Source organism: Protopterus annectens, chromosome 3.part1 (assembly GCF_019279795.1).
Source record: "Protopterus annectens isolate FY-2018-M chromosome 3.part1, PAN1.0, whole genome shotgun sequence".
Lineage (NCBI taxonomy): Eukaryota > Metazoa > Chordata > Ceratodontiformes > Protopteridae > Protopterus > Protopterus annectens.
Genome location: NC_056732.1, coordinates 645,209,971 through 645,282,059, shown reverse-complemented (window position 1 = coordinate 645,282,059; position 72,089 = coordinate 645,209,971).

Here is a 72,089-nt window from a genome sequence, read left to right as displayed (position 1 = left end):
CTGCATCCGCTTGTCGAAGAACTGTTGGTGCCTTTCCAGCTGCTGCAGGTGTTGGGTCAGATACATTCTGAACGGGGCATTGTACCCAATCATAGGTCTATTGAGTGATGAGTACAAGGGGACAATGACCTCCCCTGATCTAGATGTGAATCCCTTCATGATGATGTGGGCAATGTGGAAGGTCTACCTAACTATGTTAGCAACATGTGTGTCTAACGGTTAACAACTACACGTGTCCCCAGATCACTGGTAACCCCTCCGTGCTCAGTGGATTGCCACCTATATGGTAGCTCGGGTAACCTTGTTCATCCCGAAGGGTATGCCTATGCATTTCCTGGCATTTAGCTGTAGGACATGTCTCTGGTACCACTTATCCACATCTGTGAGGCACTCCTGAAGGATATCTGTGTCAGATGTGTGTCTGACTTTGGCATCCGGTTTGCAGTCGTATGCAAACATTGTCACCCATAACCCCCCTGTGTATGCGTGTACATTGGAAACGTAGATGCTGGAAATAGTGGACCCAGGACTGAGCCCCATGGGACACCACCTGTGACTGGCTGTGAGTATGACATGGCGCCAGCAACTATGGCCATGTGTGTTCTGTGACTTAGCCCGCTTGCAACCCATATGGCGATGTATGGATTTACATTCAAGATGACGGGTTTATCAAGTATACCCGAGGGGGGTATTGTGTAAGGCCTCTGCCGGGTTGAGGTAGGCTGTATGGACTGCTTTACCCTCAGCAATGGCCTTGGTGACAGATTCTACAAAGTGACACACGTGTAAAGGGCATGATCTGACTATGACCAAGCTAAACTGGGTTGTATCCAAAGTATGCGGTCCCCTATGTCTTTATCTATGTGTCCCATTATGATCCATCTCCATGGCTTTGCAGATAAGGCTTGTCAAACTAATGGTATGGTAATAACCAGGGTCAGTGGAGGCACCATCTATGTGGAGTGTGACTACAGTCGCCCTGTGCTACTACTCAGGTACGTATCCTGAGGTGAGGCTAGGATTACACAGCTGTCCTAAGTGTGGGTTAAATTCCCCATAGAGTTCCTGGAGTGCACAGCTGGGACACCATGTGGACCCATGGATGCTGTGTTGACTGCCTTGGGGCTGGATGTGGGTAATGCTGGACATACCCACGGCAGACGTGGCATGTTCCCGAGTCCGATGCCCAAGGGACCACACACATAGCCGGCCTTAGGCATAGGCCAAGTAGGTAGCCGTCTAGGGTGTTGCTCTACCGCACCTTTCCAGACTCTATTTGGTGTAGGTAGACCAGGAGGGGGGTAGCGGGTGATGTATCGGTGGCAACTTCTGCCTAGGTCACCACTTACCCTAAGGCCACTCTTCCCGTGGGTAATACAGCAGTACCCACACCCAGACGCGGGTCATCGCTAGGGTCATTGCTAGTATGGCACATCATCTATGTAAGGAAGGAAACCATATATCCCCAGACATAATGGCACAGCATAATGCCTGTTCGCCGCCAAAGGCAGACATACGCCACCCGCCGGTGTGGACGCATTCGCGAGATGTCCGCTAACAATGCCGACAATGTGTCGCTTTGTGAAACAAACTCCACAGAGACATTCAATAATAGACAACGACGGACAACCCGATGTCCTCGTGTCTGAGCTGTTCAACCTGTTACGCCATGTTAAATGTGTGTAGCACAGCGAACCGGCCAAACAAAGCAACGGACATGTCTGTGGCTCAGTGAAAGTCGCCACGCAATGTTAAACCCTTGTAATATTGCGACACAGGCCATACATACGGAGGGTTAGTAATGGAAGTAGGTTAGTTCGATCAGACCGTGTGCAATTAGTATAACGAGATCTACAACGGATACACCGCCAATCGACACACGGTTAAGACTAATTGGGGTCCGTGACATGGTACCATGGACACGGACAAAACGTGCCCATGTGACTCATCTAACATTCGTACAGGGTCAGGGCAGTCCCGCACAGTGGGCGGCCAAGACCACCCCCAAAGCACCACAGCAACACCCTGACAATCGAAGGCCTGTATGCATATGGGATATAAGCAGCTGTCATCTGAACAGCCCTGTGGTGACGACATATGCATCCTGGGCCATGAGCGAGGGGAATTAGGAATGTTCAACATGCAGTACCGCACCTTTCCCAGCAGGAGAATGGATGCCTGTGACGCGTGTGTGCGGGGTGATATGTAAATGTACATAGGTACCAAGGGTATGCATATTAATGACAACGAACAGCTAACGTGCACTGGTCACAGTAGCGCCAAACGTGACTGCAGTCACGCTGGAATTATGACTATAGAACATATAGATGTGCACGTAATGCAAAGCGTCCATGCTGCAAAGACTGTTACATATATAAAGCTGTAAGTGCTTTCTGCACACGTCCGTCAACCGGATCAGACATATGTTACCGAATAGTCACAAGTAACGCAAAACACGTAACCACACAGACACTGTAAACATATATAAACGGACTACGGATATGCATAAAGCGCTGCGCGTAACCCACAATCCGGACATGCGAAAGTGTACGTGTGCGTGTGTGATCCAGTGGAACCAGGGAAGGTTACGGATGTCTCCTCCACACGTTTACATTCATAATTGTCAAATATATGCTTAAATAGTACTTATTGATTCCATGCTTTGCTATCGTAATGCTACTATTATACACATCGATATACAATAACCTGATCAACACACTACATTCTAAGGTGCACTCTCAGCAATTATCAACTATGTGTCCGGATACTGATTGTATTTACCAATATTGTATATATATTAACACATTGTTGCCGTATTATTGTTTCCATGAAGTAAGGCATGCAACACTGATATGTATATGTCACGTTATAATCAAGACTTGGAGCACTGTCCACCTAACTATGAGCAGGTTTATTGATTATTTCGCTTTAAACCGACTCTGAAGGAAGTGTATTAGGGACGGCTATGTCATGAAATCCGTACTCCGACGGTGCCCCATGTTAGTAGTTGAGAGAGCTCAGTATCCTTTCACTGTGGAGTCTATCGTATTTGACAGTGTCTGTTTCTGCCGATATATGTTCCATAATGTCGTTTATGAAGATGGGCAGGACGCAAGGTTTGCTGTATTTACGCATACTGGCACGTGGATATAGATAGGCCATGTCATACAAACGATGGGTAGTCAAGCAGACATCCACGACTGGGGAACATACAGCGGCAGTCAATACCACTGGCCAGATGGGGACAGTCATACACGTTCTACACTTTACAAATGCACATCGGTGTCCATTGTAGGACTCCAAAAATTCAGACGTTTTGCCAGTATGCGTCATGATCAGCCAATCCGAGTACAAACCGTGACTACGGCACAGCTAGACATATGCACCACCAGCGTGTTTAAGGTTGATGATACCTGCCCATGACATGCAGGACATATGAACAGAGGTCCCCAGACTGCCGTGTCCATACATGTGCGTCCATATCCCAGTTCCGCACACATGAAGGATGTGTCATGCGTACCGTGGGGGGGTTGCAGCCATGGTATCCTGGGTATGCAAAATGGGGCTCGGTGTTGTTTGGCTGATAATCCGTTGTCCCGCCTGGGGGCTGGGTACAGGACGTGCCTTAGTCCCCAGTAAGGATGCAAAGCATCCATAGGGTAATGCTAAAGGCATGTGTGAAATGTGTTCAGCCCTACATCAGTGTCCAGTAGGCATTTCCCAAGGATGGACAAACGTACGGACAAGATGGCACCCATAATAGCAAACCTGGTGGAATCACACAGCCGTAGTAGGGCATGACACAGGACATAAAGATGGAAACAGCAGTACATACACCCCGTAGACATCCATCCTGCCATGCGAATCCCAGCGCATACAGCAGCGAAGGTGCTATCAAGTATGTGGGGATCACCCGCCCACTCTGCGGAACATACCTGCGACCTGTGGAACACATATTAATGGCACACCAACAACGTCAACTAGGAAGGTCATACTATCGCTAAAATATGGCGTTCACACACATAACCGACATACTGTCATGAATAAATAGGTTCTACATGTACCCGCTGTGTTATACTGACAATACAGTGGCGGATAGTTCACAATGGTACCTGTGAGGATTATGTAAAGCAGTTGCCAACCTGCAGGACTACAGTAACACCCTATGGGTAAATTGTGGAAGGACACGGGTTACGTAGCACTACATAATATGGGTAGGCGGACAGACATCCGGGAATGGGGAACATACGGCGGCAGTCAAACCCACTGGCCGAATGGACACAGTCCAACATGTCCTAAACTTTACATATGCACATCGGTGTCCATTGCAGGACCCAAAATTACTCCTTAAGTGAGTGTGAGCAACATAGTGTGAACCGAAGAGGTGACAGCCGTGACTACGGCACAGGTAGATATATGCACCACAGGTGTCTTCAAGGGTGATGACAGCCGTCCATGAAATGCAGGACATATGAATAGGACTCCCCAGGCTGCTGCATCCATACACGCATTCCACATCCCATTTCCGCACACATGAAGGGTGTGCAAGGGTACTGTCGACGGTTGCAGACATGGGATCGTGGGTATGCAAATATGGGTGTCGGTGTGGATTGGCAGATGATTCATCGCCCCGCCTGCAGCGGACGTGGCCATGGCATATGCGTTACTCCGCAATACTAATACCGATCATCCACCGGAAATGGAGAATGCAGCTGTGAAATGTTGACAGCCCGATACTAGTGTCCAGTAGGCAGTTCCCATGGATGGACAAACGACGCCAAGATGGCACCCATAGCTGCAAACCTGGGGAATCCCACAGCTGTTGCAAGGCATAACCCAGGGAATACAGATACGGTGTACAGTACACACTCCCATTCAAAGAAAGACCGCTGGGCAGATACCGCGCATACAACACTCCATGTGCCAGCACATCTATGGGGATCACACGCCCATACAGTGGAACAGATGGGTCACCTGTGTAAAGATACCAATGGCACAATCTCCACATCTGCTGGGAATGACATAGGATGGTCAAACTATGGCGTTGACACCAAAGAAAGACATCCTTCGTGAATTAATAGGATTGATGTCAATACACCATGGCAAACACCCAATGAACAGGGAAGACTTGTTGGCACCCTATGGCCACAAACCATGTCACACATAGGTAGATGGAACAGTCAACATAAACATTTCGTCCACGACAGGTCGCATATGGTATCCAAAGGTACTTCATAGACATGTATGCGCTTATCACCCGCTGGCCCGTGAGACTTACACATAACATGGAAGTATCCAGGCTTTAAATGTCCACCCTTACACTTCCATTTGTCACTTTCTATGCGAGCAATGGAGATGTAGCCACAGCATAGAAAGCAGAGACGAACTGCTAAGGAAAGACAGACATGTCAACATCACAGAAAGCATACTATGAACACACGATTACATGATATTGTACTATGAAACACAAACAAACCGAAACCTGCAGCAAGAATAGTCCCGTAGTTCGACACAACACAAGTCTTCGTAACATTTGAACAGTTCATTAAAACATGCAACGTTGTTGTTTCCACAACGGTGCAGGAAATATGCTATGTCTAAGAATGTTCACAAACAACAATGTGAGTCTTAACATGATTTTAAATATCACACTGTTGATTGTGAACACTTTAACAATTTGCTTATTCAGTTGTATGGTCGAAAGCAACGGAAACACACACACACACGGAAGGGACGGGAGATGAACCTACGCCTATTTACATGAACTCAGTACAGTATGAATCATTTACACAACGCTACCGAGTTAACTGACGTGAGCGCTGTCAGAGGCATACATGTAGGCTGCTGACGCCACCCGCAAGACAATATTTGGAAATAGCCAAGGCATGTGTTGCGGAGCGTCTAAAAGCATAATCAGTCGCAGAGGCAGCTGGAAACACACACACAGAGACACACACACATGGAAGGGACGGGGGACGAACCTACGACTATCTACATGATACACACTACTGTATGAAGCATTTACAGAACGCGCTACCGAGTTTGCTAAACAGAGCGCTGTCACAGGCATACTTGTAGGCTGCTGACGTCACCAAGAAGACAATAGTTGGCAATAGCCAAGGCATGTGTTGCGGAGCGTCTAAAAGCATAATCAGTCGCAGAGGCAGCTGGAAACACACACACACACACACACACAGAAGGGACGGGGGACGAACCTACGACTATCTACATGAACACACTACTGTATGAAGCATTTACAGAACGCGCTACCGAGTTTGCTAAACAGAGCGCTGTCACAGGCATACTTGTAGGCTGCTGACGTCACCCGCAAGACAATAGTTGGCAATAGCCAAGGCATGTGTTGCGGAGCCGCTAAAAGCATAATCAGTCGCAGAGGCAGCTGGAAACACACACACACACACACGGAAGGGACGGGGGACGAACCTACGACTATCTACATGAACACACTACTGTATGAAGCATTTACAGAACGCGCCACCGAGTTTGCCAAACAGAACGCTGTCACAGGCATACTTGTAGGCTGCTGACGCCACCGCAAGACAATAGTTGGCAATAGCCAAGGCATGTGTTGGAGCGCCTAAAAGCATAATCAGTCGCAGAGGCAGCTGGAAACACACACACACACACACGGGAGGGACGGGGACGAACCTACGACTATCTACATGAACACACTACTGTATGAAGCATTTACAGAACGCTACCGAAGTTTGCTAAACAGAGCGCTGTCACAGGCATACTTGTAGGCTGCTGACGCCACCCGAAGACAATAGTTGGCAATAGCCAAGGCATGTGTTGCGGAGCGCCTAAAAGCATAATCAGTCGCAGAGGCAGCTGGAAACACACACACACACACACGGAAGGGACGGGGACGAACCTACGACTATCTACATGAACACACTACTGTATGAAGCATTTACAGAACGCTACCGAGTTTGCTAAACAGAGCGCTGTCACAGGCATACTTGTAGGCTGCTGACGCCACCCGAAGACAATAGTTGGCAATAGCCAAGGCATGTGTTGCGGAGCGCCTAAAAGCATAATCAGTCGCAGAGGCAGCTGGAAACACACACACACACACACACATGGAAGGGACGGGGAACGAACCTATGACTATCTACATGAACACACTACTGTATGAAGCATTTACAGAACGCGCCACCGAAGTTTGCTAAACAGAGCGCTGTCACAGGCATACTTGTAGGCTGCTGACGCCACCAAGAAGACAATAGTTGGCAATAGCCAAGGCATGTGTTGCGGAGCGCCCAAAAGCATAATCAGTCGCAGAGGCAGCTGGAAACACACACACACACACACACACGGAAGGGACGGGGACGAACCTACGACTATCTACATGAACACACTACTGTATGAAGCATTTACAGAACGCGCCACCGAAGTTTGCTAAACAGAGCGCTGTCACAGGCATACTTGTAGGCTGCTGACGCCACCCGCAAGACAATAGTTGGCAATAGCCAAGGCATGTGTTGCGGAGCGTCTAAAAGCATAATCAGTCGCAGAGGCAGCTGGAAACACACACACACACACACACACGGAAGGGACGGGGACGAACCTACGACTATCTACATGAACACACTACTGTATGAAGCATTTACAGAACGCTACCGAGTTTGCTAAACAGAGCGCTGTCACAGGCATACTTCTAGGCTGCTGACACCACCCCCAGACAATAGTTGGCAATAGCCAAGGCATGTGTTGCGGAGCGTCTAAAAGCATAATCAGTCGCAGAGGCAGCTGGAAACACACACACACACACACACGGAAGGGACGGGGACGAACCTACGACTATCTACATGAACACACTACTGTATGAAGCATTTACAGAACGCGCTACCGAGTTTGCTAAACAGAGCGCTGTCACAGGCATACTTGTAGGCTGCTGACGTCAGCCGCAAGACAATAGTTGGCAATAGCCAAGGCATGTGTTGCGGAGCGTCTAAAAGCATAATCAGTCGCAGACGCAGCTGGAAACACACACACACACAGAGACACACACACACGGAAGGGACGGGGAACGAACCTACGACTATCTACATGAACACACTACTGTATGAAGCATTTACAGAACGCGCTACCGAGTTTGCTGAACAGAGCGCTGTCACAGGCATACTTGTAGGCTGCTGACGTCACCCACAAGACAATAGTTGGCAATAGCCAAGGCATGTGTTGCGGAGCGTCTAAAAGCATAATCAGTCGCAGAGGCAGCTGGAAACACACACACACACACACAGACACACACACACACACACACACACACACACACACACACACACACACACACACACACACGGAAGGGACGGGGGACGAACCTACGCCTATCTACATGAACACACTACAGTATGAAGCATTTACAGAACGCGCTACCGAGTTTACTGAGCAGAGCGCTGTCAGGAGGCATACCCCTACGTGAGTGGTATCATTTGCAGAGGCAATGCGCCCGATCGGGTGTTCGGACAGAGTGCGCAGTCACGCAGTCTGTTACCATCCCATGGTCGCCGCACTAACACGTTAGTGCTGCAGTCGAGAATAACAAGTAACTACTGATCAGTACATCACTGCATACTGGGCATGCTCAGACACTTAGACTCGGCACAGGGCAGACATGCATACACATGTTGCGACGGCATGGGTGGCGTAATGTGGACCGTCGTGTGTGTCCAGCCACACAACAGAAACCTGGCCATGCCACAGACGTGGCCGCTATGTAGGGATACAGGCATGCACCCGGGTATAACTGCAGACGGCGGTGTGCACTGTGCTGTGTGTCTATCTACACAGCTGCCTACTGGGCATGCTCAGACACTTAGAGTCGGCACAGATCAGACATGCATACACATGGTGCGACGGCATGGGTGGCGGAATGCGGACCATCCTGTGTGTCCGCCACACAACAGTAACCCGGTCATGCCACAGACGTTGTTGTTGCTGCGGGAATATGTAGGTGCATTAACCATGTGTAGGACTGGCCTACAGTTTGTTGCATGCTACAGACAACCCTCCCAAACACAGGATACCTTCACAGATGTCCTGAGGACACTGGTGAGTGGGCATGCTCTCACAACAGCACCGTATTGGGTGACATGAACCACCCATACATAGCCTGGGAACATTACCCATGGCACAACACAGTACGCCAGCAGTCCCAGGTGTTCACACACCTGGCCACTGTTAAACAGCCATGCACCATACATACCAGGGGATGTCTGACAGTTCTGCCCATCACGCATGGTGAGGATATGCCCCACACAGGATGTACAGCCCTCAATGGTGATGCAAGACCGTATAGTGGATCCACTGGTCATCCACTCACTGTAACCAACACCAGCATGGGGACCTCAGTGATGACCTCTCCACAGAAAACCACACACATCATATGACCGTGTGGTACCCTACAAGTCCTCCATGCCAATGTTGAACAGAGGCCAGACCGGCAAACCCCTAACGAATGCCTTCCCCGACCACCCACATGCATGTCTGCAACAGGCAAACATGATGACATCAGGACCTTGTCCACCACAGGTAGGCACATGGTGTGGTGGACCGCAGCCACTGACTACCTGTACATCAACAGTTGAGCTTCTACATGGCAGGGGAATGACAGTACCAGGGAACCCATCACGCATTCATACCGGCGTCAGCATACAGCCCCACATACCAACATGCAGGTCCGCCTGGGAGTGGTACCGCAGAGGGCACCTGAGACAACCACAGGGCCTTCCCTAACTGTGGTAAGGACATGGTTGGGGCACACAGACTTGCCTGAAATGGTCCAGAATGGTACAACAGTCACTGCACCCACAGACATTGTCTGCATACCACAGGACATGTTCCATGCATACATCCCCCAACAGGGAACATATCCATCCCACCAGAGTGTATCCTCCCAAACATGTCATATGGCCTGGAGTGATCCCATATCTCTATGGCGCTTGACACGCCAGCAATGGGCACCGATGGTTTCCTGGCTGTGTGCTACCCATCCTCTTTGAGGCCCTCGCCCACACATGCGCCACTGTGTCATGTTAGCCTTACTATGGGCTATGTCCCCAATGGATGCCATATGGCATCTGTGGTCCCACTATGCCAGGGTAGTGCTCCTATGGACTGTCAACAGCCACACCCTATACGCTTGACAAGTGTTGTCTGCAAAGCTGTGTGGAGGTCCATACAGGTGGTCATGGTTACAGATAGCGGTGTACAGCCAATACCGAACATACCCACAACTACATAGTCAAGGGCGGATCCTGCCTCCCGAACCTGCTCGTCCAGTCTGGAGTGTTCACCAAGGCCATTGATGGGGATACGTGGGTTTGCACACAGTACCATGACCTGGTGGGAGCGCTCAGAGCACACTACACATGGGACCCATGTAAAGGCTCGCCAGCATACATGTGGGGACATATGTCACCCGATGCTTCTCACACAGGTTGGAGGTCACACCACACAGGGTTGGTGCTCAAGGTGCCTTGTCACACTCATATCTGGACCCAGTGGAGGCCCACAGGGCTCACTCCTGTGCCCCCTGCCATATGGCATCCGACCTTCCAATGTGCATGCAATCATAGGGGAATTGTAGCAGACAAGGTATGCAGATGACTACGCACCGCCAACATACCCAACACCCCATGTTACACGAACATCCACCTAGGGCGCCATAGACATGGATGACTGGTGCCAGAGCCATGGCCTGCTACCAAATGCCAGAGAAGGTGCAGCCCTACCCAGTGTGAAGAACATGTTCGTCCCAATGTCACATGTAGGTGGTACGCCATTAAAGATGGTGGACATGTTCAGGAAATGGCTACCACACCTGTCGGCAACCTCTGTCAACACACACAATGGCAATGTGGGTGTGAAGACATTCCATTGTGGCCTCCTGGTCTGGATGGAATGGCAACCACATCAGGGGTGTTCATTGTACCCTGTACACATCACACACCAGTGCAATGACTGCGCATAATGGCACATGTGGCCTGTAGCTAACCTGACGCCTGCAGCACTCGGAAGGACCGCAAACGCTCCACAAGACGGGATGACGGTGCTAGGACATGTGTCACAAGGTGCACGGCCAAGGGGACACCGGCTGTGGATCTTCACAGCACAGCTGGTCCGTGGTGATCTGTGCCTGACATACACGGCCATGTCTGACCTGGGTGACATGGGCACATTCCACCTCCCAGGCCCCATGCAAACACGGGCACAGAAGCGACTGTCAGACACCTCAACTCAAAGATGAGTGGGACGTGCTGGGGGAACAGGGTAACGGCCAGACACCCCCTACAACACAGGGAGGAGTGCCAGGCCATGTGAAGGAAAGGCCCTGACTGCCTTTGTCCAGGACTGCTAATGACGGTGGATGTGTGACTATAGTTATGCGCCAGTCAACCTCTGTGTGTCACTGCTAGACCAGGGACTGGGGACTGATGGATATGGCATCCCCATCCTGAGGGGTGTTAGATGCCACACACAGTCATGCTAGGTCCACACATGTCGAGGGCACATATCCTGTCACGCTCATGTGTGCCTATGTACCTATGTAGGGTCCATGCCGGATGTGGGTAACTGTGCTATGCTGATTTTGCCAGACATGCCTGTGGGTACCCCACTACACGTGGGGAACTAATTACAGTGCTCCCAGTAGGCACGCAAGTACACCATCAGTATCATACAGGTTAACTGCACCGACATGGTGCTACACATGTAACCACCACACATACTGTGTACACATATCAATGAATGCTGCACCTGTCCTGCATGGTATGTCTGCTGCATGATGTCCGTGCACAACACACATCACATACACACCTGTCACCAGCCATACACACACACCACAACATACACAGCACGCATTATGCGGACACAGGTATCACATACACCTCTCACTATCGTGTCCACCCTGTGCATCATAATATGTTAGCTTAACCGTGCATTGATGGTGTGGCTCACAGTTATGCGGCAGAGACTTAATCATATGCACAGGGTGATATGTGCCACAGGCATGGGCTGTACCAATGGATGACATCATGTGTGTGTGTAAGGGCCAGTGCATTGAGTGGGCATGACTATGTAGATTGCATGTGGGTGTGGTGGAGCCCTACAGTTGTGTCTGCTGTGTGTGGGTGTGTGTGTACACAGTTCAGTCATCTGTGATGCCTACACGGGTATGCTTGGCAGCCCCTGACTGTACAGTGCAGGTGTTACGGCTCACTGTGTCTGCCGGGCGCGGCGACCCGCGCCTGCCTGGGGTCGCACGGGCACGACCGGTGGAGGTACAGACAGACCACTCACCGATGTCACATGTCCGCTGGAAACGTGCTCACGACGGGGCCGTCCAGGGCCACGCCCACGTGGCCTGCTCTGTCCTGGTGTGGATGGTGTAGTAGCAGCTGCAGTGCTACTGCTACCATCACTGTCTGTGTGGGCATGGGAGGTGGCACGCACACGCTGACCTGCAGCAGGTGGTGTTGCTGGCACACGCCCACGTGCCCTATGCCTCACCCCTACCTGGTGTTCCTGCACGGACTGCGCACGCCAAGGATGGCCAAGCCTCGGTCGATGAGACCAGCCATATCGCCCAATCTCCTATCCAGAACATCGGCAAGATGCTGTTGTGCATTCGCCAATGCCTGGATGCTGTCATTTAGGGTACGGATTGCGGACCTCTGCAGCCTCTGCCCGTCCTGGTTCTGCCGTTCGGCACGTGCCTGCACCGCCATTACAGTCTGGAACATGCGTCTGGTTATACCAGCTGCTGCACCCTGGACGGCAGGTGTATGTCTAGCGGTGCTCCCTACGGGCAGCACCTGCCACATGCCTGCGTGGCACTGCACCAGTCCTTACACTGGCAACATCGTGTGTACCCACACCTTCTGCAGCCACCACACATTCCTGCTCGAGGACAACAGACGCTGACTGACCGTCATCTATGGGCAACGGTGTTGGGGTATGTGTCGGCATCTGAACCGTGTGCAAGGATGAAAGGGACGATGTGTGATGTTCTCCAGTGGCACAGACTCTGCCTGTGACGACCCTGCCTGTGCCTCATGCACATGCTCATCACCACTAGTATCTGTGGGGACACTAGCATCAGATTGACCGCAGGAGGGGAACGCACCTACAGCACCTGTCAATACAAAGACATACCATCGGTTACAATACAGACACACACACACACACACACACACACACACACACACACACACACACACACACACACACACACACACACACACACACACACACACACACACACACACACACACACACAGCATGCATGTGATAATGCAGGTGGCATGCAGCATTCACACAACACAGACCAGTGAATGCAGACCAGACATTCATAGTGGCAGTATGTACACTGCCCTGGTGGGGACAGTACAACAGGCAGGTGTCATTTAGTAGGCATGCAGTACACACATTCATGGTAGTTTGCATGCATCAGCGTGATACACCGTGTCAAGGGCAAGTTGAGAGTACACATGGCTGCCAACACTATGTAATGTACACCGCAAACATGTGCGGTATCATGTGGACATGTGAAGATGGTGTCCCACCGCATGCACCACATCACGATGGCTGTCATGGTGCAGTGTTATGTGTACAGTGTACAGATACAATGTATGTGTAACAGTGATGTCTGTGCAGGTACGTTTGCTGTGAGCTGTGTGCATAGCTGTACGGTGTGTGGTGCGGGCTCTGTGCCACTGCACAGTAGCAGGACACAGCTATGTGTTTGTGCGATGCGTGACCTGGACGCATTACATTGCCATGTCTGTAAGTCAGTTCAGCTGCTCAGCAGCACATATATGGTGGACATTGGAGGCACCTGTAGTAGCTGTGGAGAGGAATTTCATGTCACTGGTGTACTACATCAGATGTCCAGGGGGTCCACTACATTGATGAACCCACTATGTGTGTACAGGGTGCAATGGTGAGTACCCACTGTGGATGTGCTGTGTGGCAACATGCCTGTAGGTATCAACCATGGCCTTGTCTGTCTGACTCATTGACAATTGTGTGTGGTAGACATTGTGCACACGGCCCTGTGGTGGCCCATGTGACATACACCCATACTAGTGTGACGGTCACATTCTCTACGGATATGCTGACAGTGTGTATGTCTGCTATGTTGTGCATAGGTCATATCATGGTGTGACAATGCTGCAGCCAGACATCCACGTGCATGGGACATGGCATGCGCCATGTCACAACGGTGGCACCCGATGCAGGGGCATGGGTCACATTGGTAACACCTGTGCTCTGGCCAGATCACAGCTCACTCTGTGGTACTGTGTCCATACTGCACTGGCATACCAATGCATACTACACATGCAGCCATTGTGTAACACCTACACCATTGTATGCATAGCTGAATGCACGTAACACACCAATTGGTTGTGTGGTGTCATACCACTCTGGTAACGGGTGTATCTACTGTACATGGGTGGTGTGTATGTCGGTGGTGCGAGCTGTATACCGTGACGGGGCACACACAGGTGAGCATGTCATGCCTAGACACATGGGGAATATCAATACAGCAGAACATGCGGTTGACTGGCAACAGACTTACCTGCAACAGACCCTTGTCCTTGCGACACGCCAGACGTACCTGTAAAGGCATTACACAAAGGTATACACATTAGCCATTACTATCTCCACGGTCAGCACTGTGCATGACACATCATGCATGTGTGTGGTTGCATGTGCTATGCACATGTCTGCTAACACAACATAGCATACAATGGTTTGCATCTTGTGTGGCCATATACCTGGCATGTATTGCTATATCATGTGTTGTACTATGACACCCACACCCAAGTCGCCTATCATACAAACATGCAACACTGACTTACCATGCAGCTCCAGGCTCATAGCTCGGGAGACACCCACCTCCACGATGGATGCAAGTGGTTCTGCGTGTTGTTCCGCGGGTGTCCCCAGACTGGCCAGGAGCTCCTCCGTAGCTGTGAGTGGGGCTGTGTTGGTGGCCCACCACCTGTCCCACGCTGTTGCCTGGCGATTGCAGCGCACGCTGTCTTGCATGCCGGATCAGGTCTGTGCAGTGCCTGCGGATTTGTTGGTAGCTGCGGTTGGTTCCGCCCACGCTGTTCACCCTCCTGCACAACTCCTCCCACATCTCCTGCCGTTCTTGTGCCTGCTGTGGCACATGGCTAAACAGGGCGTTGTAGTTACTCTGGAGGTATGGTATGATGACCTCCTCCTCCTGTCGGCTAAATGGTGGAAGCCGAGAACGTGGCATTATCTGGAAGACATAATGATGGTGGCAGGTCACATTCACACTGCTGTGCTGGCATACTGTTGGAAATACATTGCTATGACATGTACGACATCTGCACAGTGATCTGTGAAGGGCATCGTGGCGGTGACACAGCCGATGTTGTGGCTTCACACCATTGAGCACTGGGTGTCACATCATATCTGTGTGCCACCCCATCACACTGTGCACGCACCATGTAGATGTTAGCCTGCCATGGACATGTGTACCTGGCTGCACCTATGTCCATATCAGTTGGCATATGTCCCCATGTGACGCCTGTGCTACTGTTCACCTGTACGCTGTGTATATGTCAGTACACACCACGCCTGTGTCCTTTGTGAACGCCAGCAGCGGCACTGTACACATACACATGGACACCTGCACATGCATGTGTTGTGCCATGTACTTCCACACAGCACTGTACCGGTGCTGGACAACTTGCCCCAGCTCACCTGTGTTACGTATGTGATAGACATGGAGCAATGTGTAACCATGACACATTAGCAGGAAAGGCCATGCATAGCATGTACACGCACACATTGTGCAGAGCATCACACAGCACCTGTAACATGACAGGGTGCATCGCCACCACATTACTACTGTGTATGGTTGATAGTGAGAGTGCCTTTTGTCCATTGCACCATGTGGGACTGTGATAGCTCATGCAGCCTTGCTGGTCATCTCTGCATGATATGGCAGGGTATGCCACATACATGGCAATGGGTGTGACCCACCCAGGGGCTGACGGTATTGGCAGGGTGGCTGTCCATTGCTTTTGTCATAGCTGTGTGAATATGGACATTCAACATGTTTATCACCATGGTGTGGACACTGTCCTCCAGCGAGGTATGCTGTACGCTGCTTGTTGAGGGTGTGTGTGGTGCATGCAGGTATCACACATCCATGCATACACTGTAGCCCTGGCAGGTGCTATGTGCTGGGATGTTGATCGACACAGTGCTGTATGTGTACACACACCGCTATCCCATGCACATGGATATCTGCCTGAACTGATGTGGGTAACACATATGTGTACATACATTGCCCGCTGCCACCCACATGTCTGCTGCTGCACTACACACCGCCATCCCTCCCTGTGTGAATGTGGTGTTGGCCTCAGCAGAGGTATCCATGTATGGGGACATGGATGTTCACATAGCAGGCCCACTGATGGTATCGCCGATCTGACCATACACATATGATGCACCCCTCACACATACAACCCATTCATATTGTTGTTCACAATGGTGACACGGCTATATTGCTATGCCGGAGCCATTCACAGACATACATACACAGAGGCATGCACGCCCATCTGTGTCATTGGTCGGACTATTGGTGTGGTTTGGCACCTAACGTGTTTGACTGCAGGTGGCGCAGACCTACTGTGCACATGTCTACATGGTAGGCCTGTTCTACGGTAGGCATCTGTGATGTGCTGTGCACATCTCATACCTGCACATTTGGTTGTTGTCCATCGGTCCACAGGCCAGTGGTGGGACATACAGGGATGTTGCTGAACATATGTACATGCGACCCTGTACAACTGTGACGCTTAGCCTCTCAGATGCTCATGTGTCGTGGACGTGAACACCGCACACACACATGTGGTTGTGGGCCGTCCATACCCATCTCCACCTGTGGGTTGCTATCATCCCACACACTCCTTGTACTGTATGTTCAGGCTATGCAGCTATGTGGGGCTTGTGTGCATACAATACGATACTATGTGCCTTTGCACCCATCACAGACATTGTCACACAGGTACACCGCAGCCATACACATCGCAGATTGTTGTCAGCATGTCACATGTGGTACACACCTAACACATCTCCTGCGGGACATGGTAATCTGTATGGGCATGTCCAGTAGTGACATACCACAGCTACCCCTACATGACGGCTATGCAGGACATGTCTGTGTACATCTACTGTGACATATACACAAGCAATGCCCCTACCTACATCACATGGTACTACCTGTGGAGTATGTGTGTCTGCATCCATGCTATGGCCATAGATGACAATTGTACATCTATATGTGCAACATACCTCAGTGGGGTTGTCATGAGCACATGTTCCATGTGTCAATGCATTGTTTGTGTCTGTTGGGCAGTCATTGTTGTGCATGGTTTACATGGCTGACATAGTGTACTGTGTCTGATTCCAGGTACTTCATTGGGCTACCAGCATTGTACATTTCTACAGCACATTCCAGCCATCATGTAGCCAGCTTAGATGACAGTGGGAGGTGTTCCGCCATGTGCACATATGTCACACGGTACAAGGGTGACTGACACACATTGTCGGGACTGGGTTCTGACTGCTGTGGATGTGTGTACCGGTGTTGACAACCATGACTGCACCAGATGGTGTCTTCTGGATGTGTGACATTCACAACAAACACCCACATTCACATAGCAGCACATCGTCCACGACAATTGACATTCCTGCCTGAACACTGTGTACGGTATGTTTGTATAACCACTGCATATATCACTGGTGGCCACCAGCATGGCTGCCTACAACAGCAGTGTGTATCCTGTGCAAACATGGGTTACACCAGTCACACCACACCTGTGCCAGCTGGCCCTGTAGTGGGTAACAGTGCAGTTCCATTCATCATGTAACAGTATACATCATGCACCAGTATGTTGCAGACATGTGAACGGCTGTGCTACTCAACATATGCACACATGACACATCACCTGGTACACCGTGTCTGCCTTGCCACCTGCTATTGTGACCACCCTGTGATGACATTGTACGCCCCACATGGACGTGGACATGTGATGGCTCAATGGTGAATTAACCGTCCAGGTGTGTGTCTAGCCAGGTGTCCAGTAGCCACTGGTCTGCATGCAGGGATAGTCTACATTGGCCTACTCTGTCACTGGGACTGTTGACTATGGTCATACTGTTGTTATGCAGGCATGTGCTGTTTGTCCAGTCTGATAGTCGTGTTGAACCACACTACCGTGGCACACATGAGGTGTGGACATCTGGCTAAGGTGTGCAGCCCACATGTACATCTTCTCATGCTATGCTGCCTGTGCAGCGGTGTCACATGTCTGTCTCTGGCAGGGCTGTCACAGGTAGGCACAGCATGCAGTGATGTGTGACAATGCTTACACCCTCCACTGTGCTGTACACTAGCACTGCACACACAGTACAGCACACATGTCATTTATCTACGGTGCCTGGGACCTGCCTCCATGCCCTACACGGCACACCTGCCAGTCCAGATTGTACACAGATCATACCTCCCAGTCACATACCTGGACTGCAACACACACAGGTGGGTGGTTCCCACACCACACCGTGATTTACACACATACTGTATTTTCCCATGACACATTGCATCATAGGTAGTCCATGTTCAGATACCCATGTTTGTGGCCACTACGCACATTGTGACACGCGACAGTGCAGACACTGTACACCACAGGTTACATGCCAGTCGGGTTGGCATGCTGTACATTGCACCTGGGACAGTTGCTACTGCTATGTATTGCCAGCAACACGACCTTCCCTAGTATGGACTCCCACGCACTCCACACATGCTTGGCCATGCAGTACACATAGCTGGGTGACACATTACACGACACATACCATACCTACACTACCCTCAGCATGCACCAAACCTCCATGTGTCTGTATGCTAGGCCTACACACCTCCCCTCTGTTTGCTGAACATCCATGCTTACCATCCCTGCTAGCCACACCCTAAGCACACAACCATAGCAGCATGCATGGTACATACACACTACAGCCGGTATTACTGACATCCACTGACAGAGGTAGTTGAGGGCATGGCACCCGTCCGATGGACAGTCTATGTGCCTATGCCAACAGTGATCACAGTGCACTTCTGCTATATTTACACACTGGTAGGGACCATGCTATTCCACACTGAGACATGGTGGTGCTGGCATTTTCACAGACGCCACAGTGGTATTCCTGTTCCATGCACACGTGCTGTATGGGCACATGTGCAGGCTGTTGCACGGTAGTTTTGTTCACCTGTGTGTTGTGTGTCACTTGACAGTCATGGTGTGTCCTGCTGGTGCATGACATACTCCACAGCTAGCTACCTACACATGACTGCCAGACATTGCAGTGTGGGCCCTCACGCAGTGTGGTGGTATGTCTCTGCTGTTTGACTACATCCACATTCAATGCAGCATACCACGGTCATGCAGGCATTGACGACACAGATGTTGCTGGCATCCTGCCTGCCAATGGGGTACCTACCAACAATACACACTCTCACTCACTACAGGGTTCCAATCCTTGGCTGGACATTGTATTAACCCTGTGGACACATACATAGTACTGGCATGCACATGTTATGTCTGGGAACACAGTCCCAATGTCACCTCCAACCGCCGTAGTTGTTGTATCCCGCCAACCTGGCTGTTACATGTCTCTGCAGCAGCACACGCCAGTGACTGCTAGCCCATTCATGTACGTTGTGCACCCTGACCACCACACTACCACATCTATCACACTACACATGGATGGTACTGCATTGCACGTATGGGGCTGCATCTCTACACCCATGACTGGGCCATTCAGTATGGCACTGGGCCACATCTTGACATACATGCTTCACACACTCATTGACTACCTGCATGCCTTTCCTGGCACCCTTGTTGGGCTTCTGTGCGCCACAGCACACCACATCCCATGCTGGCCACCTGTCATATTATTGCATGGGTGGTTGGGGTGGTACAGAGGGTATCACATCAGACATGATCCGCTCTTTGCCCTTCAGCACCATTCCACTTTATGCTATTGACAGTGTACACATCCAGCATCACATCGCACCCTATGTATCGGCATGTTACGCCATGTGCCTTCTGTACAGTTCACACAGTGGTGCAGGCATATCATGCTGACTACAACATTTCAGGGACGGTGGCATTGCACGCCTCAGACATGTGGCCCCTCATGCTCAGTATTTGCATACGACACTACCTGCTGTCACACAGTACTGTACATGCCTACATATACCACTTCTACATACCTGGCAGCATTCTAGCTCATCCTACTCATGTTGCTGACACCCATACAGGTGTCAGTGTGGCAGATATATCATGTAGATATCATTGCATCAGTTACATCACACATAGTGCATACACATCACCTTTGCATACTGACAGTCATGCGGTGTGTATCACATGGATACTGTCCCTATACAGGCATATCACGCTGTACATGGTTGATGTACACACATGGCCCACATGGTGCTGTGGTTGCCATATTACACCATAGCGTGGGTACACATGTGCAGGACTACACATTTCTGGACCGTATGTCTAGCTGATACCTTGGGTGCCCTTGTACCTGTGCCATACACACATGTACACGCAGGTCGTGTTACAATAACACATGTGTGGTGTACCTTACACAATGGATACAACATTACATGTCTCAGTATAGTCATGCTGTGCTCTCTACCCAGCTCAGACAGTTTACATATGCAAATGACAGTCATGTAACACATCTGTGCTCACCTGCATGCCACTAACACAGGGGTGTAATGTACTCTGCCATGGGCCATGTTCTCCACAGTACTGATGCATGTAGTACTCCTACATGGCGCTTGCTGTGGGCAGGGGGGGAGGAGCAGTCCTGCATGTGTGCACACATGCCACATTGCTCAGCCCGGGCGCCTGTGTGACATCCACAGACTGGACACACACCATGCTGTGGGACATAGGTCCTGTGCACATCCCACAGGGGCACACTGTGTCACTAGTCATGTGATAGCTGCCTTGCTGGTAGGGTGACACAGACCCATGGTACCACCACAGCGGACGCACTGTATAGACATGACAGTTGACATGCAGTTTTGCCGCTCAGTGGACATTACCAGGGGGGGGGGTGTCAGCACTGTGTACATTGCACATGTGTTTACACACGGCCCTGCTGGACACCATTGTGGCACACATTGCACCTGCTATGGAACGGTTGGACATGGTCACTTGCTGTTACCTCCATTTCGGTACCTATTCTGCTACTACATTGTCCCATATGTGCAGGCCATACATATCTTGTGTATGTATATAACATTAGCCCATCGCCCATCATGCATGCTATGCCTGTGATACTGTCTATGATTTGTGAACATATCCATCATGCCAGCTTTGCATTACACATAATTGACATAGTCGCCTACTGCGTGGGATAGGTGCACGCCGTGCGCATTCCGTATGACATCGACGGTATATGCCCATGCACATGTGTGCTGTGACACTATACATAAATGTCCTATCCCCTGCTGTGGCACTTCAGTGTTGGATATCCACTGCCAGCATCGGGCGTGGGTGGTGGCATTGTTCTGTGTTTGCAACCCCTATGGCAGACCTGGGGTAGGGTTACCACCTGTGCCACTTTGCAAGGGACAGTCCCTCCTTGGGCAGTTGTGTCCTGACAAAATTTATCACAAATGGCAAATGTCCTGAGATTGTGGGACATCACTATATCCCATTCTTATGTAAGAGTTGCATAACATACTTATTTATGTATGTACATTCCTAACTGTTACAAGACACACAATAAGCAACTGAACTGCTACAAGACTACACTTTTCTTTATGCAAAAGAGTAGAGTTCTAACCTTTGTACTGACCATGGGTATGTGTCCACCTGTAACATCTGAAGTGTGTCCCGACGATTTCCCACTTTGGCCTTTTGAAAGGGTGGCAAGCCGCCCTGGGGTTATCCCGGTGTTTACATGTTGTCCCACTGCTGTGCACACGTTGTCCACAGTTGTTGGTATGCTGCGCTTTAGCATTACATATCCAACCTTCGCCTCTCTCTGCCTGATGGACAGGTATCTTTACCTACACACACTGTTCACATACTGTACAGATTCGTCATACGTATCGTGCGTTACACACCAGTACATGTCGTGGGTTCGACATACCTTTCCGGCCTTTTGTTCTGAGTTCGTATCTATTCCCTTGTTTCTCTTTCTCTAGTTTGTATGCGTTCGGTATGAACATACGGTTTGAATATCCAGGAGTCTTCCTTATATTCGCCGCCTGATGCATGTGGGTTAATCAGGCCAATAGCTGTTCCTCGGTGTGTACTTATGCGCGTGTCAGCGGTGATCCCCTTTGCTTTCGTTACGCGTCGGCACTAGGCCATGGTTCTTTCCTCGTGTGGCCGTTGGTTATTTGCAATACCTTCGTGAGGATGGTATGTATTGTATCATGTTTGTGTGACTGCATCCGCTATGTGTGGTGTCGGGTACATTTCGCTGTGGTGTTAGCCGTGGATTGTGTGTGTTGGGTATGGTATTGTGTTCGACATGTGGGTCCCCGTGTCCTGGCGGCGCCTGTCGATGGCGTTGTGCATTCAAATGTGTTACATGGCTGTTATTTTCCTGTACATAGCGAATGCATGGATGCATGAGCCGCTGCTAGTGTTTCCCAGGAGCTTGTTGTGGGTATGCCGCTGTCATTCACTGCCTGTATGTGTTTGCTACGGTTTTAGCTGTTATCCCTTTGATATGTGCAATGGGGTATATCTGCGGATGTGGGTGACGGGTACGGGGTGTGAGTCTTGCATTTATACATACCAGATATGCTTGTGTGTGTGCTGCATCGCTGCTTGGGGAGCTGCGGTTCAGCTGTCTGTTGTTCCGGGAATGTGTCTTTTGGTGAGGTCGCCTGCTGTCGGTATCGCCTGCATGTGTGCTCCCTGCACGTGTTCCTGCTTCACATCGGTTGTATATCTGCGGATGTACGTCCGCGCCTACCATCCATTGGCATTTTGTCGCTGATAGTTACGGTGATTGTGGTCCTATACTTGGGGCGGACTGTATGCTACCGGTAGCCTCCTATTCGTGTGCCGCTTGCTTACGTCACGGTCGTGGAACACACCGCGGTATTTACCGGACCGTAAGTGTTCACGCTCGGTGCCGGATGGCACATTCAGATTTTCGCCGTACATGCGGGATGCTGTGTAACGCTGCCGACGGACCGTGTGGAGTGTACGTTATGGCCGCCATACCTACGGTCGTGGTTTGTACATGCGTCCTTTGCATCTCCTGTTTGCTATGGCCCTGTGGTACACTTTGGGACATTTGCGCTTTGCATCATTTTACGCCGCCACGTGCATAGCCACTGAGGAGATGTCAGTACTACTTTGTGGGTACTGCTGTACATACGCCTATGGTTCCTGTACTGTATGCCTACGCCTGTTATTACACTCCGCCTGTGACATGTCACCTTCATACACAGTTTACACTGGCACACACATTACACACACACAGCGGAACACACGACAACCTCACCTCACACATACACATATTGCCGCCATGGCTGTCAACCTTCTATTTCCGAGGGGGGGAACACACACAGTAGTAATGTGAAACACATGGGCATAATGTGGAACACATAGTAATGGCATAGTGACAACTTCAGCTAAGTAGGTCATAGGTTGATTATGATATGCTGATTTACTTACAGTGAAGAACCTTTACTGACTTACTATGAGTACATTCTATTTACCAGGATGTCATTTATATACATTCCTAACAATGGATGTTTGAGAGACATTTTCAATGTGGAACTTGGAGGAACTGCGAGGAACATGAACTGTTTTACACCCCAGATGAGGTACGTTCCTCATAATGTCGTACACTTCACTGGTATGCTTTCCGCCGCACCGACGGTTGAACACAATACCTACGTTGGCGCCGCCGGGTGGCGTGTATCTCCGCACTCATGTCCTATGGATATGACACGCACATATGTAGGGTTGCCACCTTTTCAAATGGCCAAAGTGGGACATTTTTAGTAGAAACGTCAGATTTTGCATGCCAACACATACCCACGGCCAGTACAAAGGACAGCGATTCACTTTTTGACGGAATACAAAGCTGTAGCATTACAGTTGCTTATTCTGTTTATTATCATATTTAGATGTTTCTTCTACAAAATAACTGTTTTCTGCAACTAATAAAGTAATTATGGGAAATGGTTTTGTCCTACAATCTCAGGACATTTGCCATTTTGTCAATGTTTTGCAGGACACAACTGCCCAAAGGTGGACTGTCCCTCACAACGTGGGACAGGTGGTGACCCTACACATATCCCGTTACTGTACCGTGGACCGGTGACCATCCCGACACGCGGATATGTATTGATGCAGGTTAACATTTCCATGGCTGGCGTTACCTGCCCTGCCCACCCTCCAGGATGATCGGGTTGTCGGTCACTATGTTTAATATGTGGTGATTTCGTCTTACTTATCTGTGAACTTGCATCCCTGGGTTCCATATTACCCTGTTGTCCTTTCTATCTGTGTATGCGTACATATATTTCTACATGTGTACTGATATGTATTTCAGATCTGTGTATGCACATGCGTACATGTGTGGTCGACTTGCGGCGATAGTGGCAGCATATGGCTACGCCGTGTGCTGTTGAACCGGCGTGCGTTGAGGTGTTGGCGTTCCATGCTCTGCTGGCTATTGGGTGTGCAGTGTTTGGCCGGTGCCTTTGTTGGAGTCACACATACGTCCGCACATACGGTACACATTACGGGCGGACATGTTTGTGTGGCGTCCATTTTACTGTGTGTGCAGGTCAGGAGGTGTCAGTCCATGGGGCCTACACTGTCAAAGTATGTGCTATGTTCCCTCTTTGCCAGGGCGTAGGCATATTGGGTACGCCTCTGTCTACCTACTGGGGCTGGCTCAGTGTGTCCGTGGCGCCGCACGCCCTGTGCCTGTGCTTGCCCTGGCAGTTGTGGCGGGCTTGGTGGCCCTCCGGCATTATGTCCCTGCAGCAGCTGTTTCCGCAGAATCATATTGTGTAGCATACAACATACTATGAATATGTGGGCACTTGTGCCTGGAGAGTACTGCAAGACTCCACCGGATGTATCCAAGCACCGGAACCGTGATTTCAAGATCCCAACACACGCCTATGATTATTCTCGCTTGTGCGTGTGCCTCATTATGGCGTTCTTGCATGTGTGTGTGTGCATTTCTGATGGGTGTCATCAACCACGGCTCCAGTGCGTAGCCAGCATCCCCCACAAGGTGACCTTGTGTGATGTCCCCACTGGCGAATACCTGATACAGCTGTGAGGCATGCCAGATATGGGAGTCGTGGTAGCTTCCAGGGCTGCCAGCACACACATCCATGATAATGCCCTGCGCATTGCACACGACCTGGCAATTGATGGAGGGGTATCCCTTGCGGTTTATGTAGTGTCTACCCTGCTCCCCAGGTGGTGACTTGATTTCTATGTGCGTACAGTCTATCGCACCCAGGACCTCCGGGTATTGTGCCACACGGTGGAAGCGGCGCATATTGCTAGCCAACTCCTCCTGAGATGTGGGGAACTTTATGTACTCATGGGCATGTGGTAACATGGCATCCAGGAACTGGTGTAGTACCCTGGATGCTGATGCCTGTGAGATGCCCATTATGTCCCCGGTGGGCCTTTGAAAGGTACCTGTAGCCAGTATTCGCAAGCTCACACATACCTTTGTGTCTACTGGGATGGGCTCCCTCTGTTGTCTCTTGTTCTCAGGCGCGGCCGCACAGCTCCACTATTTGCTGTAACGTGTCCCTGTCCACCCTGTAGCTCTACTATCTCCAGGTCTCGCAGCCCTGGTAGGTCACCCTTGGTCTGAACACTCTCCTTCTCCTGTGAGGCCTACGGTAGTTGTCGGCACCACCCTCCGCAACTCCGTCTGTCTCTGCCACATACCTATGCATCACGCGCACGGCGGCACCCAGCATATACATGTTAAAAGTTCCCGTCTGTTTACACCCTACGGTGCGGCGTTTGGGAAATCGCTGTGTGTTGTGCGATTCACATTTATTACTGTTGTGCTGTATACCCGGTGAAGTCATTGGGTGTGTCTGTGCGGCCCTATCCATGGATTATTTCCGTGGTTTTACGCTTGCAGCTGCAACGGTACTGCCTGTAGTGTTACATTACAGTTGCCTGCATTGCCTTCGCCTGGCATCTTACATTACTGCATCCTGCAGGCACATGGCATATGATGCATTTTATCTGCGGCCACAGTTATGCTACCTCTGTACTTGGCTGTGCTATTTCGGTTCTTTGCTCTTTGCATTTCTACTACATCCCCTATTATCTTTGCTCTCATATGCCTCCCCTTTCCCGTTCTGCAGGAGTCTGCATGCAGACTTATCAGCTGCCGGGCGCTTGCCCTTCCTGCATTGATTGGTGTTAATTGCTCGTTACGGATACATTTACACTGCTTCCGCATTTCCTCGTATTCTCCGCATTACCTTCCTATATCCCTGGTTGTTGCCGGTGAGGCCGTCACATGACTGGTTTCGGGAACGTAGTCATCCTCGTGCACATGCATTTGTACGCGCATTCTGTACTGTCAGCGATCTATTTCCTAACACGCCAGTCCTGATGCTGTGATGTGCATTGTACAGCCCAGATTTGCTGTCCTCCAATATCCTTCCTCCTACAGTGGCACACCCTGTGTGGTTGACATGTATCTCGTAGGCCACTCCTCGGTGTCGTATCGCACGCCGTTGCTCCATCCTTACGCTGGCCGCTTTTGCGATTCACTATTATCTGCCTCATTTGCATGGAATTGACTACTAATACCTGGTTACGGCGCGGACACCGCCACCACTCCTTGACAACCATTGCGCTGGGGTTGCAGCTTTACATACATACTATGGTGTGTGGTGGCTGTGCAGCTGATTTGTGTTCTATTGCTCTTTTCGGACATTGTCATATTATTTCATTGCTTTACAACTTCTGTGCACATATCCCGGGGGTCTGCTGTTCTTTCTACGTCCGTGCCATTTATGTCATTTTTACATTTTGTGCATATTTTCTTTGGACATTCTCGGTGCCTTTCCACATTGGCATATTGCACCTATATGATACCTGACTTTGACAGCCTTCCGTTACTCCTCCGGTATGTTTGGGTAAATGTAAACCGTTTTTTTTGGTTTACATTGCCGTGCCCTTACGCTACGCCTGCGCCACTTCGTGGATCGCTATTTGCCCTCATTTGCATGGTGCAATATCGCACACAGTGTGTTTTGCATACCTACGCCGGGGGCGGGGAAGGTCCGGCGCACGCCGGTAGTGCACGTGGAATTCATTCATACCTGAATCGCTAAGCAGCCATATTTGGCGTTATAACGCCGACGCTATGCTGGCGCCTGGCGCAAGGTTCATGAATCCCGGGGAATGTCTTTATTGCAGTTTTTTAGGTTACAGCATATAAGACATTATACAATAAGATACACATACAACATACAACAAAACATAACATTCTATATACAATATATACAAAGAAGTCACTTCAAAATCCAATTTTTGTACTAACCACATATTCTGCAGTGATAAGAAGAATAAAACAGTACCATTAGTTGCTTATTACATATACTAGGGAAAGTCAAACCAAAACCTCTTTATACAGGGTATGTGGTTTTTTAATCAACTTATTTACGCAGATATTTACACAATGACAATGTTAAAAAGGTTCTAAGTATATCCTTATTGATTGTCTTACATATATTGCATATTTCACTTTTAGATTTAATATTTTTACCTCTTGAGAATGAAATCTAATAAGTATTCCCAATACTCTTGGTAATATTTATATTTCTTAGTAACATATAGTAGCTTGTGGGAGGCAATGTATTTGATTGCTACATTTCTAAAACCTTCCCATGTGAGTGGGGTTGTAATAGTCCAATTCTTTGTAATATAGAATTTGACTAGAGAACATATGGTGGTGAGGACATGCTGTAAGACTCTGGGAAGATTATTCATATTTATATGCAGTATAACTGTTTCCCAGGATAAAGTACTTTTTTTGGTAGCCCATTTTCTCTAGTCTTGCCCTTAGTGAACACCATAAGTTATGAACTTTATTACATTCCCACATAACATGTAGAATGTCTGCTGGTTGTTTCTTGCAGTGAGGACATTCAGGTGAGTATTTGTTATTAAACGTACTAATTTTTTGAAGGGTAAAGTATGCATTATTGTTAATCATAAGTTGGGTATAGAATAACTTTTTGAACGGGCTGAATTTGAGTGTGTTTTCGATGGCATCTTTTTTATTTTGTTCAGTAATTTGTAGGTTTTTCTTCTGCCAGTATGAGGAGAATAAAGTACAATTCTGATGTTTTATATCATTTATAAGTTTATAGACTCTACAGATTGTTTTCTCCATGGAAGTTAGATTTTTTAGAATTAACTGGGACAAACTAGTATCTTGTTTATCAAAAATTTCAGTATGAAATTTAGTGTTTACAAGGTATTTGAGTGAGTTCATAATACTTACGTATTTCTTTGGGAGATTTAATTGGTCTCATAATTGTGTATATCACATTCCTTCCATTTATAAATTTCCCGTACTGTAATATCTCCTATTAAGGGATGCTCTTGCAAGTTTATCAATTTATTATTTAGTAGCAAATTACGATTAAGGTGTATAGGTTGCAGTAGAAGGAGGGCATTTAATAATTGTACAGATGAAAAGAGCTTTTGAGTAGTTAAAACCATTTGTTTAATAAGTGGATGTAAATTCTTAACATAAACAGAGTTTTGGTTTAAGTTTAAGAATAGGAGAGCCCTAGAATTGCACCCAAGTGTCTTAATTTGTTCATACCAAATTCTAGACCATAAGGGGGACCATACATTTGTGTTTGATTCATAATTTAAGATTTGAGATAGTCTATATGCCTGGATAATACTGTAGTATAATTTAAAATCAGGTAACCCTAACCCACCTTTAGATTTAGGAAGTATAAGCTTTTCATATTTGATTCTAGTAGATTTAGGATACCAAATAAATCTGGATATATTTCTTTCCATGTCTATAAGAAATCTTTGAGGTATAATTGTAAAGGTAACGTTCATTTGGAAAATAATTCTTGGTAGCATGTTCATCTTAATGATACTGCTTTTTGATAACAGACATATTGATATTTTTCCATCTGTTCATATCATTTTCAATAGTATTCCAGGTATGGGTTAAGTTATTTTTAATAATTTCACTAAAATTGGGAAGTATATATTACCCTCAAGTATTTTAGTTGATAAGTTATCTTTATTTTGCTCTCCGGGAAGTAAAAGTGCATATGTCCTATGGGATTTAGTGGGAAAAGTTGGGATTTGTTTGGATTTAGTTTGTAATTTGAAATATCTGAGAATTTTTCAATGGCTGTCAGTATTTTAGGAAGATCTGTTGTGGGGAGTTGTAAGTATATATTTAAGTTGTCAGCAAATGCCGAATATATAATGTTAGTATTTAATACTTTTGGAATGTGTAGAAAAGATTTCTTTGATATATAAAGAAGTAGGGGTTCTAGGTATAAATTAAAGAGGTAAGGAGAAAGTGGACACCCTTGTCTCATGCCATTTGAAATGGGGATAGCTTTTGTTTTATTATTGTTAATCTGAATGGAAGTTGAGGCCATCTGATATAAAACCTTAATTTTATTAATAAATTCTTTAGGAAAACCAAATAAAGGCATAACATTAAATAAAAAGTTTAAATTTAGTCTGTCGAAAGCTTTGCTAGCATCTGCGGCAATAATGTATTTGGGATGTTTATCTGTTTTTAGTAATCTGATAGCTGTGTCTAGTAACAGAGTGTTATCACTTGTTTGCCTATGTACCATAAAACCTAACTGATTATGCGATATAATAGAGGGAAGTATATTCTTCAACCTGTTGGCTAAAATTTGAGCAAAGATTTTAAAGTCAGTATTTATGAGGGCTATTGGTCTATAATTAGTGGGATCCGTCGGGACAGAATTCGGTTTAAGTAGAAGGATGGTCTTAGAATTATTTATATATAAGTCTGTTATCTCATGTTGTATTATATAGTTATATACTTTAAGTAGGATTTTAGAGACCGGTTCTGAGAATATTTTATAAAATTCAGAGGTAAATCCATCAGGTCCTGGAGATTTACCTGGCTTGAGATTTTTTATTGCTTCTTTTATCTCTAATAGGTGTAGTGGTGCCCCTAAAAGTTTTTGCTGTTTTTGTATAACTTGTGGAAATTTAAAATTTTGAATTAACTCATTAAATTTGTCATTTGAAGGTGGTAAGTGCATGTTGTACAGCCTTTTATATATGTTTTCAAATACATTTAATATGTCTTGGTTTTCCTGAAATGTATGTCCTTCATAATGTAATTCTTTAATTTTTGGTGGGCCACTCTTAATATTTATTAGCCTGGCTAGAAATCTTGAGGGTGTTTGAGCCCATTCTGAGTACTGATAGAAAGACCTGCTTTCTAAAAAAGTTAAATTTTCTAAGTAATGCTTATGTAGTTGTTTTTGCCATGTCATACATGTTTCCTCTAATTCTTTTGAATATTTTTGTTGTAATTGTAGTTCTGCTAACGCAATTTGCAATTCTAATGGGGTTTTAGTATTATTATATTTTTTTCTTAAAACAGGCAGATTTTTGAATTATGACATCTTTAATAACTGCTTTTGCAGCTTCCCATTGCTTATTATAAGGTATTGGAGTAATTATGATTTCTTCATCTAACTGAATGAGTATACTGTTTATCTCTTTAGCTACTTCTTGTTTCTGAATAACGTTTGGGTTTAAAGTCCACTTATTAAAATAAGATATGTTTTGGCTGAAATTTAACAGGTTTATGAATATATTAATTTTAGAATGATCTGAGACAGATCTAGGTGAAATGCTGTATTTTAGCTTATACGACTGAAAGAACTGAGAGATTAGGAAGGCATCTATTCTAGACCAAGATTTATGAGACGTAGAAAAGAAGGTATATCTGGATATTGTTTTGTCATGTTGGAAATTCTCATATGGATCAAATAGCTCAAAAGTATTTTGTAATTCACTAAGAGCTATAATTATGATATGTGGTTGCTTGGTTTCTTTATTAGATCTATTTTTGTCAGGTTCCATTACTACATTCCAATCCACCCAGATTATATATAAATGATTAGGAAATTTAATAAATAAGTTAAAGATTTCATAAATAAACGTTTGTTGGTCAGAGCAGGTACTATATATATTTAGGAAAAGTAAAGGTTTATTTATGCTATGGAAATTTGAGGTAAACATAGCCCATCTACCATTCAAGTCAGTCTTCATGGAAACAATTTCCCCCAATAGGCTTTGTTTATAATGATAGCAACCCCTCTGGAAGTAGAATTGTGTCCACCAGCTATTATATGCTTGACCCATTTACTTTTTCTCTCCCTGTCCCAGAGTTGTGAGATCAGGTGAGTTTCTTGAAGAAAGGTTATCATTGTTTTACTTTGATATATAATATGCATGACTAGATTCCATTTATTTTTGTCTGGAATTCCCTTAACGTTCCATGAATCTAAAGATATAATTTCTGAAAGTGTAAAAATATTTCTTGATTAGTGTTAATAAAGCACAATAAGCAATGTGATAATATAAATATATACTGTTGTGTATTAGTGTTAGTATTTTCTGCATAGTGACTTCTATTCTCCTACCCCCCCCCTTTGTGTGCCTAAGCACCCATCCCTCTGTAATGTTAGATAAACAAAACTTCTAAAATCAAAGGAATTTTGTGACAGAGTCTGGGTGTAAGTCTTATAGAACAGAGGGATGTCAAAATTACCTACTATTTTCCAAACATATGCAACCATATGCATCAACTCTGCATAGAAGCCTCCCTGTACCCGTATTTAGAATCAATTTTAAATATTTTACCATTTTAAATCTATGTATTATATTAGTAAATGTAATCAAAATATTTTGGATAGCCTTATAACCAAACCAAAGGAATATACTTAAACTCTAAATAAGGTCCTTAGTTCTTCTATACAAGCCCTGAAAGCCCCTCCCCCCAAAAAAAAATATATATATAAAAAAATATTTTCTATATTTTCTAATAACCTACAACCGTGTGATGGATATATAGTGTGTTAAAACCTGTAACAAGCAGAAGTAAGTGACTGTTTCCCTTGCATTTGAAGATGAATGTTTGCAAGTGAAGTTCAGCTATTACTAAGGGACTTAAAAGAAACTTGGCTTCCTAGTGCTGCCTTTCTAGTCCTGAGCTGCATTCCAAGCTGTTAATGAGTGAAGAACAGTAACGCTGATGTGAGCTGTTGTGAATCAATAACTATTGGACTGAAGTTGCAGTTACCAAATTCTTAAATACATCTGTGATGTCCTTACATTCACCACTGCAGCATTCATTACTTATGGGATTCCCTGCCATAAAGCCCATTGTCCGGCCAGTCTACCAAAGTCTACCATTGCTTTAAGGTACACTGAATGTCACCTACACACTCCTTACATAGTGTAGGCCATAAAGGTGACTTTCAGATGTACAATTCTCAGAAATTATATGCTGCAAGTTTGAATGCTGTTTTTAACCTTTGGTCTGATCCCCTCCATCGGTTTTTTGCCTACTTTCTTCCCTGTCTGCAATCTGACGGTGACAGGGTGCTTCTTACCTTAGATGTGCATAAACAGCTCATATTTTATTTGGATAAGATGAAAGCTATAAGAAAATCTGATCAGTTGTTGTTTCCTTTCATCCTAGGTCTTTAAGTTCATCTGTTTCCAAGCAAACTATTTCTACTTGGATTTCAAAGGCTGTTTCCTTTTGTTACACTTTTCATGGTGAGACCCGTCCCTCTTATGTAAAGGTTCATATCACTAGAGCTGTGGCTTCTTCTGGTGCTTTTTTGAAAGGCTTCAACACTAGTTCTATTCTTGAAGCTGCTACCTGGACGTCTGTGCATACCTTTACCAAACATTACCAGATGGATGGTATCTCCAGAGCCAGAGCTGGTTTTGCTGCTGCCATTCTTCATGGCTTCTTGGAGGCTCTGCTGCTTCCTCCTCCCAGGTTTCTTCTTGAGCTTTGTCACTCTCCCATTAGTAAGGAATACTGCAGCGGTAAATGTAAGGACATAGTGCAGTTGTGTAAAATTTTCCATAATGGTAGATGCTCTTGCCTTCACCGCTGCAGTATTCACTCTCTCCCTCCATCCACTGGTCTTTTTTTCTTCCTGGATGTGCAGGTTCTCCTTGGTTTTCCTTGGACTGCTGTTCCTACTGGGGCAATCAGATCTGAGGATGGTACATCTGCACATCACTTTTATACCCTACGCTACGTGAGGAGTGTGTAGATGACATTCAGCGTACCTTACAGCAATGGTAGACTTTAGTAGACTGGACGGATGACTGGCTTCATGGCAGGGAATCCCATAAGTAATGAATACTGCAGCAGTGAAAGCAAGGACATCTACCATCATGGTAAGATTTTACACAACTGTACTTTCTACTAACATGACTGCAGAACCAAAGTAAACAATGGAGAAATTCCTTAAACCCTGGTTTAGAGAGAAATAGCTATACACTGGCATTACCAGAGCTCACAGGAACAAGTGTAACCTATTGCCAGTTCATTAGTGAGCCTCAAAACTACACCATCCTTAAAAAAGCTGCCCAAGGAGATGATATAGGAGTCATACTTGATTACTTTTGAATGCAATGCTAAGCAAGAGAAATAATGAAAAATGAAGAGGCACTTATCTTCATGTCATAACTGACAGCAGATGTGTTAATGGTTCATAGGAAAATGGAGGATACAGATTATTTGGACTAAGATAAATTGAAAAAAAGCACTTTTGCCTCAAATGGCTATTACTTGTGAAATGCACTATATTATTTATTTTACATTTGTTTATGGGGAAGTCCGAACGAACAAAATGTCCTCTTTCAGGGGAGGCCCAGAGAGAAAAGCTCTACATTTATAAATAATTGCAAGATACATATACAATGTACAGATACAAATATTGATTGAATCTCAGATACAAGTACAGAATAAAAATACATGTTATATACACTTCACGGATACAATTATATAGTCTAGATAGGTTACAAAGACTAGAAGTACTGTGAGTGTAGGTAGAAAACAAGCAAGTTAAGTATACATACGCTTAGTAGGGGTATACTATTCAAATACAAAAACAACAGGTTGTGTTCCTCAAAACATCCATTGCCTAACCAGGGTTTGTGCAAGAGCAGGTTCATGATTCTGATAGGTGTGATTTGAGAAGTTTTTCAAAGTTGGAAGTGTTAGTACTTGTTCTAATATTTAATGGCAGGGAATTGCAAGTTTTGGCTATGCAGTTGGAATAAATGGAAACTCCAGCTGCATTGTTAGGTTTGGATATATTTAGGAAGGATTTCCTACTGGAAATCAATGCCCTGTTATTGGAGTAGTGTATTACAAGATTTTAAAGTACTGGTATTTTTTTCTGGTTGATTTAGTACTTGATGACCAAAGGTGAGTTGATTACAAGCAAGTAGATTTGGTAGTTCGAGCCAGGATAGTTTTAAAGCCAAAGAGTGATGGAATCTGAAATGTGTTATTGTGGCAAACTTTGTAATTTTATCATAGCATGTTTTGAGTTTTGCTAGGTCAGATTTCTTAATGTTTTTAACAATTTCTGAGGTGTTTAGTAGCATAAAGATAAGATGGGTTCTTGCTATAGTGGTCTGTGAAGATTTATTTAGAAACTGTCAATTTCTGGACAGGGTTTCTATTTTTTTGTGAACTGTTTTTATGGTCTGTGATATGTGTATGTCGAATTTTATATTACGGTCAATGATCATTCCAAGTAATTTTGTTTGGGAAACTACAGAAATAATTGCATGGTTTGATAATGATATATTGAATGATGGGTGGGGATCTGCAGCTCTAGTTGATAGAAGAGCATGATTTTTGTTTTGTTAGGGTTAAGTATAAGTTGGGCATTGTTTAGCCAAGATTCCACAGCATTAAATAACTACTGGGTCATTTTTTGGCGTTTTTGTAATGTTGGGGTGGCACAAATCAAGCTGGAATCATCTGTATATTGAACTACAAAGGCAAGCAGGGTGGCAGTATGAAGATTGTTAGTAAAGATAATATAAAGGAGAGGGCCCAGAATAGATCCCTGTGGATCTCCCAAGGTTACAGGCAGTAATGAAGAGAGATTTTCTCACCATTTTACAGCTTGCTGGCATCCAGTCAAATATTTCGGCAACCAAGTAAGTGCAGAATGACTAAATTTAAGTTCCGCGAGTATAGTTAAGATTTAAAATGGGAGACAGTATCAAAAGCTTTGGACAGATCAAGAAAGATGGCAGAAACTAAATTGCTTTCCAGATCTGTGTAGACTTACTGGACTACCTGATGGTTGTCAGTTGACATTTTGTGAATATAAGCGACATAAAAATACTGTTTTTTTTACAGAAAAACAGTACAAAGTGGAAACATTTCTCTGCTGCCATTAAAGCCATGCTTTAAGCATCCACCGGCATATTCACAACCATGCATCTACATCACTTTAAAGAAGCAACACAGTTTTCTTGGGGAAAGAAGAATATCAGTTGTTTTACTCTAGTCTGGCCTAGGCAGTACTTCAATGTTTAACTGCAACTTTGTTATCGCTATGAAATGGCATTTCTTAATTGCTTGTTGGGTCTGATGTCTTATCATTTGGGGAAAGACAGTTCCTGAAGCCAGCATAATCCTGTATAGAGAGGAAAATGAATCTATGTCTGACAGATATTTATAGCACATCCTTCCTACGTACGACTAAATCATTCATTTTAGATTTTTCTTTCTTCCTCTATTTATTTATTTTATTGCCATCTCTTTAATTTTGTACGATAAGGATAGTGCGAGCCTTATAAATACAGTTCATATTTGAGGAAATGTTGTAGACAATATTTCCTCACATGTTCAAAGATGCATGAAGATTTTGAGACTTATTTTTCCTGTACATCCTATGGTGCAATTCATAACCTGGAAAAAAAAATGGACATTTTTTCTAGCAGGAAGTCAAAACAGGCATGCTAAAATAAAATAAATATGAAAATAAAAACATTCTTCCTGTATTAAATTCTCTTTGAGAAACCTTTAGTATTCAAAGTTTATTTACATAATATTTCCCCTTCCCACAAGTATTTAGGTGTTTTTTATACCACATATGTTAAGATATGTATTTTAACAGTGCATGAGACTGTCATAGAGGTTTCCTTTTGTTTCAGACATCATCTGTCAGACTTTGATGAATGTATTTGGTAGTGCTTCAAAGAAAGCTTATCTTGTCTAAACTATAAAGTTTCTAAGCTTGTGAAATATGCTTTTTCTGCCCTTTAAGTGATTTTCCCCTAGAATGTAATCAATCTTAATTTAAAAGAGACCACACAAGCATCCACACCCACAAAACTGCATATAATCACTGTATAACTAAAAATAGTATAGCTAGGCTTATAGTACTCAGACAACATTTAGATTTCTTGTACCTGCATCAAAAAGATACAGGATTATTTAACGTAGGTCTTTGCCGTGATCTATGGGAGTCTCTGTTATTTATTATGAGTTTGTATTTGTTGACCACAAAGGTCATATTGGGAATATTGCCCCTTGGCAGTGGATGACATTAAGACATAAATATCCCAGGGGGATCTGTAAAAGGAAAAGATTACCAAAATAAGATACAATAAAAATGTATGAAATATATTTCTTTCTTGTTTGTGTCAGATTCTTGCACATCAGAAATGGTTCGTTAGGGCGGCCTGCTTGGTTACTTTGTGGTCGACCTTTGTGTGTGAATGCTTGGAGCTGAAGGATATGTTTTCTAAAAGAGGGTATCCTAATACACTGATAGATGAGGTTATGGAGGAAATGAAGAACAAAAGACTAAATGGACATTTTCAACCTATTTTAGGTTTTGGAATCAACCACAATATTATTAGATCCATTGACACTGACACTACCATCAGTTGTTCTGTACTGTCCCCAATATCTACATATAGCTTGGATGCAAATGCCTCTAGACAGGTAACACAACAGAATTTGCATTCCAGCTTTTCAACTACCTTTTCGAAAGATGCACCTTATATTAAAAATATCTTGTTTAAAAACTGCAATTCATTAAGTGGTGATAGGGAGCATATATATTTTGTGGGGGAAGGACCCACATATGTTTTTAAAAGAGGTTTCAATCTAAAAAACCTCTTGGAACACCAACATCCCCCTTCCACTGTGGGGTACATGTATAAATGTGGTAGGTTTAAATTCTGCCCTTTTATTTTGGAAGGGAGTGAATTTACCATTAATAGTATGAAGTTAAAAATACCTGGTAGATGTTGTACTAGTGAAAAAGTTGTTTACTGCGCATTGTGCTCTAACTGTTTTGTTTTTATGTATGGAAGAGAGAACGTAAACTTAAGAACATGATAGGTGAACATCTGAGAAACATCAGAGATTGTTGTGATGTTAATGTTCTAGCAAAACATATCACATTAAATCCAGGACATAAGTTTAAATTTATAGTATTAGATGTTGTATTTGTATCAGAAAGAGGTGCTGCATGGCCATACATATTGGAAAAAGTGGAATTAACATGGCAATTACGACTGAACTCTTTATATTGGCCAGGTCTAAATGAAAGTCTTTCTATCACAAGCCTTTTAAAATTAAAATCCCTTAAAAATGTGTATAGGTTGTATTTTAAAGAGTAGCTTTGTTATGTAATTAATTGGATATGTAGGTATTTATTTATTAGTATCTAGTGTTATTGTTAGCACTTAGCAGAGTATTTTTTAAAAGAAGAAGCGGGTGTGTTTATACAGTGGGAAAAATACTTGTTGATCTTCAAGACAGGATATGATGTCACTTCCTAAATAATATTTAACTGGTGTAATATGTGTTGCCGGTGTTTCTGATTAAGTTCCTCATAATTCAACTGTTTGGGATGAAAGTGCTTAATTTTTAAACAAAAAACATGTGGATTTTAAATAAAGACGTGGATTTGCTACTTCCTGCCTGCAGTTGCTTTTGTTCGATTTTCGTGGTTTTTCTCTTCATTTGGTTTACATCAGAACTGGTAACAATTTGATTTCTGAGAATCATAATGTTAAGACCTAAAATGTTGAGATTGAATGACCGAAAATCTGGACTTAACTAATTCTGAGGTTACCATTTATTGAAATATTCCTTTTTTGTGAGGTATGGCAATCTCAGTGTTATATATATATAATTTATTATACATATAAGTTCAGTGGTTATGGGGAGCTTACTTCCCACATTAGGGTTATAAAAAATGAGTTTAAAGGAGAACATCACTGTTCGATAGTCCCTCTTCTCCTGTTTTGCCAACCTTTTGTTTCAGCATTTCTAGACTCAAAATTGTAAGCACTAACATTTCAATAGGAGCATATCAGAAATGAGCATTTGCCAATGAGAAATTATGACTTTCAAGACATAAGTAATTTAGCATAAGAAAGCAATTGTGGAGAATATTTGCAGGCTATAATATTCTTTAGGGCCTTTTTGGCTCCCTGTAGCAGACAGTCATTTGCTCCCTGTTCCTGTCCTCATCCACAGGATCTACAGGACCCATCTTAGCCGCTCCCAGGTTAATCCTGATCCATGTCTGTTGCCATCAAGGAAAATGAGGTATCTGGGACACCATGACACTGCTGCCTAATTTTCTGCCCCCTCCAGTAGCACACTTTTGTCTCATACTTAGGGATTGCTGTACAATCAGCTCTTCAGTATATTAGCCATGCAGCTACTTCTCCATCAGGCATGAGCTCAATCCCTACGGCATGACACACATTCACAAGTCCCCAGCATCCTTCAGGGATCTACATTGTTTCATCTGGGTATGGACCAATCCCCAGGATGGGCACACCCCTCCCTTTCTCCCTGCAATGTCAACCCCACAATGCCTGGGCTGTAGTCAGTTTTTATCCTTGTAAACCACAATTGCAGACCTGATTACAAGATATATGAAGTATTCATTCCAATGGAAAGTCTTTTTTGGTTGAATTAAGAGTGTTATAAAACAAGAAGTAAATAAAAGAAAGTAGACATGCAATATATAATATTTTAAAATAATTCCAGAACATAATATTTAACATTGCAGTGTTTTTTCCCACTGGAGTTACAACATGCTGGTTCTTTGGATTTTATTATGACTGGGACAGCATACGGAAAAATAGGGTTAGTAACTCTGTGCTGTTCTGTAGTAAAAAGTGCTGTTGTGAGATGCCTATGATGAGACATTTTGATAGAAAAACCTAAAGCATTTTAAAATGCGTGTGTGAAAACCAACATTTAACACAACTCTGTTCAACAAAATCATTACACGTATCATTAGCAATATAAGACTACTGAAAGGGAGCTATGAGAGAAACAAGATGTGGCATTTTAAAATGTCTGTGGAAATGACATACAAGGAAAGTTTTCCTTGTTAGTATAGTGGTGAGCATCCCTGCCTGTCATGCAAGAGAACAGGGTTTGATTCCTTAATGGCAAAGAACAATATCTTTTTTGTCTGGCATTTAACACAAAGAGCACAAAGAAAGGTGGCTTGTTAATGAGCTGTTTCCTGTCCCAAGGTTATGGGGTTTGAATAAACTGGCAAAATTTCAAGCCCCCCTTAAACCCTAAGAACAATGTTGCCTATACAGAACTGTTCATAGAAACCCTGTACAAGCATGTTAATAGCTGCATAGAGGCAGCTGTACCCACCAGGAAGAAGTACAGAACTAACTCAATAAACATGCCAAACTGGTGGAATCATAAAATCAATCGACTGTATAAGAGAAGGAAGAAAATCATGACAAAAATGAGGAGGTGCAGCACCCAGCAGGATAAAAGCACTTTCATCAGACTAAACAAACATCTCAGAGGGCAAATAAAGTCTACCAAAGCCAAATTGAAGGTGAATTTAGCCTCCCACGCCAAGGACAAAAACAAAGCATTCTTTAGCTATGTCCGCAACCTGAAAGGCAATGCACAATTGTATGCAAAACTTGTTGTAAATGGAGCCACCTATAGTAAGCCAGAAGATATAGCAAACCTACTGGCTGATAAATTCAACTCCAACTTTGCCCCTCTTCCACCCTCAACCTTCCCACAGGAAATACCATCAAATATAACTCCCCCTGCTTATCACTAGGAAACAGGTCCTTAATGCTCTCTCTAAGGCCAGGAACACTGCATTAATGGGACCAGACAATATCCCAGGATGCCTTCTATATAGCATGAAACATGACCTATCAGGGCCTCTGGAATTACTATTTAACTATAGCCTTCAAACAGGCACATACCTCCCAACTGTACCGAATTACTCATTTTTTACTGGGTTTTGGGGTCCAAATAATGGGGTGGCACGCTTTCATTTTCTATTTTTTCCAACTTTTAAAAAAAACTTTTTTCTTTCACACTTTTGAGCTGACGTCATCACGTGCATGATGACATCAGCTCCATCAGCCTGTTGGGATCTGCAAGGAAACAAATGCTGCTGCAGAATTCTACACTGAGAAAGGAGTTTCTTTCTGAGTTTCTGCTTGGGATCTGCAAGGAGCTCTACACAGCAAACATTTCTGAGACTATGAACAGATAAAGTGAGTTATTTATTTGTGAACAGAGATTTCTGGTGCTGCACGGAGTTGCTTAAGCCGCACAGACTGAGATATTTATTTGTTAACGTTCCGGAGGTTGCTTTTTATGTACAGAGTTGGAACTTGGAAGTTTAAAGCACAGAGTGAGTTATAGATAGTTATGTATTTGCTAACAGTCTGGAGCACGTGTTCTTTGCTTTCTATGTATGTACCACACAGAGTTATTTATTTGTTAATGGTCTGGTCCTGTACAGAGTTGCTTAAGCTTGTTAATGGTCGAATTGGAGGTTACTTTGCTTTTTGCTTAAGCCACACACTGTCCAGAGGTTGTTTTTGCTTATTTATTAAACAGTCCAGTCCTGCACCCGCACTTTCTATGTACAGATATTTCTGGTGTGTATGTACAGAGTTATAATCCGGAGCAGGTTGCTTTTGCTTTCTATGTATGTACCGCACAGTTATTTATTTGTTAATGGTCCGGTCCTGCACAGAGTTTCTTAAGCTTGTTAACGGTCAATTTGGAAGGTACTTTGCTTTTTTCTTAAGCCGCACATGGTCCCGAGGTTGCTTTTGCTTATTTATTAAACAGCCCAGTCTTGAACCCGCACTTTCTATGTACGGAGATTTCTGGTGTGTATGTACAGAGTTATATTCTGGAGCAGGCTGCTATTGCTTTCTATGTATGTACCGCACAGAGTTATTTATTTGTTAATGGTCCGGTCCTGCACAGAGTTGCTTAAGCTTGTTAATGATCAAATCGAAGGTTACTTTGCTTTTTACTTAAGCTGCACATGGTCCTGAGGTTGCTTTTGCTTATTTATTAAACAGCCCAGTCTTGCACCTGCACTTTCTATGTATGGAGATTTCTGGTGTGTATGTACAAACTACAGAGTTATATTCTGGAGTAGGTTGCTTTTGCTTTCTATGTATGTACCGCACAGAGTTATTTATTTGTTAATGGTCCAGTCCTGCACAGAATTACTTAAGCTTGTTAATGGTCGAATTGGAGGTTACTTTGCTTTTTGCTTAAGCCACACACGGTCCAGAGTTTGCTTTTGCTTATTTATTAAACAGTCCAGTCTTGCACCCGCACTTTCTATGTACTGAGATTTCTGGGGTGTATGTACAGAGTTATATTCTGGAGTAGGTTGCTTTTGCTTTCTATGTATGTACCGCACTGAGTCATTTATTTGTTAATGGTCTGGTCCTGCACAGAATTACTTAAGCTTGTTAACGGTTGAATTGGAGGTTACTTTGCTTTTGATTTTTGCTTAAGCTACACACGGTCCAGAGGTTGCTTTTGCTTATTTATTAAAAAGTCAGTCCTGCACCTGCACTTTGTATTATAGATATTGTGTGTGTGTGTGTGTGTGTGTGTGTGTGTGTGTGTGTGTGTGTGTGTGTGTGTGTGTGTGTGTGTGTGTGTGTGTGAGAAACTTCCCCCAACTGAATACATCTGGTGGCTAGAGGTACGCAGGCTCAAACCCTGTATCTTGGGTACATGTAAAAAGAGCCTAAAATCCCTAGCCCACCACAACTTGTGAATTTATTTCTCAGATTTTTGTTCTGTTCCTCATTAAATCTGTGGTTCTCCAAATCACTGAAGGATTGAATTCACTAAATAATGACAGGCATTTGAATTTCAGACTTCATTCTTCAGAAAATAAATGGTAACACAAAACCTTTTATTCTAGCCATTTTCTACTGGAAAAATGTTCAAACAATAAATTTAAAATGAGATTGTGTGTGGAAGTAGACTTTTATGATGGAAATGTTCTGAATAGGGCAGTTTTGTCATTATTGGTTCATGCATTTTGTTTCATTGCCTACTGGAAAAATGTTCAAACATTAAATTTAAAATGTGATTGTGTGTGGAAGTAGACTTTTATGATGGCAATGTTCTGAATAGAGAAGTTTTGTCATTGGTTCATGCATTTTGTTTCATTGCTTACTGGAAAAATGTTTAAACAGTAAATTTAAAATGCACTCTAACTTAAGTCTAACAAGTGTGCTGTATTATAAAATGAATATAATTTAATAAAGTCAGGAAGGTGTATCAAAGAACACATATATGTTTCTTGTTTTGTGTGCAAGGGGCCTATGATTTGAAAACATCCCAAAGGTAATTTCTATCCATCACTGGCCAGATGCATTTTCTTTGGATGTGGTGTGGGTTTCAATGCTGTTTCAATGAATGTGAGTTCCAAGGGCAGAAACATTTTAATGCCAAGTCTATTTTCATTGTGAGACAGTATTGCTTTGTTTAGCTGATATCTATTAGTGTTTGTGCATTGTGCTATAAAATGCAAAAATAAAATCCAAATAATTATTGTAGAAGTAAAGTAGTATGTACACATTAGTGTTTATGGTAAATGGGGTGAAATAGCCAGGTAATGGGACATTAGAATGGCTGCAGTGGGACTCTGGTGCTATATTTCGGTTTTATTCTTCAGTTTGCGTTTGAAAGTTGGTATCCCACAATTCCACTGAAGTGGGTGTGGTTATGTAATTATGTATGCAAATGTTCTGTTAGTCAGTGTACAGATTTGTACCTATTTTGTATGGGCCTTGTCCAGATTTGTGATGTTTCCAGGTTGATAAGTATGAACAGGCATTTTACCACATGAATAAAGAACAGCAACAGTCACCCTCTGCACAAACTTGGGCCATCTACAGACCCTGGAAACTACAGATGCGTATGTCTCACTAGTCTTACATGTAAAGCCATGGAAAGAATTATCACGCAAATGATGGATAGTGATATAGTAAACCTCCAGACACTGGACCCAACCCAGTTTGGTTTCATCAATGGCAGATCATGCCCTCTCAACCTGGTGGACTTCTTTGAGAAGGTCACCAAGCAATAGATGAGGGAAAAATGGTTCACACTGTATACTTTGACCTGGCCAAGGCATTTGAAACAATACCCCACCTGGCCATTGTTGACAAACTCAAGAGGTTTGGTATAAACCCATATGTCACCCAGTGGATAGCCAACTAGCTCACAGACAGGAACAAGGAAGTTAGAATTGGAGAGCCCACCTCTACAAAGAGGCCAGTCACAAGTGGAGTCCCTCAGGGATCAGTCCTTAGACCGCTCCTTTTTGGCATTTAATTCTCTGAAATTAAGGCCAATATCAGTGGTCTCTGGCTGACTAAATTTGCAGATGATTGTAAATTAGGAGTTATCATTGAATCTCACACTGACACAAATGTTCTCCAGGAGGGGCTGACACAGACAAACAACAGAGCCATGGACTAAAACTAAATTATAAGAAATGCATAAGAGTATTCTTTGGGAAGTCATCCACCCCTGGTAACTATCACATTGACAACACACCCCTTAGAGTTGAGCCATTAGTCAGGGGCTTAGAGACACACATAGATAGAATGATTTCCTCAACACTGTAGACACATGATGATCAAAGGCTAGATTACTAAGTTGCGCAACTTATAAAAAAAGGTATGGCATCTACGCCCAAGGAAGTCATTGTTCCACTGTATTCAGCATGCATCAGATCTATCATTGAGTACAATGCCCCCTTTGATATGTACCAAACCAAGCATGTCCAAAAACTGGAACATCCACAGAGGTTCCTCACTAAAAGAATACAGAGCTTAAGTAAAATGTCCTATTCAGACCCCCTCAAGGCTCTGTCCTTGTATTCTGTCTCCTACAGGCTTTTGAGGGGAGATCTATGCCTGACATACAGGGTATTGTCAGACCCTGCTCTGATGGACCTCCTGTATATCCACAAAACAAACAACACCAGAATTACCCATTCTAAAGACTTAAACCTTGCCTGTGATATAAATTGGAACTGCTAGACAGACAGGCATGTGTCCCAGAGATTACCCCGTCACTGGAACAGGCTTCCCATTCATGTGAAGCAGAGTCCTCCCTAACTCAGTTGAAGTGCAGTCTGCACAATTGGATGGGGAACAGGAAATTCATCCCTGGTTTGGCACCTATGTCTCTAATGGACACAGGTAACCTGTAAATGGTTCATCTCCCAGGCCTATGCTTACACTTATCAAGGATATCAGAACTTGTCAGAGATTTGGGATGGATAGCTAGGCTTAAAAAGACCCTTGTGGTCATTAGCCTAGCAAACACCTATGAACTTATGAATCTTTACACCTTCATTGTCCTACTGTGTGACCTTGAGCAAGTTACTTAACTAGACAATACTTGGAGAAATTGGGAATTTGGGATGGGATTCTTATTGGTCTCTCAGGCTTCATTCCTAATAACTACCTAAAAAGCTTTAGCGTTGTTCAATTAAAAAAGTGAGAGAGACATTCTTAATAAAATGCACTATCCTATGCTGCCAAACACTGCTCTTTGAATCTTGAGGAGGAGTCCTGACTAGAGCTCTAGCATTTTGCTTTGCACTTCATAGCAGCAGAGAAATAATACATACTATTTTAAAATAGTTTTGGAAAACCAGCATGAATCATTGCAATATTTTTTCATCACTGCAGGTGTGACATTTTGCTATAGAATTATTCTATAGCCCTCCTTAACTCTACATTCGGAATGCAAGTGAACAGAACTAATCACATAGGACTTAACATGATTTTGCACACACTTACCAGCAACATGACCACATTATCATAAATGTCCCTAGTTTTCATGGAACAGCACACACTCCCTCCATTACTCACCTCTTCTATCTGCATGAGGCAGATGCAGCACAGAACAAATGTTGAAAGCTTGAGATATTCTGATACAGACATGTGTCTGTTGCAAAAATAAATCTGCTGATAACTTCTTTAGCCATGATAAAATTCAAACTCTTTGAATAGGGTTATTTTGTCCATTTAGGTTCAAATATTTCTTTTGCATTACTTATAACACATGCAAAAGATTATTTTCAATGAGACTATATGACAATATAAAGCAAATCAAGTACTTTCATAAGTGATTAATGTGCGCTTTGTTTAACTGTGTCTTTAAATAATTAGCTGTATCCAGTATAGCTCATACAAACAATAAATACACTCAAAAAAATTTGCATAAGAAGCAAAGACTCTCAGGCACCAAACAGTATTATACTTGCCATAGCATCAAGGTATATAAATTTCCAAGATAATACAGTAAACATTTGTACGAAGACAAGCAAAGCAAATCCATATACAAACAGTCGAGTGAGTACATAACACTGCAAAAATAAATTCTCTTAAACTAATAAAATGGAAGCAGAGACATGTTCTCATAAAGATCTTCAGTTCAGCTTTGTAGGAAATATAAGAAGTAACAGACATAGTTATTCAGATAAACACCCTGTGATGATTGGGAGAGATGGGCAAAGGCTGCAGCCTAGTCAAATAGAATTTGATAGATAATTCTATCGACTGTATAAATAAATGTAAAATACAGGCTTGTGTTGTTAAATATAAGAAAACACTGTAAAATGTGAACTTCAAGATTGTTGCAACATTGCCATCTGCTGTAAGGAAAACCAAGCCAAGTATTTCAAATGTGTCTTTTTAAGTTGAAAAGATCTTATGAATCTCTTTAATGTTAGAATTCGGCTCCAGGGCAGTTGGATGAAGATTTCATGCTCATTGTTTTAAGGCTAAAGTTTATGACTTGAATTTAGATGTGGAAGGTGCTTTATTGCTCTGGTTTCTGCTAGCATATACATGTGAAACGTCTTGTATTGTAAGTTTCTGAGGAGGTGTTAGATTGTTAATAATGCAGTTTGTGGCCTGAGAACTCAGACTAGGTATTAAGATGATGCAATATGAATATTGGGAAAACAAGTGTCAAAAATTATGTAATTTTGGGAGGGCCTTAGAAACGTGTTTGCTAGTAATGTTTAAATGTTATTTATCAGAAGAGACTGAAAAGCATTTTGACATTGGACATCTAACTTATCAGCACTCTGCCTTGTGCTCACATGTAAGTCTTAGCACTGTGATTTCTTGTAGGAATAGTTAAAGCTAGTATAGATTAATTAGGTATTTTTCTTTAAAATCAGACCTGTCCTACTGTATTATTTTAAGTTTCTGTGTGATCTCTGAACTCTTAGATATCTCTGTGGTGTAGTAGTTTTGTCTTGTGTTTTAATTATTTATTATTAAATATTTTTAAACCCTTTTACCTGTGGCTGATTTGTGTAGAGATAAGCTCCAGAGTACATTGAAGTTTCAAAACTCCGAATGTTCTAACATCGAACCCTATTCAGCGAAAGCTGAAAACATCGAACATACAGAACAGCAAATTTTTTTCCTAGGGAAAAATTTGCTGTTCCAAAACACATACACACAACACAAGCACACCAAACAAATAGCAATCCACACACATACACCTAAAATCTTACACCTATCCCTACACTAAACTATACACACACCACTAACTATCTACTTACCTTAACCCAAACCCTAACCCTAAGGTCCATCACTATCGCACACTCACCTCACCCGCACCCTAACCCTAATTCACCTACCCCACCCTAACCTTCACATCCACACAATCGCACACTTACCTGACCTGTGCCCTAACCATAACTCACCTAACCCGCCCTAATCCTTATGTCCACACAGTCGCACACATACCTAACCCGCGCCCTAACCCTAATTCACCTAATCCGCCCTAACCCTCATGTCCACACAATCACACACATACATAACCCGCACCCTAACCCGCACTCAATTGCACACTTACCTGAACCGACCCATAACATTCCACCACAGCACTGAAAATACTGAAGCAACAGAAATGGACAACCAAATTCTTTCCCTAGGAAAAAAAAATTCGTTTTTCTGTTGCTTCGATATTTTCAGCTTTCCCTGAATAGGGTTCGATATTAGAACATTCGAAGTTTTGAAACTTCGATGTTCTAATATAGACCCTATTGCATATTTATAGAGGTTATTGTAATAGGCCACTCTAAAGTAAGCCTTGACTTTTAGTCATACTACCATTGGATATTAATATTGCACAGTAATAATTGGACACCCTTTTAAGGGCCATTTAGTAGCTGATATTATTAACTAGTTGGTTGCAGTAATTACTACCATATAGTCTGGGTAAAGGGGGACAGTTGGAGAATCTGTGTCATCCTTTCCCAGGAGTGTCTGTGAAGTTGTATAAATACTTATCTCAAAGTGTGTGTGTGTTGAGTCAGCTACTTGGCAGGGACACGAAGCATTGGTTGGACAGAGAGGGTACTGGAGGTTTTGGCTTTCCCAGTTAGGCTGAGACCTTGACCCTATAGCTGTGCCAGTGGGGAGTCTTATTGGGGACCTGGTGAGCAAGGGAGCAACCAGCCCCAGACGGACTGTGATCTCTGTGTGCACTTAAAAGAAATTGTACTTTGCTGTGTGTGTTAGTTATCCTTTCCTCTTCTAGGAGATGACCTCACTGGTGTTAGTGGTGAGGATTGAGGCTCCTTGATTGCTGGGCCAGGGCACGGTCATCACAAGTGTTTGACAGTGGTGAGATCTACTTCACATACTAATTGGCTTGTAGAGGTCTGGGTAGAGCGAATTCCTGTAGCTTATGTGCAGTGATCTCTAATGTACTCTAAAGCAGCCACACAGTATATACCCAGAGTTCAGATCACAATTGTTTTATTTCTTTTGTTAGCTTAGTGTTAGTCAGGGTGAGCAGGCAGCATGTCAGCAGAAGAGTATGGAAAGCTGACAAGGAGCCAGCTGGCGGAGATGTGTCAGGCTAGGGGACTGGTGCATGGAAACCTGACTAAAGCAGACCTGATTGCAGCCTTGGTTACAGATGCATCAGAGAACATCAGCCTGGAGGACAATCAGACTGACAGTGGAGATACAATATCCTCGGAGAATGGACAGCTCAACATTTCTGCAGTGGACTTAAAAATCCAGCTGGAGCTAAAGTGACTTGAGTTGGAGGCCAGGCGTAGGGAACTAGAAGCAGCCAAGAAAATGAGAATTCTACAAGCTGAGGAAAATGAATGGCAGAGGAGACACGAGAGGGAAATGCTGACTCTTTGCCAGAGTCATGGAGGTAATGGGGAAGGGAGTAACTGGACCCCAGAAGCACAAAAGATCAGTAAACTTCTTCCACAGTTTAAAGAGGGGATAATTTTGATAGCTTCATTCATATGTTTGAGTGGGTATGTAAACAGTATGAAGTTAACTAAGGACTCTAGGTACGGATCCTGACCACCTTATTCCATGGTAAAGCTGTGACTTCTTTAGCAAAAATGCATGACACTGACTGTTTTGATTATACTGCTGTAAAAAGACATTTATTAGAATATTTTAAGCTAACACCTGAAATGCATAGCAAAAAGTTTCGTGAGCATAGACGCAATGCAGATGAAAATGTATGTGAATATGTTGCTGAACTGACCACTTATTTTCATAGCTGGGTGAGTGGATGTCAGGTCACCACTTTTGAAGGGCTGGCAGACCCTTTGGTAAGGGAAGAAGCCCTTAGCACTTTGCCTGAGGACATGAAGATCTGGTTAGCTGATAGACAATGTGCTACTTCAGATGAGTTGGAGAAGAAGGGAGAGCTATACCTAGCAAGCAGGGCAGCCCTGCACAGGAAAGGGACCCCCAGTACTGCTCATGGGACTAAAGGAACCCATGTTGGGCAGCACAGGCTGCCCCAACAGAATCCGCCAGTAGCAAGGGAAGCCACTAGTCCAGGTACACATCCAGGAGCTAGGGTTAAATGTTTTGAATGCAACCTGTGGGGCCATGTGGCATACAGGTGTCCATGGAGGCAAGGTGGGGAACCAAAGGTGAGGGAGCCAGTAAGTGGTAAAGACAAAATGCCAATACTAGGTTGTCTTGAGACAACAAGGGTATGGTACTACCATCCTGCAGATGTCCTGAGAAGGAAGGATTTGAATGAGGCAGTACTATGTACTTATGCAGTTACATGCAGTGAGGCTAGGAGACAAGCATGTGGGTCTGGTAGCCTGGGGGAGACCCAGACAGACTGCATACTTGCAGCCAGGACTGCTGAGGTGGTTACTTCAGGGAGTGAGCTACGCTGTAGCAGTGAGACTGAATGTGAGCCACAGCTGCTTGTGGGTACTGATGTTCCCTTGGACAGGGTAACTGCAAAGGTAGAGGTGAGTAGTAGTACCCAGGCTGACAGTCAGGCACCGCTGTCAGAGGATGCCAGACTTCCTGTGGAAGGGGAGCTGGGAAGGGTTACAAGGAGAGACTTGAGGCAGGCTCAGCTCTCAGACCCTACATTGCAAGGCCTGAGGCAGGTAGCTAGGGAGACACCTGATTCTCAAGGGAAGAGGTAATCTGTATACTGGAACAAAGGGTTACTGTACGGAGAGTGGACCCCTGAGGGAGGGCTAGAAGGTGAGAGAATACAGCAGTTGATAGTGCCTAGAGCTTACCGTCTGGTGCTTCTAGCCATAGCCCATGATATTCCCTTTTCAGGTCATATGGGCATAAAACATACAAAGAGGTGTATTACGCAAAACTTCTATTGGCCTGAAATTTCCAGAGATGTAACAGGGTACTGCAGGACCTGTGAGCAGTGCCAAGTAGGCAAGACAGGAGACAAGGTGAGAGCTCCTTTGATGCCTTTGCCTGTGACTTGAGGAGCCATTTCAGAGGGTAGCTTTGGATATTGTGGGTCATCTGAGTACCTCAAGTTCCACAGGGAAAAAGTGTATCCTAGTGATTGTAGATTATGCTACACGATACCTTGAGGCAGTGGCTTTGTCATCCATTGAGGCCAAGAAGGTGGCAAATGCTTTGCTAGAGATTTTCAGCAGGGTAGGTTTTCCAAAAGAAATACTGTCTGACAGAGGTACCAATTTTATGTCAGACCTGCTGGCTTGCTGTGGAGGTCCTGTGGGGTGAAGCATATGAAGACCCCCCCCCCCTACCATCCCCAGACTAATGGTCTTGTTGAGAGGTTAAACTCTACAATCAAGTCCATGCTACTAGCATTTGCAGATCAGTTTAAGAGGGAGTGGGACAAATATTTGCCCCATCTGTTGTTTGCTTAAAGAGAGGTTCCCAAGGAATCCACAGGTTTTGCACCCTTTGAGTTGCTGTATGGGCATAGGGTAAGGGGACCTCTAGATTTAATTCAAGATGAGTGGAAAGGTGAGTGTGAGTCTCACAAGGAGTCTGTTGTGGCATATGTCCTGAACCTCAGGACAAGGCTCAGGGAACTCATGGGCCTGGCCCAGGAGAACCTGGCAGAAGCCCAACAACAGAAAAAGGTGTGGTAATGACAGGAATGCTCGAGCTACAGAGTATGCTGTAGGGCAGCAGGTGATGGTTCTCATTTCTGTCAGACACAATTAGTTGCAAGCAGCTTGGGAGGGACCCTACAAGGTGGTAAGAAAGGAAAGTGATGTTAACTACATGGTACCATGTTAACATGATGAAACCTTACCATGATAGGGAGGCCCTTGTGCTGAGCATTTGCAGTGGATTGCAGGAGGAGTCTGAGGGAGATCTGGGGACTGATCTCCTCAGTGAGGCTCAGGCTGACACCTCGGTGGAAGGGGTAGCAATGTCCCAGCAGCTATCTCCTACCCAGGTTTGAGAAATCCAAGCAGTGTTGCAGGAGTTTGGGGGCATGTTCACTGGGAAACCAGGGAGCAGCCAACTGGTGCAGCACCAGGTGGATACAGGACCCCAAAGGCCTATCAGGCAGGTCCCTTATAGGGTGCCTGAGAGAGTCAAACAGACTCTGAGGGAAGAGGTACAGGAGATGTTGGATCTAGGGGTGATTCAAGAGTCCAACAGCTCCTGGGCCTCACCAGTGGTGTTGGTGCCAAAGAAGGATGGCAGCATCAGGTTCTGTGTGGATTACAAGAAATTAAACAGTCACACAGAGGCAAATGCTTACCCCATGCCTAGGGCAGATGAGACCCTAGAGCAGTTGGGTGGGGCTAAGTCCCTTACAACCATTGATCTTATCAAGGGTTACTGGCAGGTGCCCTTGACTCCCAGTGCTAAAGAGAGAAGTCAGCCTTTGTGACTCCTTTTGGCGTGTACGAGTTCACAAAGATGCCCTTTGGGATGAAGAATGCCACACCGACTTTCCAGAGGCTGGTGGGTAATATCCTAGTAGGAGGGTTTGCCCTTGCTTACCTAGATGATATTGCCATCTACAGCCATTCCTGGCAAGAGCACCTTCAGCATGTCAGGGAGGTGATGGGCAGACTACAGAGGGCAGGGTTGACCATTAAGCCAAGCGAATGTCAGGTGGGTATGGCAGATGTCTCCTACCTAGGACATAGAGTGGGGAGTGGTACGATAAGGCCAGAACCTGCCAAAGTGGAAGCTATTCATGCATGGCCTGCACTCGTTACCAAAAAGCAGGTGAGGGCATTCTTGGGGACAGCAGGGTACTACAGAAAGATTGTTCCAAATTATAGTACCATAACTGCTCCCCTCACAGACCTGACAAGGAAGAACAGGCCAGATAAGGTAGTTTGGACCCCAGCATGTGAGCAGGAATTTCAGAAGCTTAAGGAAGCTTTGGGAGGACCCCCTGTGTTAGCCAGTCCAGACTACAGCAAAGACTTTGTTGTGCAGGTGGATGCTTCAAACTATGGGGTGGGGGATGTACTTAGCCAGATTTCTTCAGGGGGAGAAGAGCACCCAGTGGTTTATCTCAGTCATAGGCTCCAACCCAGGGAAGAATGCTATGCAGCAGTAGAAAAGGAATGTCTAGCCATAGTGTGGGCACTACAAAAACTTTAGCCTTATCTGTATGGAAGAAAATTCACTGTGATGACAGATCACAACCCTCTAACGTGGTTAAACAGAGCCAGTCAGCAAAATGCCAAGTTGCTAAGATGGAGTCTGGGGTTGCAAGCACATGATATGTCAGTGCAGCACTGCAATGGGAGTAGCAATGTCAATGCAGATGGGCCCTCAAGACATGGAATGAGGTGAGGTACACCCAGGTAGACCTGACACTCTCAAGCAATGTTTCTCAAGGGGCACTTGAAAAACTTGCTTGAGTTCCCCGGGGGTGAAGAGGTGTGACGATTGGGGAGAGATGGGTGAAGGCTGCAGCCTAGTCAAATAGAATTTGATACATAATTCTATCAACTGTATAAATAAATGTAAAATACAAGCTTGTGTTGTTAAATGTAAGAAAACATTGTAAAATGTGAACTTTAAGATTGTTGCAACATTGCCATCTGCTGTAAGGAAAACCAAGCCAAGTATTTCAAATTTGTCTTTTTAAGTTGAAAAGATTTTATGAATCTCTTTAATGTTAGAATTCAGATCCAGGGCAGCTGGATGAAGATTTCATGCCCATTGTTTTAAGGCTAAAAGTTATGACTATAATTTTGATGTGGAAGGTGCTTTATTGTTCTGGTTTCTGCTAGCATATACATGTGAAATGTCTTGTATTGTTGTAAGTTTCCGAGGAGGTGTTAGATTGATAAATAATGCAGTTTGTGGCCTGAGAACTCAGGTTTTCCAAGTATTCATATTGCATCATCTTAACACCTGGTTTTAGTGTAAAAAAATATGTAATTTTGGGAGGGCCTTAGAAACGTGTTTGCTAGTAATGTTTAAATGTTATTTATCAGAAGAGACTGAAAAGCATTTTGACATTGGACATCTAACTTATCAGCACTCTGCCTTGTGCTCACATGTAAGTCTTAGCACTGTGATTTCTTTTAGGAATAGTTAAAGCTAGTATAGCTTAATTAGGTATTTTTCTTTGAAATCAGACCTGTCCTACTGTATTATTTTAAGTTTCTGTGTGATCTCTGAACTCTTAGATATATCTGTGGTGTAGCAGTTTTGTCTTGTGTTTTAATTATTTATTATTAAATATTTTTAAACCCCTCTAGCTATGGCTGATTTGTGTAGAGATAAGCTCTAGAGTACATTGCATAGTTATAGAGGTTATTGTAATAGGCCACTCTAAAATAAGCCTTGACTGTTAGTCATACTGCCATTGGATATTAATACTGCACAGTAATAATTGGACACCCTTTTAAGGGCCTTTTAGTAGCTGATATTATTAACTGGGTGGTGGCAGTAATTACTACTGTATAGTCTGGGTAAATAGGCACAGTTGGAGAATCTGTGTCAGCCTTTCCCAGGAGTGTCTGTGAAGTTGTATAAATACTTATCTCAAAGTGTGTGTGTATATGTTGTGTCAGCTACTTAGCAGGGACATGAAGCACTGGTTGAACAGAGAGGGTACTGGAGATTTTAGCTTGCCCAGTTAGGCTGAGACCTGGACCCTATAGTTGTGCCAGAGGGGAGTCTTATTGGGGACCTGGTGAGCAATGGAGCAACCAGCCCCAGACTGACTGTGATCTCTGTGTTCACTTAAGTGAAATTGTAATTTGCTGTGTGTATTAGTTATCCTTTCCTCTTCTAGGAGACGACCTTCCTGGTGTTAGTGGTGAGAATTGAGGCTCCTTGATTGCTGGGCCAGGGTACGATCGTCAAACACCCCTTTGTGGATAATTTATGTTTCCATTAAATGGGAAGACCAAAAGTTTAAGTACACTTTTCAGTCTTAGGACTACCTTACACTACTAAAACATGCATTGTATTGCCTCAGGAAAAGCTGCTGTTATTTGCATTTTACAATCAAGAGATGAGCAATGGGGTGAGGACCAGGAACTATACTTTGCATGCAAAAGTGTTTTGTCATGAGCCCTATTCGGGCGGGCATGTTGCTGGACAGAAAAGGTATTTAACCCCTGCACTGGAAGCATCCTTTGCCATTTTGGCAGATGTGATATTCATACACTGTAGCTCTGTCCTGTGGCCTTATTGGTGACATAATTGGATTTAGTCAGCAATGTAGGGTATAGTAAGTAATTTGTTGTATAAAAGTAAATAAATAAAAGAAAAACTGAGATATAAATACTACTGTCTGTATGATTTTGGTTTGGCTGGTCCTGTGATGAACCAGGCAGTGGAAGATATCATTTGGTGCAGCAGCTTTTTGTTTGGGGTCCCAAAGAAAATTTTAATAATAATGGCAGATTTTGGTGATGATAATGAGAAAGACGTAAGCCAGGAATGGGTTTAGATGTTTTACTGTATGTTGCATCATCTACTAATGAAATACTCCAATAGTCTTCATTTTGTTTGGCTTAGTGGTAGAGTTCCTACTCCTGGTGGTGCAGAGAATGAGTCCCTCAGGTCAGTTTTTTTTTCTGTGCTTAGTGTTTCAGTAGTTAGGAGGTTTGTTGTCTGGTCATTTATCTGGGTGCTCCCTTTAGCTACACAAACTTATTTTAGGAGGTTTGCTGTGTGACCATTTATCTTAGTGATCCTTTTAGGTATACAAAATAATAGCAATAATGATTATTATTATTATTATTATTATTATTATGGTTGTTGTCGTTATTGTTATTATTAACAGGAGGGAAAAAGAATGTTTTGGTTCTTACTGTGATGCATACCTCTCAACTGCTCAGTATTTTGCAGAGTGTCGAATGTTTTTTTCCCATATTTTTCATTTACCCTAGTGGAATTTGTAGTTTGCTGGCAAACCAATTAGGACTAAAGTCACTAAATAATGACAGACGTGAGTATTAGATTTGATGCCCTTTATAGGTTCATAGGTTCATACTAGGCTATCTGCCCTAGGGCATTTATAAGCCTAGCCAGAGTATGTTTGGCTTTCGCCACCCATTTTAAATTAATTTTGCTATGCCCTTTTTCGAGGTTAGTATATTGTGCCTCTGTCTAACAGTGACACAGAAGTGATACCCGGGGTAAACCTATGATCTCCCATCCACTCATCAAGATTCCTCTTGAAGAGAGTCAATGAGGGACTCTGCCTAACCTGGACTGGGATTTTATTCCATAGTGAAGGGAGCCTCTGGGTTATGAATTTGTCCCTCCAGCATGTCCTATTTATTTCAGTGCTGAGGTTCAAGTCTCTCAAGCGTGTAGCTCGATGGGATTTGGATTTTTTGAGGTGCAGCATGTCCCTTAATTCTGGGTTGGACATGGCCTTATACGTCAGGCACAGGTCACCTCTGAGCAGGCGGTATGCCACTGAGTAGAGCTGGAGTTTCTTTAACCGGGCAGCATATGGCATCTGTTTGAGCCCTTTGATCCTCTTGGTGAGGTACTTTTGGGGTCTTTCCAGTTGCTGCAGGTGTTTGGTAAGGTACATCCCAAAAGGGGCATTGTACTCGATTATGGGCCTGATGAGGGATGAGTAAAATGTTTTTTTAACCACTTTGGCCACGTGGTTGTCAAATGAGAGATTGCTATCAACTTGGGTCCCCAGGTCCCTAATGACATGCTATTGAATTCCTGTTATTCTCCAGGATTTGTAAGTTTATAAGGGCAATATTTAACATCAGTCCTTGTTTTGAACATTTGCCCATCATTGCTTTGGCTTTGTCCAAATATCTTGTGCTGAGAGGATTATGTGATGCCAGGATATGGAACCATTTTTTGATGTTTCCCTCAGGCTCCTACATTATATGTTAGAGATTGTGAGCAGGGCTTTCAACAGGGAACCCGTCACATCTGCAGCATTGGAGGAGTTCTCTTATGTTTGGCAGACATTCTGCCTTATGTTGTTTCTGTTTCAGTAAAATTTTGTTGCCAGTATCTTGAGCACCAGCAACATTTGCCTCAGCTCCCCACAAGTGGTAGCATAGTTTTTTTTTTTTTTTTAATTAACATTTGTTTACTGGGAAAGTCCAACTTGGAACAAAGCTAATTTTCAGTGGAGGCCCGGGGAGAAACCCTCCCAATACATGCCTTTGTGATGTGGGAGGAAACCAGAGCAAACCGACATGAATGCAGGGAGGACATACAGACTCCGCACAGACGGTACTCTAGCTGATAATCGAACCAACAATGCAACCACTGCACCATCCAATTTTTTTTTCATGCATAGCAACATTGGCTAGCAGTGATGTCAGAGGGGCAGACAGTTGGGGTGTGTGGAAGATATTATGTTTGGTTTGGTGGTGGGCAGTACTTCTTTCTGCTTCTTTTTACTAGTTTTATGCAGTTTGTGTTTGTCTTTAGTATGTAGCTTTGTTTATGGGCTTAATGGGCTTACCTCACCTCCCACCTAGAGTCCATGGGCTTGCACTTAGTTCCAACAATGCTATATATGGTAGTGGCTATGTCAGTCAGACTATTAAGAAATGAAATAAACCAGTGAATAAGAAGTAAGGCCTTGAGACTGAGGGTGGGTGGTGTAGGGGAGAATAATCAAAAAAGAAAGAAAGAATGGGAAGTAATCCAAATGTAGGTGGGGACATATTAGGGACAGTTGTTTGGGCATTATTAAATCTCTCTTTAGTAGGAGCAAGACAAAGGGGAGAGTTGCTATCCATTGCCAAATTAGCCATAGCTCTCAACTTTCCATCTTCAAATTGAGGAGCACTACCTCTCACAATGTGGAACAAATGGGCAAAATGTGGAACACTAGCAATCAACTTACTAACAACCTTACCTTGAAAACTCACAAAACAGTTAAAATGTCATATTTTATACTTATTAAAATTCTTTTGATGAATGAATATGATTAAATATCAGTCGTAATAGATATCAGTTAAAAAAGTCTTAACATTGAATATTAACTGACCCTTTTAAGGTGTAACTATGAAGAACGCGGATATTTTAAGACTCAAAATTAAGGCTATTCCTCATAGGAAAGTACCATTGAGAGTTCTGGAAGTAATAAACCTTTAGCTGCAATAATTGTAATTCATTCATTGCATTGCCATCTTTATAAGCAGCTAACAGGGGGTTTTGGTCAACAGAGTGGTTTTAATCTTAATCAAGGTGTCCATCATTGGGAATTTTATTTAACAGCTGGAATGTACAACACCTGTTCCCTATTATTTTTTTTTTAAATGCAAGTACAGTACCTACACTTCACCTCCGAAATGAGGCAAGAGGGGAAGTTCAGCCTTGGCCAGTAAGGCCAGTTCTAAATACAACCAGAAGATGGTAGCCGACTAATTAGGAACCAGATGTGGAAGAGGGAGGCAATGCAGTAATAACTGACATAGCAGAATTTCTCAAGTCACCATAGTGACTGACCAACCTGGTACTGCTTCCCAAAGTATTAATATTGAAGGTGATGGGTTACAAGAGAGCAATAGGCAATAATGTTTAGGACAGGAGTGCATGTCATCATTTTGGATGCTTTATTCAGAGAAAGGGAGGTTCAGAATTTTTGAATTTTTCATTGAAATTTCTTCCCCTCAGCAGCTAGTTATGGATAGAGGACATGATGTATTGCCAGTAGTAAAGGGGTCCAACAGAAGATTTTCTCACATGTCCCCCTTTCCAGACAGTTGGCTGAGGATTGTCCATCTTTGTTCAACAGGAAGAAGAAAGTCCCATATGGGCTTCCACAGCTGCACACATCTTGGCTTCAATAGTTAGAGGTAAATCCATGGATGTCTTTGATTTGGTAGATGCAGGTGGCATTTAGCACATTCTACAAATGGAGGCTGAAGGGATCATATATTTAATGGTAGCTTTGACAGCAACGGGCTGGAAACAGGTGAGAAAACTCACAATTCAATTTTCCCACTTACAGATTCTGAGTTGCATAAATGTATTAACCTTTTTTTATGATTCAAGAAAAGTTCAGAGATGGTTTATCATTGTTCTATATGATTAGAGATTCAGGAAGTTGAAGGTATTCAACAAGGCATTAAAATGGGAGGAATGACATACAGTCGTGTAGCTAGGGGTCATAATTTATAAACCCAGACCCTCAAGAAGAGTAGAAAACTGTAGAAGTAGGGCTTTGCCCCCGTTGGGAGTTCAACAGGGACCAATGTGTGTGGCCAGCCTGTTGATCCCTTCATTTGTGGTTCTTATGCAGGAAATGGCATCTTGATGTCAAGGATGTCCAGCTTCATGTTTTTCCTATGAGTAAACCTAATTCCAGTCTAATATTAAACCACCAAGAAGGAAAAATAGTCCAGGAAATGACTCAGCCAGTATATCCAATGAATTTATTTTGTAGTACCAACAATTGATGTTCTCCAGCGCCTCGGCATAAGCCTTTTAACAGAGTATAGCAAAACTCATTTCTCATTCCTTTATATAGTAAAAAACTATTCTAATAAAACAATTAAAAAAACACTTAATTACTGCAGCCATTTCCAATCAAGCTCTCTATTTAACCCCTTAGGGTGTAGGGTGTCAAATTTTAAAATAAACAGTGCTTCTTTCCATTGTAGTTTATTCTTCAAGCACATACCTTTCACACAATGTACTTTTTCCAAAATTGTGCCTGTTAAATTCTTACCATCACTGTTATGATATTTTTTTAAAATGAAAGCCTAAAGGGCTTTCTACCTTTTCATTTTTAATATTTCTCAGATGTTCTAAGAACCTGACTCGAAAACTTATTTTTGATTCACCTATGTAAAATAAATTGCATTCACATTTGAGTACATAAACAATACCCTCTGTGTTACAACTAAAATTACCATTCACATTAAATTTCTTTCCATTTATACAGTCAAAAGAATTTACTGTTTGGTTACATATACTACAATGACCACATGCTTTAAAACCATAATCAAAAATACATTTAGTTAGACTAGCAGCAGAAAAATAAAATAAGCATGAACTAGCATATCTTTAATACTTTTTCCACGTCTATAAGACACCATAGGTTTTTGAGGTAACAATTCACCCAAGCATGGATCTTGTAACAAATGTGTCCAATAAAACATAACAATTTCTACTAATTTCTCTGTATATGTTCCATATGTTGTAACAAAAAACATTTTATCCACTTGTTGATTATACACATTTCTATCTGATTTAGCTCTATATTTTACTTGTTTATGAGTCTGATTATTAAAATTCAAATTATTTTTAGCTTGTTCTACACTTTCTACACTATAACCTCTTTTGATAAATTTCTGACAAGTCAACTCAATTTCTAATTCTTTTTGTTGTTCATCACTAGTTAATCTTGAAATTCGCAATAATTCATTATAAGGAAGTGCTGATATTAAGTGTGGAGGATGGCAACTAGTCCCATTAATGAAATTATTCACACCTTCAAATTTATGATGCACTGATGTTACTACCTTATTACCTCTAACATGTAAATTTACATCCAAAAATGTAACTTCATCTCCCCACTGAGCTCCATCAAACTTTATACCAAAATTATTACAGTCTAGGTCATGAATAAAATTATGTACATCTAAACTACCCCTTCACATAGAAAGATTAAATCATCTATGTAACGATAATATTCTATTACATGACTTCTGAAAAAGCACATTCTATATAGAAATTTGGTTTCAAAATAACCCATAAATAGATTTGCATATACTGGAGCGAAAACTGCTCCCATCGCTGTGCCTTTAATTTGTTGATAAAGAATTTCATTAAATTCAAAAAAATTATTTTTAAGACAAAACAGTATTAAATCAACTGTATAATAAGTAAGTGGAGTTTCACCCAAATGAAATTTAAGAGCTTCCACCCCTAATTCATGTGTAATAGTATACAAATTTTTAACATCTACTACTATCCAGTACCTATTTTCATTCCACTGAATTTTATTAATTTTCTCCAGAAAGTCAAAGGTGTCTCTAATATAGGAAGACAACTGCACACCCTTTGGTAAAAGTAATTCATGCAATACAATCCCTATATTATGAAGAAAATAGTTGCAAGCAGACAATATAGGATGACCCGGGGGATTATATCTATCTTTATGTAGTTTAGGAAGACAGTAAAATTTAGCCATAGTACAATTTTCTATGGAAAATTTCCTCTCTATGTCCTTTTTGGTAAAATAGCCAAGTCTATACCTCCTATTTATTAGTTCATATATGCTGACTAGGCTGTTTCATATTCCTTCCATATAGCAATTCTATATACTCCCTCATTATTTAAATTATCCATACACATCTTATAATACTGTTCTACTGTCATTATAACTAACTTATTGCCTTTATTGGACGGCTTAAATATAATATCTTTTCTACATCTCATCTTCGTTAAAGCCTCCCATTCATTTTTACTTAGATTATAAGACACTTTTTCCTTTTCTTAAAAAATACCCTGCATAGAATAATTCACTATGCTGGAAAAACATTTCACTGCCTCATTAGTAAAAAGAGGTATATAGTTACTTTTTATGCTAATCCCATCTGTAGGTAATAGACAGTAAGCATTCAGTTTCATCATTCTCAAAAAAAGAATCACAAGAAAAAAAATCCATAGAATTTGTCTCATTCAAAGAATCATCCATATCAAAGGAATTAGTTACTTGTACATTTTTTCTTTTGACTTTGAAAAAAAGCACAAAAGATGTAACTTTCTTACTAGCTTAAAAACATCTATTTTAAATGTATGCATATTAGAAACAACAGTAGGAATAAACTTAATGCCACAATTTAATACTGCTATTTCAGTATCTGAAAAAGAACTGCCAGTTAAATTAAAAACATACTGTTCATCTAACCTGTCATTAACACCATTAGTCTTAAGAAAGTTAATACCATCTTTTCTTTTTCCCCTGTTGATTCTGTTGTTGCCTGCCCCACGTTGTATCTGCTTGTCCCCTTTTCTGACCTCTCTCACTTGTATTGGGTCTGTTATAAAAATGTTCATACATATATTCACTTTTTTGAGCTAGAGGAAGTGAAGGAAAGTCTGCATTTTCATCCGACCATTCTCCTGAAGCTTCTGTTGCTTCAGATGAAGCAAATGAGACACCATGTTTTTTCTTTACCATTCTTTTACCAGAAAACCCACCCATGGTTTTCAGATGTTTTTTATTGGTAAAAGCAGTCTCATTTGCATAATCCCTCAGATCTCTCTGCAATTTGTGTATTTTTCTGTCAATCAAAGTCTCAGTTTTACTCAGTACTTTCTCATTAAGATTTTTTAACATGCCCTCAAATCTAGGGACCGTCAAAGAAGTGCATAAACTAGAGCACAGCTTTGCAATGTCATTTTTAATCAGTTTTTGTTTTAACAAATCTCTTTCGACTAGGATGGCTACCCATTCTGTTGTACAGCGATGTGCTGCCATCGCCCATCTTTTTGCAAACTGTACATCTTCTACATTTTTTTCATCAAAGGGCGTAGAAGGATTTTTGAAAGGTCTTAAGCCCTTTGGAGTAATATTCAGCTCCAGATACCTTTGTAAGCTAATAATATTATAATGTGTTGCATTTTCTTTAAAAAGTAAACTTTCAAGTTTTTTAACAATACTTTGTAATTCAGCTGACATATCTGCAGTATGATGTTGTCCTATAGTAGAGAATGGATTAACAGTCCATTTTTGACATCCATCCAACAGCACTTTATTCCAAATCTTCTGTGACTCTCTCAGTTGGGATGTAGAATTCATACCTCTATCAGGCAAACATTCTCCCACCTGTAGAATATTTTGTTCAAAAGTTCTTTGAGTAGTATCTCCCAGTTCCTCACGAAAAATTCTGGGAGTTTGGAAAGAAGGATCACTGGCCATTGATAAAAGTATATTAAACTACCAAGAAGGAAAAATAGTCCAGGAAACGACTCAGCCAGTATATCCAAAGACTTTATTTTATAGTACCAACAATTGATGTTCTCCAGCGCCTCGGCATAAGCCTTTTAACAGAGTATAGCAAAACTCATTTCTCATTCCTTTATATAGTAAAAAACTATTCTAATAAAATAATTAAAAAAAACACTTAATTACAGCAGCCATTTCCAATCAAGCTCTCTATTTAACCCCTTAGGGGTAGGGTGTCAAATTTTAAAATAAACAGTGCTTCTTTCCATTGTAGTTTATTCTTCAAGCACATACCTTTCACACAATGTACTTTTTCCAAAATTGTGCCTGTTAAATTCTTACCATCACTGTTATGATATTTTTTAAAATGAAAGCCTAAAGGGATTTCTACCTTTTCATTTTTAATATTTCTCAGATGTTCTAAGAACCTGACTCGAAAACTTATTTTTGATTCACCTATGTAAAATAAATTGCATTCACATTTGAGTACATAAACAATACCCTCTGTGTTACAACTAAAATTACCATTCACATTAAATTTCTTTCCATTTATACAGTCAAAAGAATTTACTGTTTGGTTACATATACTACAATGACCACATGCTTTAAAACCATAATCAAAAATACATTTAGTTAGACTAGCAGCAGAAAAAATAAAATAAGCATGAACTAGCATATCTTTAATACTTTTTCCACGTCTATAAAACACCATAGGTTTTTGAGGTAACAATTCACCCAAGCATGGATCTTGTAACAAATGTGTCCAATAAAACATAACAATTTCTACTAATTTCTCTGTATATGTTCCATATGTTGTAACAAAAAACATTTTATCCACTTGTTGATTATACACATTTCTATCTGATTTAGCTTTATATTTTACTTGTTTATGAGTCTGATTATTAAAATTCAAATTATTTTTAGCTTGTTCTACACTTTCTACACTATAACCTCTTTTGATAAATTTCTGACAAGTCAACTCAATTTCTAATTCTTTTTGTTGTTCATCACTAGTTAATCTTGAAATTTGCAATAATTCATTATAGGGAAGTGCTGATATTAAGTGTGGAGGATGGCAACTAGTCCCATTAATGAAATTATTCACACCTTCAAATTTATGATGCACTGATGTTACTACCTTATTACCTCTAACATGCAAATTTACATCCAAAAATGTAACTTTATCTCCCCACTGAGCTCCATCAAACTTTATACCAAAATTATTACAGTCTAGGTCATGAATAAAATTATGTACATCTAAACTACCCCCTTCACATAGAAAGATTAAATCATCTATGTAACGATAATATTCTATTACATGACTTCTGAAAAAGCACATTCTATATAGAAATTTGGTTTCAAAATAACCCATAAATAGATTTGCATATACTGGAGCAAAAACTGCTCCCATCGCTGTGCCTTTAATTTGTTGATAAAGAAAATGGGAGGAATGACATACAGTCGTGTAGCTAGGGGTCATAATTCACAAACCCAGACCCTCAAGAAGAGTAGAAAACTGCAGAAGTAGGGCTTTGCCCCTGTCAGGAGTTCAACAGGGACCAATGTGTGTGGCCAGCCTGTTGATCCCTTCATTTGTGGTTCTTATGCAGGAAAGGGCATCTTGATGTCAAGGATGTCCAGCTTCATGTTTTTCCTATGAGTAAACCTATTTCCAGTCTAACCCTGATCTAAAGAGAGTTGTCTGCAAGGGGTAGGACAGCTGTCTGAGGAAGTAGGGATGTCCATCCCTTTTAGGGCTAGCAGTGTAGGTGGTTTCACCCACCTTTCTATCAAGGTCATCATCTTAGCCAAACATCTGCATGCCTACCCTGATTATAAGGTCAAACATGAGTTATTGACTAGTTTTCCTTTTTTCTCTCTGAAATCTAATCTTGTTGTTTGTCTTTTGGCTTTTCCCAGTTAGGGGTTGCCACAGCGGAACTCCGGTCCGCTAATGATTGGCTGTTGGTTTTTATGGTGTTGAGTTGCCAGCCCGATGCCCAACCTTCAACGAAGGCATGCCCATTCAACGCATGTCTTTCGAACACCCACTTGACCGTGGGGAGGACATGCAGACTCCACACAGAAGGCACTCCCAACCCAAGCTGAGAATCGAATGGGAGAACCTCTTGCTGTGAGGCAACAACGCTACCTCTGCACCACCACAGAAGTTCTGTCTTCCTCAAAAGTGTGCAAGAATTTATTCTGTTACGGGAAACAAGCTGTCATTAGGGAGTTGCTTGCCAAACAGGTCTCAGCAAAGATTCCTCCATCGAGCCTTGTGCCGAAGAAGAAATGTGAGTATTGATTCATCCTCTACCTCCCTTTTCCTCAAAGTCTACCTGTATTAAGAGTGAGGAAGTTAATAGTAAAAAACATATTGTTAGAATAAGCCTGTAGCATTATCAGGAGGCTTCCAGATCTATTGTTGGCAAAACTCAATGTTGTCCTCTCTCTTGGGATGCATTTTGATGGCAAATCATTCTTTAATTCTGCCATGCCCATGGGCTGGGCCATCACTAGTACCATGTCTGAGTGTTTCAGCGCATCACTTCAGTAGTTGACAGTAAGTGGCTCCACAGCAAGCTATGATACACCACCTAGATGACATCTTGGTGGATGGTGAGGGAGTACATGATGCCAGTAAGAGCTTGGAAGTTTTCTTTCATCTATGCCAATACCATGGGGTTCCTATTTCAGATGACAGGACTGTGGGCCTGGCTAAGGCTTTAGAGTTTTTGGATTTCAAGATTAACACCGATTCATCTACTTTTCACTTGCTTTAAAGTAAGCCGCAATGTTTAAGGAAGGCTCTCCAAGTTTTCCTTAGTGTGAGAAAAATGAAGATACAGGAAGACATGGAGTTGTCAGAAGAGCTCTTCATCTTTTCCTTTAAGACATTTGTTTTCACCAGCACCATTGCCAACACATTGAAAGGAGGTCACTAGAAACATCTTGGGATAAGGGTGCTATCCAGAGTCACAGGATAAGTGTAATATCCAGAGTCACAGGATAAGTGTAATATCCAGAGTCACAGGATAAGGGTGCTATCCGGAGTCACAGGATAAGGGTGCTATCCAGAGTCACAGGATAAGGGTGCTATCCAGAGTCACAGGATAAGGGTGATATCCAGAGTCACAGGATAAGGGTGATATCTAGAGTCACAGGATAAGGGTGCTATCCAGAGTCTCAGGATAAGGATGATATACAGAGTCACAGGATAAGGGTGCTATCTGGAGTCACAGGATAAGGGTGATATCCAGAGTCACATGATAAGTATGATATCCAGAGTCACAGGATAAGGGTGATATCCAGAGTCACAAGATAAGGGTACTATCCAGAGTCACAGGATAAGGGTGCTATCCAGAATCACAGGATAAGGTTGATATCCAGAGTCAAAGGATAAGGGTGATATCCAGAGTCACAGGATAAGGGTGATATCCAAAGTCACAGGATAAGGATGATATCCAGAGTCACAGGATAAGGATGCTATCCAGAGTCACAGGATAAGGGTGATATCCAGAGTCACAGGATAAGGATGATATCCAGAGTCACTGGATATCACCCTTACCCTGTGACTCTGGATATCATACTTATCCTGTGACTCTGGATATCATCCTTACCCTGTGACGCTGGATATCATACTTATCCTGAGTCACAGGATATGGGTGATATCCAGAGTCACAGGATAAGGATGATATCCAGAGTCACGGGATAAGTATGATATCCAGAGTCACGGGATAAGGATGATATCCAGAGTCAAAGGATAAGGATGATATCCAGAGTCACAGGATAAGGATGATATCCAGAGTCACAGGATAAGGGTGCTATCCAGAGTCTCAGGATAAGGGTGCTATCCAGAGTCACAGGATAAGTATGATATTCAGAGTCACAGGATAAGTGTAATATCCAGAGTCACAGGATAAGGGTGCTATCCAGAGTCTCAGGATATGAATGATATCCAGAGTCTCAGGATAAGGGTGTTATCCAGAGTCTCAGGATAATGGTGATAACCAGAGTCTCAGGATAAGGATGATATCCAGAGTCAAAGGATAAGGGTGATATCCAGAGTCACAGGATAAGGGTGCTATCCAGAATCACAGGATAAGGGTGCTATCCGGAGTCACAGGATAAGGATGATATCCAGAGTCACAGGATAAGGATGATATCCAGAGTCACAGGATAAGGGTGCTATCCAGAGTCTCAGGATAAGGGTGCTATCCAGAGTCTCAGGATAAGGGTGATATCCAGAGTCACAGGATAAGTGTAATATCCAGAGTCACAGGATAAGGGTGCTATCCAGAGTCTCAGGATATGAATGATATCCAGAGTCTCAGGATAAGGGTGTTATCCAGAGTCTCAGGATAATAGTGATAACCAGAGTCTCAGGATAAGGGTGATATCCAGAGTCACAGGATAAGAGTGATATCCAGAGTCACAGGATAAGTATGATATCCAGAGTCACAGGATAAGGGTGATATCCAGAGTCACAGGATAAGGGTGATATCCGGAGTCACAGGATAAGGGTGCTATCCGGAGTCACAGGATAAGGGTGCTATCCGGAGTCACAGGATAAGGATGATATCCAGAGTCACAGGATAAGAGTGCTATCCAGAGTCACAGGATAAGGATGATATCCAGAGTCACAGGATAAGGGTGCTATCCAGAGTCTCAGGATAAGGATGATATCCAGAGTCACAGGATAAGGGTGCTATCTGGAGTCACAGGATAAGGATTATATCCAGAGTCACATGATAAGTATGATATCCAGAGTCACAGGATAAGGGTGATATCCAGAGTCACAAGATAAGGGTACTATCCAGAGTCACAGGATAAGGGTGCTATCCGGAGTCACAGGATAAGGGTGCTATCCAGAGTCACAGGATAAGGATGATATCCAGAGTCACAGGATAAGGATGATATCCAGAGTCACTGGATATCACCCTTACCCTGTGACTCTGGATATCATACTTATCCTGTGACTCTGGATATCATCCTTACCCTGTGACTCTGGATATCATACTTATCCTGAGTCACAGGATATGGGTGATTTCCAGAGTCACAGGATAAGGATGATATCCAGAGTCACGGGATAAGTATGATATCCAGAGTCACGGGATAAGGATGATATCCAGAGTCACAGGATAAGGATGATATCCAGAGTCACAGGATAAGGATGATATCCAGAGTCACAGGATAAGGGTGCTATCCAGAGTCTCAGGATAAGGGTGCTATCCAGAGTCACAGGATAAGTATGATATTCAGAGTAGCAGGATAAGGATGATATCCAGAGTCAAAGGATAACGGTGATATCCAGAGTCACAGGATAAGTGTGCTATCCAGAATCACAGGATAAGGGTGCTATCCGGAGTCACAGGATAAGGATGATATCCAGAGTCACAGGATAAGGATGATATCCAGAGTCACAGGATAAGGATGATATCCAGAGTCACAGGATAAGGGTGCTATCCAGAATCTCAGGATAAGGGTGCTATCCAGAGTCTCAGGATAAGGGTGCTATCCAGAGTCACAGGATAAGTGTAATATCCAGAGTCACAGGATAAGGGTGCTATCCAGAGTCTCAGGATATGAATGATATCCAGAGTCTCAGGATAAGGGTGCTATCCAGAGTCTCATAATAATGGTGATAACCAGAGTCTCAGGATAAGGGTGATATCCAGAGTCACAGGATAAGGGTGATATCCAGAGTCACAGGATAAGTATGATATCCGGAGTCACAGGATAAGGGTGATATCCAGAGTCACAGGATAAGGGTGATATCCGGAGTCACAGGATAAGGGTGCTATCCGGAGTCACAGGATAAGGGTGCTATCCGGAGTCACAGGATAAGGGTGCTATCCAGAGTCACAGGATAAGGGTGCTATCCAGAGTCTCAGGATAAGGATGATATCCAGAGTCACAGGATAAGGGTGCTATCCAGAGTCTCAGGATAAGGGTGCTATCCAGAGTCAAAGGATAAGGGTGCTATCCAGAGTCTCAGGATAAGGGTTATATCCAGAGTCACAAGATAAGGGTGTTACCCAGAGTCATAGGATAAAGATGATATCCAGAGTAAAGAAACACCTCCACATTTGGTGGCAGTTTCTGGCCCAGAACAACAGTGTTTCATTTCAGCAAAGCCATTGGACTTCTTAGGCATTATAATTATTCAGTGATGCTGCTGGAAGTCTGGGTATGGGGCATACTGCAAGAGCCACTGGTTTTCAGCCCCATGGCTGGACTCTTGATTGGCTGAGTGCAAGAAAAGCCTTACCTTTTTGAGTTTGTCAATTTGGGTGTCCATTCTGATCTCTCAGGATTTATTTGCTAAACAGAAGGTCATTTTCCACTTGGATAACCAAACAGTTGTGTACGTACTTAGTAAAAAGACCTCCAAACACAGGTGGGTGCAATCATCACTTTGTATACTGATTTTAGACTGCCTCTATGCAAACTTGTCCTTCACTGGGAAACATATTCCAAGCTAAGTTTGTCTAGCTGATATTCTCTCTCAATTATAGATCACAAGTTTCCTCAAACTAACTCCAGAAGCACATGAAAAACCTACCAACAAACCCACTCTCCACCTGTGGCTGATTGGCAAAGAGTGATATAGTTCTTGGCCAGAAATTCCTGTGCAGACAGCACATAAGCCAATTACTGTGCCCCTTTCAAAGGACAGCTACCTTTCTTAGTATCTTTGCTCTATGTAAGAAGTTGATGCTTAGGCTCATGAATGGGCAGGCTATTACTCCTAGGGCACTGAGCAGAATATAAAGAATATCCATAATGAATCTGAGTCTGTCTCATCCAGTTATTCTTCCTGTCTAGTTATGTTTCACATTTGTTCTGCATTGGTAGGACATCTGGCATTGCCAGCTGGTCCAATATATCATATCACAATGTGATGCAATTCAAATCCCAGCTAGTCCCGCTAATTAAGGTAGTCTGAAATGAATTTAATTTCATTGAGAAATAAAGTCTAAAGAATTGAAGAGAAAATCCTATTGGTGAAATGTTGATTATAAAGTACAGTATTGTGTCAAAGTCTAGCTTTATAACAGGATACAAAGCAGTTTCAGATATAAGTTATGATGCTGAATCAGAAAACTTTTAAAAGTTAAAGAAGTCATTTCTCTGGAAAATGTACTAGACCCTGTATTTCAGAACTGCAGTATTATAGAAACACATCTATTAATATGTGAAAGAAGATTGAGCAGTAACACTAATTATGTTAATTAAATAGTAATGTCACCAATTACGTTAAAGTACATAGCTTAACATAGTGGTTGACTTGACATATCTAAGAAAGTGCATGGAAAGGAAATATATACATGCATCTGTTTTACCAAGGAGGTAGGGAATATTCCCTCCTCACTCATAAACTATATAACCTCACTGCAAGATAATCCTGTCTTGTTTTTCCAACAAAACCAAGTGTTTCTTTTACACCAAATAATCTATATGTGAAATCCTGCAACTTTAGAATTGGTTTATTTACTTACAACTCATGTGAGCTACACGGACTACCTCAGTCAGGTAGTGCAAGGGTGCTGCATCTACTTGTAAAAGGTAAGCTTTTAATATGATTATTTGTAAAAACTAGTATAGTTTAGGTATGAGATTGAGATTATACTGTATTATGACAAAACTGCTGCAAATAATTAAAAGGTTCCTCTTCATATTCTGGGCAGTGTGACTTCATAACCATTCAGTTTTAAATGGGCAGTTGCAACATTTAGATAAGTTTGTGTGTGTGTGTATTATATATATATAAAATCTATATCTACACATGTGCACGCACACACACACACACACACACACACACATATATATATATATATATATATATATATATATATATATATATATACACACACACACATATATATATATATATATATATATATATATATATATATATATATATATATATATATATATATATATATATAGGTTTGATTATTGTCTTAGAATGAAGCATTCATGAAACTACCACAATTCATTAAAAAATTTATAACAAAAGGATATTTCCTGAAAGTAAAAACACTGATTGCTATTCCACCAAAGAGATTGAAATGTTTAGTAGCTATAAAGATGGCTGCATTTCCAAACAATTCCAGCAATCTGGATACCACCTAATACATTTCTAATATCTAGTCACAGGTGTGGGGTAAAGGTCTATAGACTCCAGTTATACATAAGCTATAATTCACTTACAAACAAAGTACTACTCACCATACTGGTTCCATATCTACAGCTAAACATTCAATAAAATGGCAGTCAAATATCTACAGATTCAGTGAAATGCACATTCAAACTTCATTACTCTTACCAGGTTCAATGAAATGTCTATTCAGTCTACACTACCTATAATGCAGATATGTTAAGATATCAAAGCTAATGCATATTGTCACATGCTTTCTACCATCAAACAGTTCTCTGCCTTGCCTGTAAAAAGTTTAGACCATCTGTTCATCTTCACAGAATGTCATTAGTACAAATGTTATAGGCTAGTGGTGGTACTGACAAGAACCCACATATGCATCCTATCTTATATCTGTTAAAATCTCCACAATAGAATATTCATAATGAAGAAAATAAATGAAAAAGACATCTGCTTCTTTTGTGCTCTGCATTACTGTGTATTGTCTGCACATTGTAACTGCAGAGGAATCTAATCTTGAATGCAAAAAAAAAAAAAAAAACCTCCAAAGTTAATTAGGAGCTTGTTTAGTATAAGACTAAAGTTTGGAGGAGAAGCAAAATGTCACACTAATGCAAATTATTCTTAGATGCAGAAACAAGTGTTCCCTACATTCGAATACTTCTGCTTTCAGCAAGGATATTTGTAGCCAGTATTCCAACAACACATGCTGCAAATGCTGAAAACAACAGGAAGAGTGACAAACTTCCCTAAATTAATGATTATAATTTACATCTGTGTGTAAATAAAAAACAGTGTGTTTTTGTTTGTCTGTGTCTTCTTGTGTGAGGCCAGTTGTTGATTACATGCAGCATTCATTTAAAGACTTTGTGACCAGTAGATATATAAGCAATTAAGAAAAAATTGACATGACGCATGATGTAAACAAATCTGTACTCTTCCGCAGTGCCCATATGCATCTGCCAAATTAAGCTTAACATGCCGTGACATTCATCAAGCACTGCTTATCACCAGAGGGATTTGGTACCTGTCTTTTTCTTTGTTCCAGTACACTGATTTGGAGATATGTGGTCCACAGTGGTAACATAATCATTATTTGACATTATATAACTGAGTGAGAGATTTTCCTTCCCACTTTAAGGATTACTGAAGATTTAAGCAGAAACAGTGAACTAGCATGACTGATAGAAATAAGGCTGATGAATATGGAACACTTCTGTCATGTATTTTGCTCCCTGCAGTCATTTCATATGGTAATGTTGAAATTAATTAAAGTGTCAGTGTTTAGTAATTGATCTGAGCTAGAGAGAGATGTAAAATATATTTCTAATAGACAGATTCACACATTATGTTTCAGAATTTTAAATGGTGCTTCTTCAGGTAGAATCTCTTACTTACAGTATCTTAACACTAGTTTCTCCCTTTTTCTATTAATACATTATTTCATAGACTTTCTCTCTCTCTCTCTCTATATATATATATATATATATATATATATATATATATTTGAATGAATTTTGTATAGAATATTCCTAAAAACATAGCTAGATAAAAACTGTGTATGTCAGAATGTAGTGATTTATATGTTTTATGTTTTGGGAGGGAAGAGAGGTCATTATTTCCTTGTCTGCATTGTTTAATTTGGTTGACTATCTTAGTGTGACCCTTATTTTTACGTATGAAGAATGAACAGCCAACTCTATCTTGTGCA